This window comes from Periophthalmus magnuspinnatus, chromosome 16, assembly GCF_009829125.3.
Source record: "Periophthalmus magnuspinnatus isolate fPerMag1 chromosome 16, fPerMag1.2.pri, whole genome shotgun sequence".
NCBI lineage: Eukaryota > Metazoa > Chordata > Actinopteri > Gobiiformes > Gobiidae > Periophthalmus > Periophthalmus magnuspinnatus.
This window is the reverse complement of record NC_047141.1, coordinates 3,457,787-3,518,734: the sequence shown is the minus strand read 5'-3', so window position 1 is coordinate 3,518,734 and position 60,948 is coordinate 3,457,787. Positions and strand designations below refer to the sequence as shown.

Genomic DNA, 60,948 nt, shown 5'->3' with positions numbered 1-60,948 from the left:
ATGAGAATGAGCACTGTAATCGCCCGGATAGCAACTTTCGCAGTTAAAAGAGGAACAGAGCAGAGCTGAGACAATTAGTCCAGTGCAGACCCAAGTGCGTTTATTTTCACCATAAACTTTACAAAGAAACAAGAAAAAAGTAAAAAAAAAAAAATAAAAATCAGCCTTTGCAGTACCTGTTATACATACAGCACCCTCTCACATAGTCACTGAGATTTTTCCTTTTATAGAGCCTCTCCCTAATTGGGTGAGCCCATTCGGTATAACAGGTAAGTCTTTCTCACATCCAGTTCTCAGCTCCAATCAAACAATGTAAGAATTTATTCAGTTAAGTTATTAATTAAAATAGAGGTCCGTTTTACTTAAATTGTTTTAACAGTGGAAACTAATCACATTCCCCACAAAGCTAAAATATACAACACCCCTCCTTGTTAACCCCCAGTGGTCTGCCCCGGAACCTTCTTAAGGAGCTTCGGCTCCCCAGGGTCTCATTTGGCCGAAACACCTAAGGCAGACAACATGGGTAAGTTAAAATTTGCACAATTACAATCAATTCAGTGATACACATTTATCAATAAAACATTTTAAACGCTTGTGTATGTCCTTCCTTTCTGCTAGCCTCGATGATGGTAATGGACTAGCTACATTACAAGCACAATGGGCGACATGGAGGCGGCCTATGTGGGTAAAGAGTTTAAATACAGTTCATTACTGTCCTCAAGCAGACAGAGCCTGAATCTGTAGACCAGAGTATGAATCAAGCAGCTGCCCTCTGACGTCATTCCGTGGCACTTGCTGCATTTTCCAGGCACTCCGGTTTCCCCCTTAAACCCAAAACCTGCACAACAGGTAAAATCCAGTAAAGTGAACGTTAACCTTAACCTCTTTTACTGGTCTCAAATGCCAATGACAAAAGCTGAACCTTTAGTAGGGATTTAAAGTGCTGCCAGGGCCGGCCTAGCCTATAAGCAGACGAAGCAGCTGCTTAGGGCCCTGAGGCCACCAGAGGGCCCCCAAGAGCCCATGCTTTTATATTGAAAATAATGATTGGAATTTTTGGAAACAAAACGACGCTTGGGTGTTCATACTAGTCTAAATATCCCTCTAAAACGATTAGATGTGCTTTATTTTCAGTAGGTAAATATGTGCTGGCAGCAATTTGTTTTTGAGTGGGGCTTTGGTGTGGACAGCTATGTGTTTACACCGGTCTGAAGGCCCTTCTTCCCTCCAGGTCTGCTCTAGGCGCCTCAGGTAGAGGTACATTTGAATGGTTGTTTTACAGACTAAAAGACTAAAAGTTATTGAAGTTAAGTTTATCTAAAGTACGAGACAAAGCATGAAGAGCCCCAGAGGAAGATGGTTTTGGGGAAAGAGGGACTTTTCAGAGAGGACTTAAAATGTCATTACTCTCCATCATTGGACATGTACTTATTACACTTATTAAACTCGATGGTTTTGGTTGTGGCTCACCATTGCGATCTAAACTGTCAGATGATATAAGTGTAGGATTAGCAACGTTGACTGTGGCAGAAACCTCTTTGTTACATCTGCTGGACGACTGAATGACCTGTGAATGACTCCTGAATGCTTTCTAAATTCTCATTATATGTGCTCATTTTGTATGCAAATGTAAGTCAAGTAACTCATCTCTACATGATCGACTTTGTTGTCGTGTCATCTGACCTCCGGCCCTGTGTCTTGGATACTAAGGAGGGCCAGAGCTGTCAACCAATTACCACCTGGTGGAGGAGGCAGCCGGACAGACCTGGCAGACCCAAGAGTATTGTGAGGGTCTGTTGGGGAAGTCTGGCTGAGCCCTCTGTTCGGGGGGACTTCAACTCATGCCTCTGGGAGAGCTTCTCCCACATCCCGGGGGAGGATGGACATGGATTCAGAATGGGCCCAGTTCTCCATCTATATTGTCATTCCACCGGCTTGTAGCTGTGGTCCACTGGGTTTGGGTGTTGCGGCCGCTACTAGATCAGCTCTAAACTTTCCATCGCACCCTTGATGGTTCATGGGAGTCTGCACAACCAGTCCACATGTGTTTTGTGGACCTGGAGAAGACATTCGACCGTGTCCCTCGTGGTGTCCTTTGGGGGGTGCTCTGGGAGTATGGGGTCCGGGGCTCTTTGCTGAGGGCTGTCCGGTCCCTGTATGACCGGAGCAGGAGCTGTGATCACATTGCCGGCAGTAAGTCAGACCTGTTCTCGGTGCATGTTGGACTCCGCCAAGGCTGCCCTTTGTCACCGATTGTGTTAATTATATTTATGGACAGAAGGCGCAGCCAGGGGCCGGAGGGGGTCTGCTTCAGGATCCACAGGATCTCATCTCTGCTATTTTTTAGATGATGTTGTCCTGATGGCTTAATCGAGCCAGAACCTGCAGCAGGCACCGGGGCGAGTGTGAAGCTGTTGGGATGAGAATCAGCTCTTCTAAGTCCGAGGCCATTGTTCTTGACCGGAAAAAGGTGGCTTTCCCTCTTCGGGAGGTGAGTCCTTGCCTCAAGTGGAGGAGTTCAAGTATCTCGGGGTCTTGTTCACGAGTGAGGAAAGGATGGAGCGTGAGATTGACAGGCGGATCGGTGCAGTGTCTGCAGTGATGCAGTCACTGTATTGGACTGTTGTGGCAAAGAAGGAGCTGAGCTGAAAGGCAAAGCTCTTGATTTACCAGTCAATTTACATTCTACCCTCACCTGTGGTCATGAGCTTTGGGTAATGACCGACAGGATTCGAAATGAGTTTCTTCTGAATGGTGGCTGGGCGCTCCCTTAGAGATAAGGTGAAGAGCTCAGAGTAGAGCTGCTGCTCCTCCACATCAAGAGAAGCCAACTGAGGTGGCTCGGGCATTTGTTCAGGATGCCTCCTGGACACCTCCCTAGGGAGGTCAAGGGAAAGACCCAGAACACACTGGAAGGACTATGTCTCTCGGCTGACCTGGGAACACCTTGGGGTCCCTCAGGAGGGAAGTCTCAGAGTTCCTGCTTAGACTGCTGCTCCTGCGACCTGGCACCAGATAAGCGGAAGAAAATGGATGGATGGAAAAATTGACAAATATAAGCCCACTTTAGTCGACTGGAACACATTAAAATGCACTAGAAGTCAGGAAAAGAAATGTCTAGAATTGAAGCATTTCTCTGTGGGAGGCCCCCAGACCCCCCTTCCTGACATGTTTTATACTGTTATACTTGTGGCTACTGCTGAGCCTTTAGAGTTTTCAGTCTTTTTTTAAAACTAGTTGAGATGATGACTGTGTTGTCTTCATTTTGTCACATATGAATACGTGGCACTGAAGCGGCGAGGGCCCCTGAAGACTAGGGCCCTATGAATTGGTATGAAAAAGCCTGTTTTTACAGATGGTTGTTCTTTTAAAGAAGGACTTAAAGTACATTTCCCCAGGTTTGTGCATTTGTCCTATAGGAGTGTGAATTTGCACTTAACGCCTTCCTCTCAGTCCCACAAAAAAGACTTTTATACATCTTATTTTATCTATGTCCAGAAATGTGTTCCAATGTGAGGCTGGAGTCAGCACAGATCCACCGTGACCTAGTAAAGAGTAAAGAGCAATACAAAAGTTATATTTTATTAATGACAATAGACTGTTGTTTCCACTGCAATCATTTGACTTTTCACAGAGAGCTGAGTCTGATGGAGCTGTCCATGGTATCGTCCACACAGTGAACCACCACCAGAGGGAGCCCTGATCCTGACATTAGAGAATGACTCAACACAGTGAGAAGGTATTCTGTCTCTGGACAAATAATGTGGATTGTTTTGTAGCTCGAGATTTTTGCACTTTTAGGATCCATATGGAGGACTGTAGTTTAATCCTGCCAAACTCAAATCTTTGTCATCCTCCGCCCTTAGTAGCACAGCCATGAGCCACACTCCCGTGTTCCTTTGTTACGTTTTTGATTATTTTGTGCACACTCTTTTCAGTCTTCTTAATAAAAAAATAAAAATAAAAAAAAGTATTTAGTTTGGGTCGACCACGTGACTAAAGGAAAAACGTGACGCGGATCTATTAAAAAAACGGGATGCTTTATTTCAAGAGAGCTGCACATCATGTGAAGAGACTTTTAGTTTTGTAGTGAAACTGGGCTGTGGACGTCTAAAATCACTGCTTTACGTGTTCTTTATGTGTTTTCATTTTGAAAAATCAACCAGATCGACCCCACAGTACAGTACAGTAATGGATATTCTTTAGTCTATGTCAATAATTATGTCCAGTTGCAGATGTGAGCTTCACTTCCCTCTTCTGCAGTACCACGGGCGACCAGTGTGCGGCAGCAACACGCCACACGGCCACAGCGAGGAGCGCCCGAAGGAGAGAGCTTTTTTACCACAACCAGCGAGGAGGAAAAGAAAACAGAAAAAGTGACAAAACCAAGCGGTTTGTAAAATGTCTAAAGTCCAAAGGCTGAGAGCTTTGGTGGAGGAGCGGCTGACTGCGGCTGCTGAAGACATATATGTGCTGTTTGAAACAATCATAGCCGAGTATGAGGAGGAACTGTGTCGCTCCAAACAGGAGAACGAGAGGAACCAACGGCTCCTGGACTCGACTCTGAGCGCTCTGAGCCCCAGAGTCGTGCTGACCAGAGCCGGTAAGTCTGATGTGTCCGAGCCACGTGTTACTGTCCAAATGTGGCGTACGTCCATAGACACGCATTAGCAACAACAATACAAGTGTAAAAGAGCCGTGCAACAGGCCGATAAGCTGCTGCTAGCTTTACAGGCTTGTCAAAGCCTCTCAAAGTGCTACACTACAGTCATTATTCATTCACTTCCACACTTAGTGATGGTAATTGTAGCCACAGCTTCCCTGGGGCAAACTGAGGGACGCGAGGCTGCCAATCTGCGCCATCAGCCCCTCAGACCACCACCAATCTGGTCACACGCACATACGAGGCAATGTGGGTGAAGTGCCTTGCCTAAGAAAACAGGACTTGGTCCAAGCGAGATTCGATCTTCCGACCTTCGGGTTGGGGGACCAACGCTCTAACCACTGAGCAAGCGTCGCCTCCAAGTCTTTGTCCCACAGAAACATGGAGAAAGTGTCAGCAGTCACCTCCAGTCTCTCTAAAACCTTCAAATCAGGCTAGAAATCTAGAGGTAATAATGGACTCAGACTTGAACTTTAACAGCCACATCAAATCAATAACATCTGCAGCTTTTTATCACCTAAAAAACATTGCAAAAATCAAAGGTAAACTGTCAAAATCACACTTGGAGAGACTTCCATGTATTTGTCTCCAGTAGGTTAGACGACTGTAACGTCCTGCTCACTGGCCTCTCCAAACGAGCCTTAAGACAGAACAGTACATCCAGAACACTGCTGCTCAGGTCCTGACTAGAACCAGGAAGTACTTCACACATGTGTCCTGTGGCTCAGGTCTCTGGCTCCTGTGGCTCAGAGAATAGACTTTAAAGCAGCTCTGTGTGAACAAGTCTCTCCATGGACCAGCACCAAAGAACATCTCCCACCTGAGCCACATGAACCATCTCACATGAGGAGGACTTCAGGGACCGGCCTCCTGCTGGTCCCAGAGTCAGGACTAAACATGAGGAATCAGTGTTTCAGTTTTCTGCAGCTAAAACCTGGAATATTCTTCCTGAAGATGTGACACAGGCCTCGACTTTGACAATGTTTAAATCCAGGCTCAAAACAGTTCTGTTTATCTGTGCATGTGACTGAAAGGTTTTAACTCTGCACTTTTCTCCTTTAATGTTTATTTTGTGGTGATTATTTGTGATTATTTCTGTTTTGGTTTGTGGTATTGTGATTTTAATGTCTTTTTTATTTAGTACAGTACTTTAAACTACCTTGTGTGCGAATTGTGCTGTACAAATAAACTTGTTTTGCCTTTACTATTTAGCATCTTCAAATGTCCATTGGTTTAACATTAGGGGAAATAAATATTCTGTGTGACGACACAATCCTGATCTCAAAAAGTTTGGATTTGGACTAAATGTACAACTTTATAGACAAATAAGACATATGTTTGTGTAAGTAATTATCATCTTTGTTTGCTCATTGTCTCCTGCAGGTGTCCACATGTCCTCTCTGAGTCCTGGTCTCACTCTGAAACAGGAAATCCCAGAGACTCCACAGATTAAAGAGGAGCCAGAAGAACAGCACGACAAACAGGAGGAAGAGGAGCTGCAAGTGTGAGTCCCATCACTTTCAACACAATTTATTATAAAATATGATCAGATTAGAAATACATCTGAATTCAGGGACATTTAAGAACAGCCAGAAGTATAAAGTGCTAATTGAATCGCATGAACAGCAGGTTTTATACATAAGAATACTTTATGCAGACACAGACACTGACTTCTCCTCAGAGGACAATTGTTCCAAACTGTTTTTGATTCATGTAGATTTTCTTTTCTTCAGGTCTGTCCCTGAGTCCAATGATGGCTGTGTGAAGACAGAAGAGTCCTCACTGCTTCAACGAAAAGAAAGTGATCACAGAGAGGACGTCAACTCAGAGACACATGTCCACAGAGAGGACACACAGGGAGAGGACATCAGCTCAGAGACACATGTCCACAGAGAGGACACGCAGGGAGAGGACATCAGCTCAGAGACACATGTCCTCTTCCTGCCTGTCCTCTCTGTGGACATCAGCTCAGAGACACATGTCCACAGAGAGAACACACAGGGAGAGGACATCAGCTCAGAGACACATGTCTACAGAGAGAACACACAGGGAGAGGACATCAGCTCAGAGACACATGTCCACAGAGAGGACATCAGCTCAGAGACACATGTCCACAGAGAGGACAGGCAGGAAGAGGACATCAGCTCAGAGACACATGTCCACCCTGAGACTGAGGGAGACACGGAGCACTCTTCTGACACTGACAGTGATGAAGACTGGAGAGCTCCAATCGGCTCTTCAGCTGCACAGATGGAGACAGAGGCAGATGGAGACCACTACAACCAAGTCCAGAGCAGAGACAAAAGCACCACTGCACCAAACTCAAGTCTATCCCCCAAACACAAGTCTGCACCAGAGACCAGAGCCACTGTGGACAATGGGGACGTGTCAGGAACAGCCAAACGAGCAGCAGGGAAGAAACACCAGTGCTTAGTTTGTAAAAAGAGATTTGGCTTAAAAAGCGATTTAATAAGACACTTGAGAATTCACACAGGAGACAAACCTTATAACTGTTCTGTCTGTGAGAAAGCATTTAATCGAAAGAATGCTCTTACACAACACATGGGAACACACACAGGAGACAAACCTTTTAACTGTTCTATATGTGAGAAAGCATTTATTCAAAAGAGTATTCTCAAAAGACACATGGAAACACACACAGGAGACAAACCTTACAGCTGTTCTGTCTGTGAGAAAGCATTTATTCAGAAGTGTAATCTCACAAGACACATGGGAACACACACAGGAGACAAACCTTATAACTGTTCTTTCTGTGAGAAATCATTTAATCGAAAGAGTAATCTCACAATACACATGAGAACACACACAGGAGACAAACCGTACAGCTGTTCCCTCTGTGAGAAAGCATTTATTCAAAGGGGTAGTCTCAAAAAACACATGAGAAAACACACAGGAGACAAACCTTACAGCTGTTCTCCCCAGGGCAGTGATCTGAAAAGACATACAAAAAGTCACACAGGAGAGAATTAATTTAAAATACAGTCTAACAAGCCTCAAACAGAGCAGTGCCTACAGTTAGCATCACACCGCCAGAGAATGTTGATGACAGCTACACAGTATCATTTGTACTTAGTTGAGTCAATGTTTAAACCTGTATCTGTATTTATTAGTCAAGTAACTGTTTGTTTACTTGAGTATCGTTTTTCATTTGTATTTCTACCAATGTAGGGCTGAACGATATGGGGATTTTTTATGTTTTAATTATATAAACATGTTCAAAGTTCATATTTTAAACACATCCAGAGGAATTGACAAAAAGTGAAATCTGAACTGACAAACTAATGCAAGAATCACATTTCAGAACATGTTTGTACAGAACTACAGGGTTAGGAAATTTGAAGCAGTATCAATATTACAAAAGTCACATTCAAAGGACAGAAATGAACCAAACTTTACAATGATCCTGGTCAGTATCTTTCACAAGTATAAGACACATAGACTCGTATACACCATGGACCACTATGAACCTACTGCACACTGAGGGAGTACACACATATAACACACATGGGAATATGAACAAAAGTACTACCATTTAAAGTTAAAAAAGATTGTATTGTGTTAATAAAGAGTGTTTTTATTATCATTGTGGTATCAGAATCAGTATTGAGTTGAGTCTTTTCCTTAATATCAAAATGGAGTTTGAAAGTTTAATATCATGACTTTAAATTCGAGGTGACATTCCCTGTCCCCAGAGCTAGTCTCCATGTCCGGAGATCCGGTCGTTGAGGTCCCCGCCTTCGACTGCCGCCCAGATCTCTCTGCACCCGCCCCTCATGGCTCCTCTCGCAGGTGGTGGGTCCACGGGAGGACGGCCCCACGTCGTTCCTTCGGGCTGGGCCCGGGCTCCGTGGGGAAAGGCCCGGCCACCAGGCGCTCGCTGCTGAGCACCCACCCCAGGCCTGGCTCTAGGGTGGGGCCCCGGTAACGCCTGTCCGGGCGACGTAACTGGCCTTGTTCTTTTTCTCTTCATGTTAGGCTTCTGAACCGCTCTTAGTCAGACCCGTCTCCCAGGACCTGTTTGCCATGGGTGACCCTACCAGGGGCATGAAGCCCCCGACAACATAGCTCCCAGGATCATTCGGGTGCTCAAACCCCTCCACCACGTTAAGGTGGTGGTTCGGGGAGGGTCTTGTTCACGAGTGAGGGTAGGATGGAGCGGGAGATTGACAGGCGAATCGGTGCAGCGTCTGCAGTGATGCGGTCGCTGTATCGGTCCGTTGTGGTGAAGAAGGAGCTGAGCCCAAAGGCGAAGCTCTCGATTTACCGGTCAATCTACGTTCCTACCCTCACCTATGGTCATGAGCTCTGGCTAATGACCGAAAGGACAAGGTCATGGATACAAGCGGCTGAAATGGGCTTCCTCCGCAGAGTGGCCGGGCACACCCTTAGGGATAGGGTGAGGAGCTCGGTCACACGGGAGGAGCTCGGAGTAGAGCCGCTGCTCCTACACGTTGAGAGGAACCAGCTGAGGTGGCTCGGGCATCTGCTCAGGATGCCTCCTGGACGCCTCCCTATGGAGGTGTTCTGGGCATGTCCCACCGGGAGGAGGCCCCGGGGAAGACCCAGGACACGCTGGAGGGACTATGTCTCTCGGCTGGCCTGGGAATGCCTTGGGGTCCCACCGGAGAAGCTGGAGGACGTGTCCGGGGTGAGGGAAGTCTGGGAGTCCCTGCTTAGACTGCTGCCCCCATGACCCGGCCCCGGATAAGCGGAAGAAAATGGATGGATGGATGGACTTTAAATTCTCATCAGATCAATTGGCATCACACAGCCCTGTCTCAGGTTCAAGAGAATCACCAACTGCACAGACACAAAAAGACACAACATTATCATAAATGAAACAGTAATACCTGTGTTTTCTTGTCACATGGTGTTACACAGGGGTGGGCCACACTCACAAAAATCATATCTCCAGAGTTAATTGCAGTATCTCAAGAACAGACGGTAATTTAACAAAGCATCAGGTAAGTTTCAAATGTCTTGGTCGAGGTTCAAGTATCACACAAAACATGAATGGGCCATAAGTAACTTTAAAAAATAGTTATTTTCTAGCAGCGTACTTTTACTTGAATAATAGTTGTATTGAAGTAACAGTACTCGAGTAAATGTTGTGGTTACTCTTCCCATTGTGAGTAAGTGGGAAAATTATAAAGCAGAAGTTACGTCCTGACAGTTACTCTTTAAGTTACTCTTACTTGAGTAGTACTTTCCTCAAATACGTTTTCTCTCTTACTTCAGTAATTTCTTGAAACACTACAGGATCAGGACAGAGCTCCAGGAGTGACCTATGCTCCAATCAGGACAGAGCTCCAGGAGTGACCTATGCTCCAATCAGGACAGAGCTCCAGGAGTGACCTATGCTCCAATCAGGACAGAGCTCCAGGAGTGACCTATGCTCCAATCAGGACAGAGCTCCGAGGTCAAACAACACTGAGCCAATCACAAGCTCCAGAAACCTCAGCTTTCTTTACATAATATAAAGTTTAGGTTCAATAAAGGTTTAATTCCCTTCACTTATTCTGTTCTATTTGATTTTGCCCTGAGCCACTGTGTGTGAGTCTGGAGACAAGACAATACAAAAGTCCCACTGAACATTCAAACGACACAGTTAAGGCTCAGTGGTAGTTTCATTCTTTATGTGTGGAGTTTGCATGTTCTGCCTGTGTCTGTGTGGAGTTTGCATGTTCTGCCTGTGTCTGTGTGGAGTTTGCATGTTCCGCCTGTGTCTGTGTGGAGTTTGCATGTTCCGCCTGTGTCTGTGTGGAGTTTGCATGTTCCGCCTGTGTCTGTGTGGAGTTTGCATGTTCCGCCTGTGTCTGTGTGGAGTTTGCAAGTTCTTCCTGTGTCTGTGTGTTTCTTCCAGACACTCCGGTTTCCCCCATCAACCCTAAACGTGCACAGGTAAAATCCAATAAAGTTGTGATTATTTATGTTTTGATTTGTGTGATTTTAATGTCCTTCTTATTCTGTAAAGCACTTTGAACAACAACAACAACAAACTTTATTTATAAAGTGTTTTTCATACAAAAAATGTAACACAAAGTGCTTTACAGTGCATAAAAAACAGTCTCACCCACCAAACCCACCCAACCACCCCACAGCCAAACAACCTAACCCCAACAATAAACACAACCAGACAACCCCCCGCCCCAACGCACACTCCCCCCCCGCCGCCCCAACACACACTCCCACCCCCCGCCCCAACACGTGTTAAAATACCTTTGGTTTCATTACAATATGTTTAAGTGCCATAGGCTGGATAAAGATGAACCAGATGAGAGAGAGAGAACCACCAGAGGAACCATCTGCACCAGGAGCAGGGTCACCCACAGCCACAGGACACCAGCCCAGGGCCCAGAGAAGAGATGAGGTCAAGACCAAACCTCCAGGGCCCACGAGCCAGGGCCCACGAGCCAGGGCCCACGAGCCAGGGCCCACGAGCCAGGGACCACGAGCCAGGGACCACGAGCCAGGGACCACGAGCCAGGGGCCACGAGCCAGGGGCCACGAGCCAGGGGCCACGAGCCAGGGGCCACGAGCCAGGGGCCACGAGCCACAGCCAACCACAGCTCCCGGTGCAGAGGGCTCCTCAGAGGAAACACTGGCAAATCTAAAATTATTAAAAATAAAATAAATCAAAGCTAAACAAGTAAATAAAACATAAGTAAAACATGGATATCAACATAAACACACTAGCCAGCCTAAATAAACCTAAATAAATAGAGAAGTAAACTAAAGTGATAAATACTAGTCAAAAGCTCTGCTAAAAAGATGGGTCTTGAGCCTGTTTTAAAAACCTGAATGTTCTCTGCGGCCCTCCTCTGGCAGACTGTTCCATAGACGGGGGCCATAAAACTGGAAAGAGGCCTCTCCATGAGTGTGTGTCCTGACTTTGGGGATGACTAGGAGCTGCCGGAGGCTCCTAGTATCATAGGATAAAAGCAGTTCTGTAAGATAAGAAGGCTCAAGACCATTGAGACATTTAAAAACCAGTAAAAGAACTTTAAAATCGATCTTGAAACACACAGGGAGCCAATGCAGGGATTCTAAAACCGGTGTAATGTGGTCCCGCCCCCTGGTCTTAGTCAGGACACGTGCTGCTGAATTTGAATTACTATGTGTACGAATTGTGCTATACAAATAATCTTGCCTTGCCACTACTTTCCATCATTGGACATGTACTTATTACACTATTGAACTGGCTGGTTTTGGTTGTGGCTCATTCATTGTGATTTAAACTGTCACATGATGTAAGTCTAGGATTAACAACGTTGATTGTTGCAGAAACCTCTTACATCTGCTGGACTGAAAGACTGAACGACCTGTGAACCACTGAATGCTTTTTAAATGCTCATTATATGTGCAAATTTTGTATGCAAATGTAAGTCAAGTAACTCATCTCTACATGATCGACTTTGTTGTTGTGTCATCTGACCTCCGGGCCTGTGTCTTGGATATTCGGGAGGGGCAGAGCTGTCAACCAATTACCACCTGGTGGAGGAGGCAGCCGGACAGACCTGGCAGACCCAAGAGTATCATGAGGGTCTGTCTGGGATGTCTTGCTAAGCCCTCTGTTCAACTCACACCTCTGGGAGAGTTTGTCCCACATCCCGGGGGAGGTTGGGACATGAATTCAGAGTGGGCCAAGTTCTCCACCTGTATTGTCTTTCCACCGGCTCGTAGCTGTGGTCCACCGGGTTCGGATGTTGCCGCCGCGACAACCCGTGTACAGTAGACAATGAAAGTACGGGATGCCGTCAGGCTGAAGAAGGAGTCCTATTGAGCCCTGTTGGCTTGTGGGACTCCTGAGGCAGCTCAGAGGCCAAAACTCGGGGTTGGGAGGAGTCATGGGAGGCCATGGAGAAGGACAAACCATCCAACGCCTCAGGAGGGGGACGCAGTGCTTCACCAACACTGTTTACAGTGTGGGCGGAGAGCTGCTGACCTCGACTGGGGGTGTTGTCGGATGGTGGAAGGAATATTTTGAGGATCTCCTCAATCCCACCATCATGTCTTCTGAGGAGGAAGCAGAGAGTGGGGACCTGGAGGCGGACTTATCCATCACCCTGGCTGAAGTCACTGAGGTAGTTAGCGAGCTCCTCGGTGGCAAGGCTCCGGGGGTGGATGTGATCCGTCCCGAGTACCTTAAGTGTCTGGATGCAGTGGGGCTGTCTTGGCTGACACGTCTCTGAAACATCTCGTGGTGGTCAGGGAGAGTACCGCAGGACTGCCAGACTGGGGTGGTAGTCCCTCTGTTTAAAAAGGGGGACCGGAGGGTGTGTTCCAACTACAGGGGAATCACATTCCTCAGCCTCCCTGGTCGGGTGTGTTGTGGACAAACTACCATTCTAGATGAAAAGTAATCCATTTACGAAGCTCGGTGAGTTTTGCAATACAGAAAAAAAAGGGTTTATTGTTTGTTACAGCAGATACAGACAGGACAGGGACCAGGCCTGTCCTGGCCACAGACTGGTAGCGTCCCGGCCTCTCCCCCAGTTCCCTTCTCCGTCTAAGTCCAAGTCTCAACAACCCAACCAACCCCGAGCATCTGAGCTCTGACTGTTTTATACCAGAATGACAAAGCTACATACATTTCAAAGCAGAGTGACTTTTGTTTCACACCCATGAGATAATGAACTTTTACACTTAGACAGGTAGAACAACAGTGAGTCTCCTGTGGGATGGAGACAGAGCTTCACACATGTCTGGTCGGCAGTAAGTCAAACCTGTTCCCGGTGCGTGTTGGACTCCGCCAGGGCTGCCCTTTGTCATCGGTTGTGTTCATTATATTTATGGCAAAGAAGGAGCTGAGCCGAAAGTCAAAGCTCTCGATTTACAGGTCAATCTACATTCTAACCTCACCTATGGTCATTAGCTTTGGGTAAAGACCGAAAGGACAATTAAAAAAAAAATATATATATTTACCTTTATTTAACCAGGATAAAAAACTCACTGAGATTAAAAATCTCTTTTTCAAGAGTGTCCTGGCCAAGAAGCAAAACACACACAGGACACAGACATACTCATACTCAACATATACACAGTCACAAGATAAAACATCAGACCTAATTGAAACATTTGCAAATTGAAAGCTTGCTTTCATAGTCAATTAAAAGTCTCTTAAATGAGTTCAATGAGATCATATCCTTTAAGTTCAAGTCTCTCTGCAAATCATTCCAAGATTGTGCTGCAGAGTGTCTAAAAGTCTTTTTTTCCAGCTCAGTGCGAACTCTGGGCACAGAGAGCAGGAACAAGTCCTGAGAGCGCAGACTGTGAGCAGTACTACGCTTGACTTCTATGAGCTGCTGAATGTAAGGAGGAACCAATCCCAGAATAGACTTATAGATGAAAAGATACCAATGTTTTAATCTACGAGTAGTTAACGAGGGCCATCCCACTCGGGCATACAAAACACAGTGGTGGGTCAACGACTTCATGTTTGTTATAAAACGTAACGCACCGTGATAAACAGTATCCAAAGCATGTAAAGCATCTGCAGAGGCTTTCATGTAAATCACATCGCCAAAATCAAGAACAGACAAAAATGTTGCCATCACAAGATTTTTCTTAGCCTCAAATGATAAACAGGATTTAATCCGGAAGTAAAAGCGCAATTTTAATTTTAATTTTAATTTATGAACAAGTTTCTCAATATGAGGTTTAAATGTTAAGTTGTCATCCACAAGAATCCCAAGGTATTTATACCTAGTTACATTTCAATCAAATGACCATCACTTGTTGTAATTGGAATGAAATTTTGATCCTTAGATTTACACTTGGAAAAAAGCATACACTTTGTTTTATTCGAATTCAGAACCAATTTTAATTGTGAAAAAATTGTTTGCAAATGGTTAAACGCCGTTTGAAGTTTGGTCAGTGCGAGCTCTACTGTAAGTTCAATTCAATTCAATTCATTTATTTTTGTAACGCCCAAAATCACAACAACAGTTGTCTCGAAGGGCGTTCATGTTTTGGTTGATGGGGGAAACCGGAGTACCCGGAGGAAACCCATCCAGACACGGGGAGAAACATGAAAAACTCCACACAGAAAGGCCTGGTGACCCGGCCTTTCTGTAAGTGCTGAGGTGTACAAGACTGTGTCATCGGTGTACATGTGTAGATTAGTATCAATTATGTTTTTATCTAAATCATTTATGTAGATTATAAAGAGAAGTGGCCCTAGGATGGAGCCCTGCGGTATACCTGAGGATACTTTAAGAAAGCTTGATTTTACATTTTGAGCCTTCACACCCTGTAATCTATCACTCAAGTAATTTGAAAACCATCCCACAGCTTGGTTTAAAAGCCCCACACTGTGCAGTTTTAGTTTGAGCACAGTGTGGTTCACTGTATCAAAGGCTTTGGACAGATCTACAAAAAGTGCAGCGCAGTGATGTTCATTGTCTAAAGATTCTGAGATGTCATTTAAAACCTTGAGAGCTGCGGTTGTTGTGCTGTGCTGCTTTCTAAAGCCTGATTGTGAGGGATTTAGGATTTTGGATAGCACAAGGAAATCTTTTAGTTGACTGTTTAGAAGTGATTCCAATACTTTTGCCAAAATAGGTCATTTGGATATCGGTCGATAGTTGTTTAAATTTGAGGGGTCTCCTCCTTTATGAAGGGGTAGGACGTATGCTGTTTTCCAGATTTGAGGAATTTTATTTGTGGACAGAGATAAATGAAATAAAAATGTTAATGGGAATGTGATGGAATCTGCTGCAGATATTAGGAACTGTGGTTCTAATTCGTCAGGACCTGCTGATTTAGTAGGGTCTAGGAGTTTGAGAGCCCTTGTTACTTCAAACGTCGTAAGTGGACTGAATGAAAAATTTTGTGTTGGAGGTATTTGATACTCTAAAGTAGGAGTAGTGTTAGACTGACTTTGATGGGTTGTTAAGGTTTGCAGTTGTGTTTTCAAGGAAATGGTTTGATTTCATTTTACGAGTCATAGTAGCACAGGCATTACGTAGCCTTCTGAAATCTAGCCAATCAGTAGTATTTTTAGTACGTCAGGCTTTTGCACATGCTGGATTTCTCTCTCGAAACTTGTCCGCTAAATCTGAAGTAAACCAAGGATTATTATGCCCTTTGACTTTATAATGCCTGATGGGAGCATGTTTGTCAAGAATTTTTGTGAAGGCATTGTAAAAATAATTCCAAGCAGTCTCGACATTGTCCATTTGCATCATCTCATGCCAGTCAATTTCACTCAGATCACGACAAAAAGATTGCTTACAAAAAGTCCTGGTGTTACGCTTTATGATGATACGTGGTTTAACTTTAGGTATTTTTGTATTTCTACAAGTAGCAATAACACAATGATCACTTACATCGTTTGCAAACACAGCTGCAGTGGAAAATTTACATGGTGTATTTGTTAGAATCAGATCAATTAAAGAAGATTTTTCTGGAAATTTAGGATTTGGTCTAGTGAGACTATCCACAAGCTGAAAAAGATTTAAAGAGTCACAATAGGATTTAAGCTCATCAGAAACAGGGTGCAACCAGTTCCAGTTTAGATCCCCAATGATTACAATTTCACTATAATTTAAGGAAGACAGTAAGTCAATTAGACAAGGAAGAGCAGACTGATCAGCAGCAGGCGCCCGATAACAACCAACTACTGGAATGATCGTGGATACAAGCATTCGAAAAATGAGTTTCTTTTGCACAGTAGCTGGGCACTCCCTTAGAGATAAGGTGAAGAGCTCAGAGTAGAGCTGCTGCTCCTCCACATCAAGAGAAGCCAACTGAGGTGGCTCGGGCATCTGTTCAGGATGCCTCCTGGACACCTCCCTAGGGAGGTCAAGGGAAAGACCCAGAACACGCTGGAGGAACTATGTCTCTCGGCTGACCTGGGAACAGCTTGGGGTCCCTCGGGAGCAGCTGGAGAACTTGTCTGGGGTGAGGGAAGTCTGGGAATTCCTGCTTAGACTGCTGCTCCTGCGACCTGGCACCGAATAAAATGGATGGATGGAAAAATTGACAAATATAAGCCCACTTTAGTTGACTGGAACACATTAAAATGCACTAGAAGTCAGGAAAAGAAATGTCTAGAATTGAAGCATTTCTCTGTGGGAGGCCCCCAGACCCCCCTTCCTGACATGTTTTATACTGTTATACTTGTGGCTACTGCTGAGCCTTTACAGTTTTCAGTCTTTTTTTAAAACTAGTTGAGATGATGACTGTGTTGTCTTCATTTTGTCACATATGAATACGTGGCACTGAAGCGGCGAGGGCCCCTGAAGACTAGGGCCCTATGAATTGGTATGAAAAAGCCTGTTTTTACAGATGGTTGTTCTTTTAAAGAAGGACTTAAAGTACATTTCCCCAGGTTTGTGCATTTGTCCTATAGGAGTGTGAATTTGCACTTAACGCCTTCCTCTCAGTCCCACAAAAAAGACTTTTATACATCTTATTTTATCTATGTCCAGAAATGTGTTCCAATGTGAGGCTGGAGTCAGCACTGATCCACCGTGACCTAGTAAAGAGTAAAGAGCAATACAAAAGTTATATTTTATTAATGACAATAGACTGTTGTTTCCACTGCAATCATTTGACTTTTCACAGAGAGCTGAGTCTGATGGAGCTGTCCATGGTATCGTCCACACAGTGAACCACCACCAGAGGGAGCCCTGATCCTGACATTAGAGAATGACTCAACACAGTGAGAAGGTATTCTGTCTCTGGACAAATAATGTGGATTGTTTTGTAACTCGAGATTTTTGCACTTTTAGGATCCATATGGAGGACTGTAGTTTAATCCTGCCAAACTCAAATCTAATATGTCATAATAATAATAATCATGAATACATGATTGATTAGACTTTTCTTTAGTTTTCATTAAAAGAACCCAAGTCCAGTTTCTACATCTCTGCTCCTGTCTGTGTCTGCCAAAGAAAAAACATTTCCACAGTCATCACCATCTCTGCTACGTCTTCTACAGCTCCAACCATTTCTCCAGCTCTAGTTCCAGTCTGATGAGGTCAGAACACTTCACCCATGTGCTCATTGTTGAAGAAGCAATAGGCCCTACGCCCTGTAGGTGCTCGGGCCTAATAATAATATGTTTAGCAAAAACAATATATCTGATAACATTACAATGACATATTATACATTTTTTTAAAACTCTTGTCTTTCCCCACATCACCGTGGGGACAATGGTGAATCATTCACCTCCCTTTGCCTTTCATTCATTTTAGCAGTAATAAATAAGACCCATGGGGGCTTGGGTCGGGCCACGAGTTTGTTTGGGGGACATGTTGACGAAGATGTGTTAGCAGGAACAGATATGTTAGCAAGAACAGATATGTTAGCAAGAACAGATATGTTAGCAAGAACAACATTGAATTGCAGACTAGAGTCGCGAAAGCAATAAGCCCTACGCCCTGTAGGGGCTCGGGCCTAATAATAATAATAACAACAACAACAACAACAACAACAACAACAACAACGTATCAATATGTATTTGTTTTTGTTTGTTTTTTTTCTTTGTTTTTTAATCACATTTTTTATTGTGGATTACATGTTACCATAGTGATTAACAGTTTAAAACAAAATATTACACTTTTGGATGAGGAAAACGTTTTTTTTTTTTCAGTAAAAAAAAAAGACATCACCAACAAATGCAAATTAGAATTTAGTTTTATTCAGTTGTTTAAATTTGATTGTATTTTCAGCTCCACCCCTCTCATTCAGATTTTAGTTTATTTTATCTCTATAACGAAACAACTCTAGTTCAAACTCAATGCATTGTGGGATATTTACTCACACTGCACTGAACAACTAAAGGCATTTCTTAGAAGATAAATGAGTAATCCAAATACGAGGGTCTCAAATGAAAGTTACTCAATTAGCCCTTTGCACCGGACGGGGGCTTAGTCTTCGCACATGCAAGAGAAACAGAAGGCCATGCACACAAATCTGAAGAAATGATTTAGTGGAGATTGTGTTTATGTTAATCTGGACATGATTTTTCAGCAGCTCCACAACCCTGGCATCGAACCTACCGTCTTTGTCATCCTCCGTCCTTAGTAGCACAGCCATGAGCCACACTCCCGTGTAATTTCCTTTGTTATGTTTTTGATGATTTTGTGCACGCTCTTTTCAGTCTTAATAAAAAAAAAAAAAAAGTATTTAAAAAAAAGTATTTAGTTTGGGTCGACCACATGACTAAAGGAAACACGTGACGCTCATGGATCTATTAAAATAACGGGATGCTTCATTTCAAGAGAGCTGCACATCATGTGAAGAGACTTTTAGTTTTGTAGTGAAACTGGGCTGTGGATGTCTAAAATCACTGCTTTACGTGTTGTTTATGTGTTTTCATTTTGAAAAATCAACCAGATCGACCCCACAGTACAGTACAGTAATGGATATTCTTTAGTCTATGTCAATAATTATGTCCAGTTGCAGATGTGAGCTTCACTTCCCTCTTCTGCAGTACCACGGGCGACCAGTGTGCGGCAGCAACACGCCACACGGCCACAGCGAGGAGCGCCCGAAGGAGAGAGCTTTTTTACCACAACCAGCGAGGAGGAAAAGAAAACAGAAAAAGTGACAAAACCAAGCGGTTTGTAAAATGTCTAAAGTCCAAAGGCTGAGAGCTTTGGTGGAGGAGCGGCTGACTGCGGCTGCTGAAGACATATATGTGCTGTTTGAAACAATCATAACCGAGTATGAGGAGGAACTGTGTCGCTCCAAACAGGAGAACGAGAGGAACCAACGGCTCCTGGACTCGACTCTGAGCCCGAGAGTCGTGCTGACCAGAGCCGGTAAGTCTGATGTGTCCGAGCCACGTGTTACTGTCCAAATGTGGCGTACGTCCATAGACAGGCATTAGCAACAACAATACAAGTGTAAAAGAGCCGTGCAACAGGCCGATAAGCTGCTGCTAAATACATCCATCACATTATAGTCAGTACTTTTAAATGAACGCTTAGGTTTAATGTGTCCTACCACAACTCTGCAGATGACACTCAGATCTATGTCTCACTGCAGCAGGTGAATATGGACCAGTGGATTCACTCACTGCATCCAACAGATCAGTGTGTGGATGTGAAACAACTTTCTCCAGATAAACTCAGACAAGACTCAAGTCATAGTTTATCTTGTTTTTTTACACTTGTAATGCGCTTTACAGGCTTGTCAAAGCCTCTCAAAGTGCTACACTACAGTCATTATTCATTCACTTCCACACTTAGTGATGGTAATTGTAGCCACAGCTTCCCTGGGGCAGACTGAGGGATGCGAGGCTGCCAATCTGCACCATCAGCCCCTCAGACCACCACCAATGTGGTCACGCGCACATACGAGGCTGAAGTGCCTTGCCTAAGACAAGACAGGACTTGGTCCAAGCGGGACTCGATCCTCCGACCTTCGGGTTGGGGGACCAACGCTCTAACCACTGAGCAAGCGTCGCCTCCGACTCTTTGTCCCACAGAAACATGGAGAAAGTGTCAGCAGTCACCTCCAGTCTCTCTAAAACCTTCAAATCAGGCTAGAAATCTAGAGGTAATACTGGACTCAGACTTGAACTTTAACAGCCACATTAAATCGATAACATCTGCAGCTTTTTACCACTTAAAAAACATTGCAAAAATCAAAGGTAAACTGTCAAAATCACACTTGGAGAGACTTCCATGCATTTGTCTCCAGTAGGTTAGACGACTGTAACGTCCTGCTCAGTGGCCTCTCCAAACGAGCCTTAAGACAGAACAGTACATCCAGAACACTGCTGCTCAGGTCCTGACTAGAACCAGGAAGTACTTCACACATGTGTCCTGTGGCTCAGGTCTCTGGCTCCTGTGGCTCAGAGAATAGACTTTAAAGCAGCTCTGTGTCAACAAGTCTCTCCATGGACCAGCACCAAAGAACATCTCCCACATGAGCCACATGAACCATCTCACATGAAGAGGACTTCTGCTGGTCCCAGAGTCAGGACAAAACATGAGGAATCAGTGTTTCAGTTTTCTGCAGCTAAAACCTGGAACATTCTTCCTGAAGATGTGACACAGGCCTCGACTTTGACAATGTTTAAATCCAGGCTCAAAACAGTTCTGTTTATCTGTGCATGTGACTGAAAGGTTTTAACTCTGCACTTTTCTCCTTTAATGTTTATTTTGTGGTGATTATTTGTGATTATTTCTGTTTTGGTTTGTGGTATTGTGATCTTTTTTATTTAGTAAAGTACTTTAAACTACCTTGTGTGCGAATTGTGCTGTACAAATAAACTTGTTTTGCCTTTACTATTTAGCATCTTCAAATGTCCATTGGTTTAACATTAGGGGAAATAAATATTCTGTGTGACGACACAATCCTGAACTCAAAAAGTTTGGATTTGGACTAAATGTACAACTTTATGGACAAATAATACATATGTTTGTGTAAGTAATTATCATCTTTGTTTGCTCATTGTCTCCTGCAGGTGTCCACATGTCCTCTCTGAGTCCTGGTCTCACTCTGAAACAGGAAATCCCAGAGACTCCACAGATTAAAGAGGAGCCAGAAGAACAGCACGACAAACAGGAGGAAGAGGAGCTGCAAGTGTGAGTCCCATCACTTTCAACACAATTTATTATAAAATATGATCAGATTAGAAATTCATCTGAATTCAGGGACATTTAAGAACAGCTAGAAGTATAAAGTGCTAATTGAATCGCATGAACAGCAGGTTTTATACATAAGAATACTTTATGCAGACACAGACACTGACTTCTCCTCAGAGGACAATTGTTCCAAACTGTTTTTGATTCATGTAGATTTTCTTTTCTTCAGGTCTGTCCCTGAGTCCAATGATGGCTGTGTGAAGACAGAAGAGTCCTCACTGCTTCAACGAAAAGAAAGTGATCACAGAGAGGACGTCAACTCAGAGACACATGTCCACAGAGAGAAGACACAGGGAGAGGACGTCAACTCAGAGACACATGTCCACAGAGAGAACACACAGGGAGAGGACATCAGCTCAGAGACACATGTCCACAGAGAGGACATCAGCTCAGAGACACGTGTCCACAGAGAGGACAGGCAGGAAGAGGACATCAGCTCAGAGACACATGTCCACCCTGAGACTGAGGGAGACACGGAGCACTCTTCTGACACTGACAGTGATGAAGACTGGAGAGCTCCAATCGGCTCTTCAGCTGCACAGATGGAGACAGAGGCAGATGGAGACCACTACAACCAAGTCCAGAGCAGAGACAAAAGCACCACTGCACCAAACTCAAGTCTATCCCCCAAACACAAGTCTGCACCAGAGACCAGAGCCACTGTGGACAATGGGGACGTGTCAGGAACAGCCAAACGAGCAGCAGGGAAGAAACACCAGTGCTTAGTTTGTAAAAAGAAATTTGGCTTAAAAAGCGATTTAATAAGACACTTGAGAATTCACAGAGAAGAGAAACTTTACACCTGTTCTGTCTGTGAGAAATCATTTAATCGAAAGAGTAATCTCACAGCACACATGGGAACACACACAGGAGACAAACCTTACAGCTGTTCTGTCTGTGAGAAAGCATTTATTCAAAAGAGTGTTCTCAAAAGACACATGGGAACACACACAGGAGACAAACCTTATAACTGTTCTATCTGTGAGAAAGCATTTAATCGAAAGAGTACTCTTACACAACACATGGGAACACACACAGGAGACAAACCTTATAACTGTTCTGTGTGTGAGAAAGCATTTATTCAAAAGAGTGTTCTCAAAAGACACATGGGAACACACACAGGAGACAAACCTTATAACTGTTCTATCTGTGAGAAAGCATTTATTCAAAAGAGTACTCTTACACAACACATGGGAACACACACAGGAGACAAACCTTATAACTGTTCTGTGTGTGAGAAAGCATTTATTCAAAAGAGTAATCTCAAAAAACACATGAGAAAACACACAGAAGACAAACCTTACAGCTGTTCTGCCCAGAGCCGTGATCGAAAAGACATACAAAAAGTCACACAGGAGAGAAATAGTTTAAAATACAGTCTAACAAGCCTCAAACAGAGCAGTGCCTACAGTTAGCATCACACCGCCAGAGAATGTTGACGACAGCTACACAGTATCATTTGTACTTAGTTGAGTCGATGTTTAAACCTGTATCTGTATTTATTAGTCAAGTAACTGTTTGTTTACTTGAGTATCGTTTTTCATTTGTATTTCTACCAATGTAGGGCTGAACGATATGGGGATTTTTTATGTTTTAATTATATAAACATGTTCAAAGTTCATATTTTAAACACATCCAGAGGAATTGACAAAAAGAGTGAAATCTGAACTGACAAACTAATGCAAGAATCACATTTCAGAACATGTTTGTACAGAACTACAGGGTTAGGAAATTTGAAGCAGTATCAATATTACAAAAGTCACATTCAAAGGACAGAAATGAACCAAACTTACAATGATCCTGGTCAGTATCTTTCACAAGTATAAGACACATAGACTCGTATACACCATGGACCACTATGAACCTACTGCACACTGAGGGATTACACACATATAACACACATGGAAATATGAAAGAAAGTACTACCATTTAAAGTTAAAAAAGATTGTATTGTGTAAATAAAGAGTGTTTTTATTATCATTGTGGTATCAGAATCAGTATTGAGTTGAGTCTATTCCTTAATATCAAAATGGAGTTTGAAAGTTTAATATCATGACTTTAAATTCTCACCAGAACAATTGGCATCACACAGCCCTGTCTCAGGTTCAAGAGAATCACCAACTGCACAGACACAAAAAGACACAACATTATCATAAATGAAACAGTAATACCTGTGTTTTCTTGTCACATGGTGTTACACAGGGGTGGGCCACACTCACAAAAATCATATCTCCAGAGTTAATTGCAGTATCTCAAGAACAGACGGTAATTTAACAAAGCATCAGGTAAGTTTCAAATGTCTTGGTCGAGGTTCAAGTATCACACAAAACATGAATGGGCCATAAGTAACTTTAAAAAATAGTTATTTTCTAGCAGCGTACTTTTACTTGAATAATAGTTGTATTGAAGTAACAGTACTCGAGTAAATGTTGTGGTTACTCTTCCCATTGTGAGTAAGTGGGAAAATTATAAAGCAGAAGTTACGTCCTGACAGTTACTCTTTAAGTTACTCTTACTTGAGTAGTACTTTCCTCAAATACGTTTTCTCTCTTACTTCAGTAATTTCTTGAAACACTACAGGATCAGGACAGAGCTCCAGGAGTGACCTATGCTCCAATCAGGACAGAGCTCCAGGAGTGACCTATGCTCCAATCAGGACAGAGCTCCAGGAGTGACCTATGCTCCAATCAGGACAGAGCTCCAGGAGTGACCTATGCTCCAATCAGGACAGAGCTCCAGGAGTGACCTATGCTCCAATCAGGACAGAGCTCCGAGGTCAAACAACACTGAGCCAATCACAAGCTCCAGAAACCTCAGCTTTCTTTACATAATATAAAGTTTAGATTCAATAAAGGTTTAATTCCCTTCACTTATTCTGTTCTATTTGATTTTGCCCTGAGCCACTGTGTGTGAGTCTGGAGACAAGACAATACAAAAGTCCCACTGAACATTCAAACGACACAGTTAAGGCTCAGTGGTAGTTTCATTCTTTATGTGTGGAGTTTGCATGTTCTGCCTGTGTCTGTGTGGAGTTTGCATGTTCCTCCTGTGTCTGTGTGGAGTTTGCATGTTCTTTCTGTGTCTGTGTGTTTCTTCCAGACACTCCGGTTTCCCCCATCAACCCTAAACGTGCACAGGTAAAATCCAATAAAGTTGTGATTATTTATGTTTTGATTTGTGTGATTTTAATGTCCTTCTTATTCTGTAAAGCACTTTGAACAACAACAACAACAAACTTTATTTATAAAGTGTTTTTCATACAAAAAATGTAACACAAAGTGCTTTACAGTGCATAAAAAACAGTCTCACCCACCAAACCCACCCAACCACCCCACAGCCAAACAACCTAACCCCAACAATAAACACAACCAGACAACCCCCCGCCCCAACGCACACTCCCACCCCCCGCCCCAACACACACTCCCACCCCCCGCCCCAACGCACACTCCCCCCCCCACCCCAACACGTGTTAAAATACCTTTGGTTTCATTACAATATGTTTAAGTGCCATAGGCTGGATAAAGATGAACCAGATGAGAGAGAGAGAACCACCAGAGGAACCATCTGCACCAGGAGCAGGGTCACCCACAGCCACAGGACACCAGCCCAGGGCAAAGCAGAGTGACTTTTGTTTCACACCCATGAGATAATGAACTTTTACACTTAGACAGGTAGAACAACAGTGAGTCTCCTGTGGGATGGAGACAGAGCTTCACACATGTCTGGTCGGCAGTAAGTCAAACCTGTTCCCGGTGCGTGTTGGACTCCGCCAGGGCTGCCCTTTGTCATCGGTTGTGTTCATTATATTTATGGCAAAGAAGGAGCTGAGCCGAAAGTCAAAGCTCTCGATTTACAGGTCAATCTACATTCTAACCTCACCTATGGTCATTAGCTTTGGGTAAAGACCGAAAGGACAATTAAAAAAATAAAAAAATATTTACCTTTATTTAACCAGGATAAAAAAACTCATTGAGATTAAAAATCTCTTTTTCAAGAGTGTCCTGGCCAAGAAGCAAAACACACACAGGACACAGACATACTCATACTCAACATATACACAGTCACAAGATAAAACATCAGACCTAATTGAAACATTTGCAAATTGAAAGCTTGCTTTCATAGTCAATTAAAAGTCTCTTAAATGAGTTCAATGAGATCATATCCTTTAAGTTCAAGTCTCTCTGCAAATCATTCCAAGATTGTGCTGCGGAGTGTCTAAAAGTCTTTTTTTCCAGCTCAGTGCGAACTCTGGACACAGAGAGCAGGAACAAGTCCTGAGAGCGCAGACTGTGAGCAGTACTACGCTTTACTTCTATGAGCTGCTGAATGTAAGGAGGAACCAATCCCAGAATAGACTTATAGATGAAAAGATACCAATGTTTTAATCTACGAGTAGTTAACGAGGGCCATCCCACTCGGGCATACAAAACACAGTGGTGGGTCAACGACTTCATGTTTGTTATAAAACGTAACACACCGTGATAAACAGTATCCAAAGCATGTAAAGCATCTGCAGAGGCTTTCATGTAAATCACATCGCCAAAATCAAGAACAGACAAAAATGTTGCCATCACAAGTTTTTTCTTAGCCTCAAATGATAAACAGGATTTAATCTGGAAGTAAAAGCGCAATTTTAATTTTAATTTTAATTTATGAACAAGTTTCTCAATATGAGGTTTAAATGTTAAGTTGTCATCCACAAGAATCCCAAGGTATTTATACCTAGTTACATTTCAATCAAATGACCATCACTTGTTGTAATTGGAATGAAATTTTGATCCTTAGATTTACACTTGGAAAAAAGCATACACGTGCAGTTTTAGTTTGAGCACAGTGTGGTTCACTGTATCAAAGGCTTTGGACAGATCTACAAAAAGTGCAGCGCAGTGATGTTCATTGTCTAAAGATTCTGAGATGTCATTTAAAACCTTGAGAGCTGCGGTTGTTGTGCTGTGCTGCTTTCTAAAGCCTGATTGTGAGGGATTTAGGATTTTGGATAGCACAAGGAAATCTTTTAGTTGACTGTTTAGAAGTGATTCCAATACTTTTGCCAAAATAGGTCATTTGGATATCGGTCGATAGTTGTTTAAATTTGAGGGGTCTCCTCCTTTATGAAGGGGTAGGACATATGCTGTTTTCCAGATTTGAGGAATTTTATTTGTGGACAGAGATAAATGAAATAAAAATGTTAATGGGAATGTGATGGAATCTGCTGCAGATATTAGGAACTGTGGTTCTAATTCGTCAGGACCTGCTGATTTAGTAGGGTCTAGGAGTTTGAGAGCCCTTGTTACTTCAAACGTCGTAAGTGGACTGAATGAAAAATTTTGTGTTGGAGGTATTTGATACTCTAAAGTAGGAGTAGTGTTAGACTGACTTTGATGGGTTGTTAAGGTTTGCAGTTGTGTTTTCAAGGAAATGGTTTGATTTCATTTTACGAGTCATAGTAGCACAGGCATTACGTAGCCTTCTGAAATCTAGCCAATCAGTAGTATTTTTAGTACGTCAGGCTTTTGCACATGCTGGATTTCTCTCTCGAAACTTGTCCGCTAAATCTGAAGTAAACCAAGGATTATTATGCCCTTTGACTTTATAATGCCTGATGGGAGCATGTTTGTCAAGAATTTTTGTGAAGGCATTGTAAAAATAATTCCAAGCAGTCTCGACATTGTCCATTTGCATCATCTCATGCCAGTCAATTTCACTCAGATCACGACAAAAAGATTGCTTACAAAAAGTCCTGGTGTTACGCTTTATGATGATACGTGGTTTAACTTTAGGTATTTTTGTATTTCTACAAGTAGCAATAACACAATGATCACTTACATCGTTTGCAAACACAGCTGCAGTGGAAAATTTACATGGTGTATTTGTTAGAATCAGATCAATTAAAGAAGATTTTTCTGGAAATTTAGGATTTGGTCTAGTGAGACTATCCACAAGCTGAAAAAGATTTAAAGAGTCACAATAGGATTTAAGCTCATCAGAAACAGGGTGCAACCAGTTCCAGTTTAGATCCCCAATGATTACAATTTCACTATAATTTAAGGAAGACAGTAAGTCAATTAGACAAGGAAGAGCAGACTGATCAGCAGCAGGCGCCCGATAACAACCAACTACTGGAATGATCGTGGATACAAGCATTCGAAAAATGAGTTTCTTCTGCACAGTAGCTGGGCACTCCCTTAGAGATAAGGTGAAGAGCTCAGAGTAGAGCTGCTGCTCCTCCACATCAAGAGGAGCCAACTGAGGTGGCTCGGGCATCTGTTCAGGATGCCTCCTGGACACCTCCCTAGGGAGGTCAAGGGAAAGACCCAGAACACACTGGAGGGACTATGTCTCTCGGCTGAACTGGGAACAGCTTGGGGTCCCTCGGGAGCAGCTGGAGAACTTGTCTGGGGTGAGGGAAGTCTCGGAGTTCCTGCTTAGACTGCTGCTCCTGCGACCTGGCACCGAATAAAATGGATGGATGGAAAAATTGACAAATATAAGCCCACTTTAGTCGACTGGAACACATTAAAATGCACTAGAAGTCAGGAAAAGAAATGTCTAGAATTGAAGCATTTCTCTGTGGGAGGCCCCCTGACCCCCCTTCCTGACATGTTTTATACTGTTATACTTGTGGCTACTGCTGAGCCTTTACAGTTTTCAGTCTTTTTTTAAAACTAGTTGAGATGATGACTGTGTTGTCTTCATTTTGTCACATATGAATACGTGGCACTGAAGCGGCGAGGGCCCCTGAAGACTAGGGCCCTATGAATTGGTATGAAAAAGCCTGTTTTTACAGATGGTTGTTCTTTTAAAGAAGGACTTAAAGTACATTTCCCCAGGTTTGTGCATTTGTCCTATAGGAGTGTGAATTTGCACTTAACGCCTTCCTCTCAGTCCCACAAAAAAGACTTTTATACATCTTATTTTATCTATGTCCAGAAATGTGTTCCAATGTGAGGCTGGAGTCAGCACAGATCCACCGTGACCTAGTAAAGAGTAAAGAGCAATACAAAAGTTATATTTTATTAATGACAATAGACTGTTGTTTCCACTGCAATCATTTGACTTTTCACAGAGAGCTGAGTCTGATGGAGCTGTCCATGGTATCGTCCACACAGTGAACCACCACCAGAGGGAGCCCTGATCCTGACATTAGAGAATGACTCAACACAGTGAGAAGGTATTCTGTCTCTGGACAAATAATGTGGATTGTTTTGTAACTCGAGATTTTTGCACTTTTAGGATCCATATGGAGGACTGTAGTTTAATCCTGCCAAACTCAAATCTAATATGTCATAATAATAATAATCATGAATACATGATTGATTAGACTTTTCTTTAGTTTTCATTAAAAGAACCCAAGTCCAGTTTCTACATCTCTGCTCCTGTCTGTGTCTGCCAAAGAAAAAACATTTCCACAGTCATCACCATCTCTGCTACGTCTTCTACAGCTCCAACCATTTCTCCAGCTCTAGTTCCAGTCTGATGAGGTCAGAACATTTCACCCATGTGCTCATTGTTGAAGAAGCAATAGGCCCTACGCCCTGTAGGTGCTCGGGCCTAATCAGAATCAGAATCAGAATCAGAAGACTTTTATTGCCATAGTCTGTGAACACAGTTCACAAACTAGGAACTTGCTTCGGTGAAAAAGTGCAACATAAACACACTGAATAAATACAAATACAAATAAGGGCATGCACAAAGTTAAAAAGATATGCTTAAAAAAATCAAATGAAATACTTAGAGGGAGAAAATATATACAGCAGCAGCATCAGAACAACAGTGCAAAGTGGCTTATTAAAGTGGCCGGTGTTATAAAGTGTCCAGTATAGTGCAGATATTATAAAGTGTAAATATTATAAAGTGTTCATGAGACAAACAGCAGAGGGGAAGAAACTGTTCTTATGGCGAGAGGTTCTGGTCCTAATGGACCGTAGCCTCCTGCCAGAGGGAAGTGGCTCAAATAGTCCATGTCCAGGGTGAGAGGTGTCAGCTGCTATACGACCTGCTCCCCCCGAGTCCTGGAGACGTACAGGTCCTGTATAGATGGAAGGCTGCAGCCAATCACCTTCTCAGCAGAGCGCACAATGCACTGCAGTCTCTGTCTGTCCCTGGCAGTGGCCCCAGCGAACCACACAGTGATGGAGGAGGTGAGGATGGACTCAATGATGGCCGTGTAAAACTGCACCATCATCTGGACTGGCAGCTTGCGTTTCCTCAGCTGCCGCAGGTGGAACATCCTCTGCTGGGCTTTCTTGATGAGGGAGCTGATGGTCGGCTCCCACTTGAGATCCTGGGTGATGCAGGTGCCCAGGAAGCGGAAAGAGTCCACAGTGGTGATGGGGGAGTCCGTCAGGGTGAGGGGAGGCAGGGGGGCTGTGACTTTCCTGAAGTCCACGATCATCTCCACTGTCTTCTGGGCGTTGAGCTCCAGGTTGTTGCTGCTGCACCAGGACACCAGCCGGTCCACCTCCCTCCTGTAGGCAGACTCATCGCCGTCCGAGATGAGTCCGATGAGGGTGGTGTCATCCGCAAACTTAACCAGTTTGACGGAGTCGTGGCTGGAGGTGCAGCAGTTGGTGTACAGGGAGAAGAGCAGGGGAGAAAGTACACAGCCCTGTGGAGATCCTGTGCTGATAGTCCGAGTGTCCGAGACATTCTTCCCCAGCCGCACGCGCTGTCTCCTGTCTGTCAGGAAGTCAGTGATCCACCTGCAGGTGGAGTCCGGCACGTTGAGCTGAGCGAGCTTGTCCTGGAGCAGAGCAGGGAGGATGGTGTTGAATGCAGAGCTGAAGTCCACAAACAGGATCCTGGCGTAGGTTCCCGGGGAGTCCAGATGCTGGAGGATGAAGTGAAGGGCCAGGTTAATGGCGTCGTCCACAGACCGATTGGCTCTGTAGGCAAACTGCAGAGGGTCCAGGAGGGGGGAGGTGAAGGACTTGAGGTGGTGCAGGACCAGGCGCTCAAATGACTTCATGACTACAGACGTCAGCGCCACAGGTCTGTAGTCATTAAGTCCAGTGATCCTGGGCTTCTTGGGGACGGGGACAATGGTGGACAGCTTGAAGTAGGCTGGAACGTGACATGACTCCAGGGAGGTGTTAAAAATGTCCGTGAAGACAGGAGCCAGTTCCTCAGCACAGTGTCTAAGGGTGGAAGGAGAGACACCGTCCGGGCCCGCTGCCTTACGGGGATTCTGCTTCCTGAAGAGCTTAGTCACGTCCTGCTCCACAACTGTGAGGGCAGTGGGGGAGGAGGGGGGGTCCGAGGTGGGTTTGGAGGTAATGTCCATGATGGTGGGGGAGGAGGGGGAGGGGTGTGAAACTTCAAACCTCGCATAAAAGCCGTTTAACTTTTCTGCTAGTTGTTTGTTGTCCACGGCGGGAGGGGCTTTGGGCCTGTAGTTGGTGATTTGCCTAAGCCCTCTCCAGACAGAAGCAGAGTCGTTGGTGAAGAATTGCTGCTCCAGACGTGTATTGTATTTCGCTTTAGCCTTTTCCACCTCTTTGCTAAACGCATACTTGCAACGCCTGTAGCCTTCACGATCTTCTGCCCTGAAAGCCATCTCCTTTTCCCTCCTCAAATGTCTCAGTCTGGGTGTGAACCAGGGTTTGTCGTTGTTAAAAGTCACCCTGGTGCATGATGGAACGATGCTGTCCTCACAGAACTGAATGTATGACGTCACAGTGTCTGTGTACTCATCCAAACTGTCTGTGGCAGCCTTGAACACATCCCAGTCTGTAGTGTCCAATAATAATATGTTTAGCAAAAACAATATATCTGATAACATTACAATGACATATTATACATTTTTTTAAAACTCTTGTCTTTCCCCACGTCACCGTGGGGACAATGGTGAATCATTCACCTCCCTTTGCCTTTCATTTATTTTAGCAGTAATAAATAAGACCCATGGGGGCTTGGGTCGGGCCACGAGTTTGTTTGGGGGACATGTTGACGAAGATATGTTAGCAAGAACAGATATGTTAGCAAGAACAGATATGTTAGCAAGAACAGATATGTTAGCAAGAACAACATTGAATTGCAGACTAGAGTCGCGAAAGCAATAAGCCCTACGCCCTGTAGGGGCTCGGGCCTAATAATAATAACAACAACAACAACAACAACAACAAAAACAACAACAACAACGTATCAATATGTATTTGTTTTTGTTTGTTTTTTTTCTTTGTTTTTTAATCACATTTTTTATTGTGGATTACATGTTACCATAGTGATTAACAGTTTGAAACAAAATATTACACTTTTGGATGAGGAAAATGTTTTTGTTTTTTTCAGTCAAAAAAAAGACATCACCAACAAATGCAAATTAGAATTTAGTTTTATTCAGTTGTTTAAATTTGATTGTATTTTCAGCTCCACCCCTCTCATTCAGATTTTAGTTTATTTTATCTCTATAACGAAACAACTCTAGTTCAAACTCAATGCATTGTGGGATATTTACTCACACTGCACTGAACAACTAAAGGCATTTCTTAGAAGATAAATGAGTAATCCAAATACGAGGGTCTCAAATGAAAGTTACTCAATTAGCCCTTTGCACCGGACGGGGGCTTAGTCTTCGCACATGCAAGAGAAACAGAAGGCCATGCACACAAATCTGAAGAAATGATTTAGTGGAGATTATGTTTATGTTAATCTGGACATGATTTTTCAGCAGCTCCACAACCCTGGCATCGAACCTACCGTCTTTGTCATCCTCCGTCCTTAGTAGCACAGCCATGAGCCACACTCCCGTGTAATTTCCTTTGTTATGTTTTTGATGATTTTGTGCACGCTCTTTTCAGTCTTAATAAAAAAAAAAAAAAAAGTATTTAAAAAAAAGTATTTAGTTTGGGTCGACCACATGACTAAAGGAAACACGTGACGCTCATGGATCTATTAAAATAACGGGATGCTTCATTTCAAGAGAGCTGCACATCATGTGAAGAGACTTTTAGTTTTGTAGTGAAACTGGGCTGTGGATGTCTAAAATCACTGCTTTACGTGTTGTTTATGTGTTTTCATTTTGAAAAATCAACCAGATCGACCCCACAGTACAGTACAGTAATGGATATTCTTTAGTCTATGTCAATAATTATGTCCAGTTGCAGATGTGAGCTTCACTTCCCTCTTCTGCAGTACCACGGGCGACCAGTGTGCGGCAGCAACACGCCACACGGCCACAGCGAGGAGCGCCCGAAGGAGAGAGCTTTTTTACCACAACCAGCGAGGAGGGAAAAGAGACAGGAAACAGAAAAAGTGACAAAACCAAGCGGTTTGTAAAATGTCTAAAGTCCAAAGGCTGAGAGCTTTGGTGGAGGAGCGGCTGACTGCGGCTGCTGAAGACATATATGTGCTGTTTGAAACAATCATAACCGAGTATGAGGAGGAACTGTGTCGCTCCAAACAGGAGAACGAGAGGAACCAACGGCTCCTGGACTCGACTCTGAGCACGAGAGTCGTGCTGACCAGAGCCGGTAAGTCTGATGTGTCCGAGCCACGTGTTACTGTCCAAATGTGGCGTACGTCCATAGACACGCATTAGCAACAACAATACAAGTGTAAAAGAGCCGTGCAACAGGCCGATAAGCTGCTGCTAAATACATCCATCACATTATAGTCAGTACTTTTAAATGAACGCTTAGGTTTAATGTGTCCTACCACAACTCTGCAGATGACACTCAGATCTATGTCTCACTGCAGCAGGTGAATATGGACCAGTGGATTCACTCACTGCATCCAACAGATCAGTGTGTGGATGTGAAACAACTTTCTCCAGATAAACTCAGACAAGACTCAAGTCATAGTTTATCTTGTTTTTTTACACTTGTAATGCACTTTACAGGCTTGTCAAAGCCTCTCAAAGTGCTACACTACAGTCATTATTCATTCACTTCCACACTTAGTGATGGTAATTGTAGCCACAGCTTCCCTGGGGCAGACTGAGGGATGCGAGGCTGCCAATCTGCACCATCAGCCCCTCAGACCACCACCAATGTGGTCACGCGCACATACGAGGCTGAAGTGCCTTGCCTAAGACAAGACAGGACTTGGTCCAAGCGGGACTCGATCCTCCGACCTTCGGGTTGGGGGACCAACGCTCTAACCACTGAGCAAGCGTCGCCTCCGACTCTTTGTCCCACAGAAACATAGAGAAAGTGTCAGCAGTCACCTCCAGTCTCTCTAAAACCTTCAAATCAGGCTAGAAATCTAGAGGTAATACTGGACTCAGACTTGAACTTTAACAGCCACATTAAATCGATAACATCTGCAGCTTTTTACCACTTAAAAAACATTGCAAAAATCAAAGGTAAACTGTCAAAATCACACTTGGAGAGACTTCCATGCATTTGTCTCCAGTAGGTTAGACGACTGTAACGTCCTGCTCAGTGGCCTCTCCAAACGAGCCTTAAGACAGAACAGTACATCCAGAACACTGCTCAGGTCCTGACTAGAACCAGGAAGTACTTCACACATGTGTCCTGTGGCTCAGGTCTCTGGCTCCTGTGGCTCAGAGAATAGACTTTAAAGCAGCTCTGTGTCAACAAGTCTCTCCATGGACCAGCACCAAAGAACATCTCCCACATGAGCCACATGAACCATCTCACATGAAGAGGACTTCTGCTGGTCCCAGAGTCAGGACAAAACATGAGGAATCAGTGTTTCAGTTTTCTGCAGCTAAAACCTGGAACATTCTTCCTGAAGATGTGACACAGGCCTCGACTTTGACAATGTTTAAATCCAGGCTCAAAACAGTTCTGTTTATCTGTGCATGTGACTGAAAGGTTTTAACTCTGCACTTTTCTCCTTTAATGTTTATTTTGTGGTGATTATTTGTGATTATTTCTGTTTTGGTTTGTGGTATTGTGATCTTTTTTATTTAGTAAAGTACTTTAAACTACCTTGTGTGCGAATTGTGCTGTACAAATAAACTTGTTTTGCCTTTACTATTTAGCATCTTCAAATCTCCATTGGTTTCACATTAGGGGAAATAAATATTCTGTGTGACGACACAATCCTGATCTCAAAAAGTTTGGATTTGGACTAAATGTACAACTTTATAGACAAATAAGACATATGTTTGTGTAAGTAATTATCATCTTTGTTTGCTCATTGTCTCCTGCAGGTGTCCACATGTCCTCTCTGAGTCCTAGTCTCACTCTGAAACAGGAAATCCCAGAGACTCCACAGATTAAAGAGGAGCCAGAAGAACAGCACGTCAAACAGGAGGAAGAGGAGCTGCAAGTGTGAGTCCCATCACTTTCAACACAATTTATTATAAAATATGATCAGATTAGAAATACATCTGAATTCAGGGACATTTAAGAACAGCTAGAAGTATAAAGTGCTAATTGAATCGCATGAACAGCAGGTTTTATACATAAGAATACTTTATGCAGACACAGACACTGACTTCTCCTCAGAGGACAATTGTTCCAAACTGTTTTTGATTCATGTAGATTTTCTTTTCTTCAGGTCTGTCCCTGAGTCCAATGATGGCTGTGTGAAGACAGAAGAGTCCTCACTGCTTCAACGAAAAGAAAGTGATCACAGAGAGGACGTCAACTCAGAGACACATGTCCACAGAGAGAAGACACAGGGAGAGGACGTCAACTCAGAGACACATGTCCACAGAGAGAACACACAGGGAGAGGACATCAGCTCAGAGACACATGTCCACAGAGAGGACATCAGCTCAGAGACACGTGTCCACAGAGAGGACAGGCAGGAAGAGGACATCAGCTCAGAGACACATGTCCACCCTGAGACTGAGGGAGACACGGAGCACTCTTCTGACACTGACAGTGATGAAGACTGGAGAGCTCCAATCGGCTCTTCAGCTGCACAGATGGAGACAGAGGCAGATGGAGACCACTACAACCAAGTCCAGAGCAGAGACAAAAGCACCACTGCACCAAACTCAAGTCTATCCCCCAAACACAAGTCTGCACCAGAGACCAGAGCCACTGTGGACAATGGGGACGTGTCAGGAACAGCCAAACGAGCAGCAGGGAAGAAACACCAGTGCTTAGTTTGTAAAAAGAAATTTGGCTTAAAAAGCGATTTAATAAGACACTTGAGAATTCACAGAGAAGAGAAACTTTACACCTGTTCTGTCTGTGAGAAATCATTTAATCGAAAGAGTAATCTCACAGCACACATGGGAACACACACAGGAGACAAACCTTACAGCTGTTCTGTCTGTGAGAAAGCATTTATTCAAAAGAGTGTTCTCAAAAGACACATGGGAACACACACAGGAGACAAACCTTATAACTGTTCTATCTGTGAGAAAGCATTTAATCGAAAGAGTACTCTTACACAACACATGGGAACACACACAGGAGACAAACCTTATAACTGTTCTGTGTGTGAGAAAGCATTTATTCAAAAGAGTGTTCTCAAAAGACACATGGGAACACACACAGGAGACAAACCTTATAACTGTTCTATCTGTGAGAAAGCATTTATTCAAAAGAGTACTCTTACACAACACATGGGAACACACACAGGAGACAAACCTTATAACTGTTCTGTGTGTGAGAAAGCATTTATTCAAAAGAGTAATCTCAAAAAACACATGAGAAAACACACAGAAGACAAACCTTACAGCTGTTCTGCCCAGAGCCGTGATCGAAAAGACATACAAAAAGTCACACAGGAGAGAAATAGTTTAAAATACAGTCTAACAAGCCTCAAACAGAGCAGTGCCTACAGTTAGCATCACACCGCCAGAGAATGTTGACGACAGCTACACAGTATCATTTGTACTTAGTTGAGTCGATGTTTAAACCTGTATCTGTATTTATTAGTCAAGTAACTTTTTGTTTACTTGAGTATTGTTTTTCATTTGTATTTCTACCAATGTAGGGCTGAACGATATGGGGATTTTTTATGTTTTAATTATATAAACATGTTCAAAGTTCATATTTTACACATCCAGAGGAATTGACAAAAAGACTGAAATCTGAACTGACAAACTAATGCAAGAATCACATTTCAGAACATGTTTGTACAGAACTACAGGGTTAGGAAATTTGAAGCAGTATCAATATTACAAAAGTCACATTCAAAGGACAGAAATGAACCAAACTTACAATGATCCTGGTCAGTATCTTTCACAAGTATAAGACACATAGACTCGTATACACCATGGACCACTATGAACCTACTGCACACTGAGGGAGTACACACATATAACACACATGGGAATATGAACAAAAGTACTACCATTTAAAGTTAAAAAAGATTGTATTGTGTAAATAAAGAGTGTTTTTATTATCATTGTGGTATCAGAATCAGTATTGAGTTGAGTCTATTCCTTAATATCAAAATGGAGTTTGAAAGTTTAATATCATGACTTTAAATTCTCACCAGAACAATTGGCATCACACAGCCCTGTCTCAGGTTCAAGAGAATCACCAACTGCACAGACACAAAAAGACACAACATTATCATAAATGAAACAGTAATACCTGTGTTTTCTTGTCACATGGTGTTACACAGGGGTGGGCCACACTCACAAAAATCATATCTCCAGAGTTAATTGCAGTATCTCAAGAACAGACGGTAATTTAACAAAGCATCAGGTAAGTTTCAAATGTCTTGGTCGAGGTTTAAGTATCACACAAAACATGAATGGGCCATGAGTAACTTTAAAAAAATAGTTATTTTCTAGCAGCGTACTTTTACTTGAATAATAGTTGTATTGAAGTAACAGTACTCGAGTAAATGTTGTGGTTACTCTTCCCATTGTGAGTAAGTGGGAAAATTATAAAGCAGAAGTTACATCCTGACAGTTACTCTTTAAGTTACTCTTACTTGAGTAGTACTTTCCTCAAATACTTTTTCTCTCTTACTTCAGTAATTTCTTGAAACACTACAGGATCAGGACAGAGCTCCAGGAGTGACCTATGCTCCAATTAGGACAGAGCTCCAGGAGTGACCTATGCTCCAATCAGGACAGAGCTCCAGGAGTGACCTATGCTCCAATCAGGACAGAGCTCCAGGAGTGACCTATGCTCCAATCAGGACAGAGCTCCGAGGTCAAACAACACTGAGCCAATCACAAGCTCCAGAAACCTCAGCTTTCTTTACATAATATAAAGTTTAGGTTCAATAAAGGTTTTATTCCCTTCACATATTCTGTTCTATTTGATTTTGCCCTGAGCCACTGTGTGTGAGTCTGGAGACAAGACAATACAAAAGTCCCACTGAACATTCAAACGACACAGTTAAGGCTCAGTGGTAGTTTCATTCTTTATGTGTGGAGTTTGCATGTTCCTCCTTTGTCTGTGTGTAGTTTGCATGTTCCTCCTGTGTCTGTGTGGAGTTTGCATGTTCCTCCTGTGTCTGTGTGGAGTTTGCATGTTCCTCCTGTGTCTGTGTGGAGGAACACACAGTAACACAGCTCTGTGGGCTCGTTCATAGGCGCGTGCCTCAGGGGCTTGCACACAACCACTCACTCAAGCTCACAGCGCACACTACGCCATGTAAAAGACATCACATCTCACCACATCTCATCACATCTCGTCAAATCACATCTCATCACATCTCATCACATCTCACCGCATCTCATCACATCTCACCGCATCTCACCGCATCTCACATCATCACATCTCACCGCATCTCACATCATCACATCTCATCACATCTCGTCACATCTAATACCTGTGTTTTCTTGTCACATGGTGTTACACAGGGGTGGGCCACACTCACAAAAATCATATCTCCAGAGTTAATTGCAGTATCTCAAGAACAGACGGTAATTTAACAAAGCATCAGGTAAGTTTCAAATGTCTTGGTCGAGGTTCAAGTATCACACAAAACATGAATGGGCCATAAGTAACTTTAAAAAATAGTTATTTTCTAGCAGCGTACTTTTACTTGAAGAATAGTTGTATTGAAGTAACAGTACTCGAGTAAATGTTGTGGTTACTCTTCCCATTGTGAGTAAGTGGGAAAATTATAAAGCAGAAGTTACATCCTGACAGTTACTCTTTAAGTTACTCTTACTTGAGTAGTACTTTCCTCAAATACTTTTTCTCTCTTACTTCAGTAATTTCTTGAAACACTACAGTTTCAGGACAGAGCTCCAGGAGTGACCTATGCTCCAATCAGGACAGAGCTCCAGGAGTGACCTATGCTCCAATCAGGACAGAGCTCCAGGAGTGACCTATGCTCCAATCAGGACAGAGCTCAAACAACACTGAGCCAATCACAAGCTCCAGAAACCTCAGCTTTCTTTACATAATATAAAGTTTAGGTTCAATAAAGGTTTAATTCCCTTCACTTATTCTGTTCTATTTGATTTTGCCCTGAGCCACTGTGTGTGAGTCTGGAGACAAGACAATACAAAAGTCCCACTGAACATTCAAACGACACAGTTAAGGCTCAGTGGTAGTCTCATTCTTTATGTGTGGAGTTTGCATGTTCTGCCTGTGTCTGTGTGGAGTTTGCATGTTCCTCCTGTGTCTGTGTGGAGTTTGCATGTTCCTCCTGTGTCTGTGTGGAGTTTGCAAGTTCTTCCTGTGTCTGTGTGTTTCTTCCAGACACTCCGGTTTCCCCCATCAACCCTAAACGTGCACAGGTAAAATCCAATAAAGTTGTGATTATTTATGTTTTGATTTGTGTGATTTTAATGTCCTTCTTATTCTGTAAAGCACTTTGAACAACAACAACAACAAACTTTATTTATAAAGTGTTTTTCATACAAAAAATGTAACACAAAGTGCTTTACAGTGCATAAAAAACAGTCTCACCCACCAAACCCACCCAACCACCCCACAGCCAAACAACCTAACCCCAACAATAAACACAACCAGACAACCCCCCGCCCCAACACACACTGAATGTTCACTGCGGCCCTCCTCTGGCAGACTGTTCCATAGACGGGGGCCATAAAACTGGAAAGAGGCCTCTCCATGAGTGTGTGTCCTGACTTTGGGGATGACTAGGAGCTGCCAGAGGCTCCTAGTATCATAGGATAAAAGCAGTTCTGTAAGATAAGAAGGCTCAAGACCATTGAGACATTTAAAAACCAGTAAAAGAACTTTAAAATCGATCTTGAAACACACAGGGAGCCAATGCAGGGATTCTAAAACCGGTGTAATGTGGTCCCGCCCCCTGGTCTTAGTCAGGACACGTGCTGCTGAATTTTGTAATAATTGTAGACCTGAAATCGCCTTTTTGGGAAGACCAGAGAGCAGGGCATTACAGTAGTCTATACGACTGGTGATAAAAGCATCAGCGTCTCTGTGTTGGCCCGAGAGAGAATGGGACGGACTCTGGCTATGTTTTTCAAATGGTAAAAACCAATTTTTGTGATGTTTTTAATGTGTGGAATAAAAGTCAGCTCAGACTAAAAAAAAAAAAACGCCCAGGTTTCTTACTTGTGATGATGGATTAAAAGACTGACTGTAATTTGGGTAAAAGTTTCTCTCTCTGGGCCTCAGGACCGATGATTAAAACCTCAGTTTTGTCCGTCAGTCATTTCAGTCATATCTGGCTGTCCCTTACCAGTGAGTAGAGGCTGGTAAAGGTGACAGCCATGTTGAAGCCACAGGGCAGTGTGAGTGAATGTTCTGAGCTCAGTGTCACGAGTCACAAGTTTAGTCTTTAGTGGCTAGGTACATCTGGTGGATATGCTGTCCACCGGTCATGCACAGTAGTCCTCTTCATCTGCATGGACACGCACGGTGAGAGTGGGCTAGTATACCATGACCTCTCTGACCAATCAGCTTCCCGTCCCGATATTTTCCGATTGCTTTCAGTCATCCCAACCTGATAATGTGTAGAATCTACTTCAGACTCCTACTGTCAAGATCCCAGTCTGCCTTGTGTTTTGTGCTGTTTTCCCCCTTTTGTGTCCGAGCCTGGAGCTGGGCGGAGACTCGGGCTCCTCCCATGTACACCTGCAACTAATTGTTAATCAAGCTGCACCTGGGGAGGACAAAGGGAGCCAGGACCTGACAGTATCCACAGTGGTACAGCTCTGCTTGGCTTAGTCTCTTGTTTTTGCATTTTTCCACTCATTTCTAAGTTGGAGGTTTTTGCTCCTTGTCAGACCCTGCTCCCTGGACATGTGCAGCTCTTCTGTGGCCCTGCTGACCTCTACCTCATGGTGACACAGTCATCCTCACAATTGTTGACTGATTCTCTAAGGCAGCCCATTTCGTTGCCCTACCGAAACTCCCGACCGCCAAGGACACCACTAACCACATAACCAACCATGTGTTCCGACTCCATGGAATCCCTGCGGTTATTGTGTCGGACCCAGGAACGCAATTTACGGCCCAAGTTTGGCGTTCGGTGAGTCTGCCCTCTGACTTCCACTCCCAGACCAATGGACAAACTGAGCGGGCCAACCAAGACCTCGAGACTGCGTTACGCTGTGTTGTCTCCTCCAATCCCTCTACCTGGAGCACATTCTTACCATGAATCGAGTACTCCTACAACTCTTTGAGTTCTGCTACCGGTCTTTCCCCCTTTCAAGGAGGAGAAGGACCTGGCAGTGCCCTCTGTCCAACACCACCTCCAATGCTGCAGCAGAGTCTGGAGAAGAACTAGAGCGGTCTCTGAGTGAAGTGTGCGTGTTCTCCCTGTGTTACTGTGGCAGAGTGGTTATCCTGTCTCCTCCCTCTAACCAGGGGGTTAGTCTCCTGATCTCTCAGTGACGTGTCCACTCAGAGAGACGTCTTCCCTGTGTTACTGTATTGTTCTTTCTGTTGCAGTCAAGGACCCAGATTTGAGGCAGAGCTTGAACTTGGACTGGTGTCACTGGTTGAATGAATGGCAGTCATGTTTCAGAGAGAGTTTTCTCCTGAATCAGCTGCTCAAAGAACCTCTACCACAGCCGATCATTGCACAGTAAGTTAAGGTAGGAGACCCCTTATTATCTCTATATTTGTCATGGACATCAGGGCGGACATCATTTAATGTAGGTAATCTAATGTCTCTAGTGTCATTCTACAAACGTGCTCTGACAATAGAGCAGACACATGTTGAAACTTATTTTTGCTTGTTTGGGATTGGCTCCACAAACTTATACTCATATTAATGTTATGGCTTAAAGCAGGGATGTTCAAACTATAGTCTGGAGACCAAATGTGGCCCTCAGACCAGTTTTTATTCACGCTAAAGCCTTCTGGTGGAGACAGACGTTTTCACAGCAAATGAACGTCATTCTACCACTACAACCTACAGATACAGACCTAAAGTTTGTTTGTTATAGCTCTGTCAAAACTCTGTAAAATGCACTGATCTGAGTGATTCACTGTGTAGATGACGCTCTGTGGTCCTCTGCGTCAAATATGTTTCATGTGGCAGTAAAGAGAGTTTGCACACGCCGCTTAAGGGATTTTCAAATGACAACAGTCACATCTTTGGGGCTGATTAGTGGCACTGTTTTCTGAAGCTACTGACATTTTGATCATTAAAAGACAAATTCTGCCACAGTTTTCTTACCTGTCATCCAGCTAAATGTTTTACTCAGACTTTCTTGAATGTTATGCAACATGTGAACCCAGCCTATAGTAGACCAGTGTCACATTGTTCAGCCTTTGTTCTGTTATGTGCAGGCTCTACAATGGAACGCTGATTCATGTCTTGCTTCACAAAATGAAGACAAGGAAACTGAAGAAATTTCTCTGCAGTCTGTGCAGTGGAGAACATAGAGCATACAGCACTCTGCTCGCCATCGCAAAAACATACGCAAGAAGGAAAGATGATGGACAACCTGAACACTCCACACAGAAGAGAAAGTATGCAGAGGTGGAATGTGAGTCATTTTCTTTCAGAGTTTGAGGTGTTGCTGTGTGTAAATAATATGCATCTTAATAGCAGTTTTTTAGAGGTGAAGTCACAATTTCTATTTGATCGTGATTCATGCTGTGACTGCAGCTATCTAACATGCAGCTTGTATTTTGTATGTTTGATATTTGTTTGTCACAATCATTGTAATACATTGTGTTTCTATCCTAAAGAAGAATACCAGGATAATAGGGCATGTAGTAATAATAATGATGATAATGATAATAATAAAGTTTCTGCTTCTGAGAGTCCATACTTCACTGCGATTGGTTAGGGAGGGTGGTTAAATGTCACAAAGGCACCTTTCTGTGCAAGTTATCCATGCCATGGGCACTAACACACCCCCAGACCATCACAGATACTTTTGAACTTTGTGCTGATCTGGATGGTCCTTTTACATCCATGATTTCCAAAAACAATTTGAAATGTGGACTTGTCACACCACAGCACAGCCGTGAGCTCACCCCGGTGTTCTCAATGTCCGTCTTGGTTTGACGACACAAGGCAGCAATATCAGTACGTATTTCTTTACAGTGAAAGTCAATTTCAGCTTTAATATCCCCCTTTCGTGTTTTCTCTGAATGCATCAAACTGTTTTTGTAGCTCTGTACGCAGTATCCCCAGTGAGATGGGCCCCTCCTCATCTACATGTCCAGTGTTAGCAGAGTTAGCATAAGTTTTAGCAGCCTCATCTTTATCCCTGGAGGAGGAGGCGAGTGGCTCTGCGTCTATGGTCGTTTGTGTATACCTCTTTCTTTTTCTAGTGTCCATCTTCAGTGCTTTGCTTTTCAAATAGTGCTTGGGAAGTGAAATATTAATAGTGCTTGTCCGTGCCCTTGGTCCTGCTTACTCCATGTGACCGAAAGCAGAAGCACACCATTTTTTTGTTTAACTGAGCAATTAGCATTGTTGTATAATAACTTTACTGCAGAAGAAAGGTCAAGCACAAGCCGAATGTTATTTGAGATGTGTCTGTTTTGCATAAACCCAGACTGGGTTTCTCCAGTGACAGTCCAGCACAGATTTTAATCGTTGAACAAAAACTGAAGCAAAGATTTTATAATCATTATTTAGTAGACAAATAGGACACCAATAATCAATTAAGAATGTCTTTTTTAGGTTTTGGTATCAGGGTGATCACCCCTTGGTTTAATGTTGGAGAAAGTGTGCCTTGGCCAAGGCTTTCTGAAAAAGCTTTTATCAGAAATGGAGAAAATTGGTCACTAAATAGTTTACAGATCTCTCGTGTTAGTCCGTCTGGGCCAGGCCATTTATTATTTTTCAGTTTACTTATAGAAGTGAACATCTCATGAGCGGAAACAGGAGAATCACAGAAATCACGTTCAGAAGGTTGAATTGTTTGAGAATCAATATTTAATTCAGATGTATCACTGGAAGCATACAGTTTACTGTAAAAAGAACTAACAAATTTGGCAATTTTGGGGGGTTCAGAAGTTACTTGGCCATCGATGTTCAGTTGATGTAGTGTGTTTGACTTGGCCTGGTGCTTTTCCAATTGAAATAAATAAGATGAGTTACTTTCACCCTTTCACGCTCTAACCACTTTAGTGGAGATCTTACAAAGGCACCTTCAGCTCATTTTTATAAAGATCATCTAATTTATTTTGTAAAGAGCCTAAACTAATTTTGTTTCTTCCGAGAGATCTTTTGGATTTATTGTGGATAACGTCATAATGTCCTGAATAATTGTATCCTCTTCTGTCCTCCTGTATTTATTTAAATCAGAATATTTGAAAAGTTCAGTTTTTATTATAACAATTTTCAATGTTTGCTCTATTAAAATAGTAAGACAGTTTCAAAAATCTTTTGTTGCACCGTCCCCAGTCTAAGTAAAGAATTATTTAGAATCCATTAGGCTCTCTTGTTTTGGGATTTCCTTTGAGGTAATTTGATGGAAATGTGGAGCTTTATGATCAGTGAGCAGAGTGGAGAGAATATTAATATTCTGTATGTAGACAATCAGACACCAGCCAGTAGTCGATTCATGACCCACTATTGTTACTCCATGTAAAAACTGATTCTGTTAGGAATTTTTCTTTAAGATTGAACCGTTGCATAAATATAAGTAATTGATTATCAGTGCTATCGATCTAATTGATTATTCAGTACCATATTAAAATCTCCTATTAGGCCCGAGCCTGGGACTGCGTCCCGGCGAGGGACTCATTAAAACCGCGTCCGGAGCATGGAAAATGGCAAAAATCAAGTAGTAAACACGCCCCCGACATGGCAGTGAGTGGTGTCAAAAATTAGAACTCGACGAGCTCTAATTGTCACAAGACCCCGAGGAAAAATAACGAAAAACGACTCTGTAGCGCCACCTCAAACTTTGATTTTCATGGGGCCAATGGGAGCCCGACTCGGAAAAAAGTTAACGTAAAAATCTGAAACTCGCATCAAAAAATAGAACATGTCAGGACATGACAAATGATATTATGGCCCCGCCCTAAAATGTACAGGAAGTCGGCCATATTGGATCAAACCCGGGAAAAGTGCACACCCTCGCATTCAGGACATCTCCTCGCACAGTTTTCATCAGAAACACTTCAAATTTGGCCAAATCCCACTAAACCCATGTGTGATTAAAGATTATCAATTACATTTTGATTATGACTTTGGGTGTGGTCAGGGTGAATTTTCAACAAAATCGCAATTTTTGAAATATTTCAATAAAATATTTCTCTTTCACACATTTTTTTGTTGGGAAAACGCTAATACAGCGTTTATGCACATTTGTGAGCTGAACGCAATGATATGCAAATGAAGGCACTCTCACAAAATGGCTCTCTAGCGCCCTCTTCAAATTTCATTTTCAAAAATTCATAGACAATCGATTTGTTGTGGACTTGTGAAAAAATTCAAAGGGGCCTTATTTGTCATGGGCCACAATGTGAGAAAGTCACATGACTGTAGCTGTTATGGTTTAGGAGAAAAATAATGGAAGAAATAAAAAATCCATTATTATTTTGGTGGCCGGATTGAAGCCATTTTTGACCCCCTGAACATTAATGAAAAGTCAATTTTATTCGATCCAAAATTCAAGATTGGTGAAAAAAATTTTGTTTTTTGAAATTCCTACTTAAAAATATTGAAAAATTACGCTATAGCGCCCCCTAACAACCCCAGTTAATTTTTTTTTTACAAAGTTTTGTCATAGACAATTGAAATTTGGCACATATATCCTTCTTCACATGCTGATCAAAAAAGCCAATGAGAACATACCTCTATTTACAACCATGTTACCGTGGCAACATAATAAATGTGTCATTGAAATACGTGGGGTTCAGAGTACTGCACTTTGTTGTAGACTAAATAGATGCTCTACACTCATCAAATTATGGCCTAAAATTCAAGATTGGCAAAAAATTTGGTATTTTCATGTGCAAAAAAATAAATGTTTGAAAATGACTCAATAGCGCCACCTCAAATCAAAATATACTCCAGCAATGAGAGACCTTTTTTATCGTAGACAAATGAAATTTGGTACAAACATAGAACATGTCTAGACTAGTAAAAAATTATATTATGACCCCACCCTAAACCCTACAGGAAGTCGCCCATTGTGGGCGGAACCCCATTTTTTCAAAATTTTACCTCTCACATTTGAATTTTTTACGCCTCAGCTTTTCATTCAAGAAACTTGCAAATTGCTCCAAATGAACTAGACCCATGTAGGAATATAGTCGACTCTCTTGGATTTTTCTAAATTATAAAATGTGGGTGTGGCCAGCCTGCAAAGAAAGACGTTTTTTGAAGTTTTAAATGGCCCGTAGCTCAAACATGCAGTTTCCTATTTCCCGGAATTAATATACGTTTTGTTCAAAATCTTGATCTGAGTGCATAGATATGCAATTTACACATATCAAACATTACATTACTCCACAGCGTCCCCTTGAACTTTTGAATGGTACTCAAAAAAATTACTTTGTTACAAAGTAATTTTGAAATTTGGCATGGACATCCGCATTGACATACCAAACAAAAAAGCCAATGAGAACATACCTCTATTTGCAAAGGTGTTACCATGGCAACATCTGACTTTTGTCATAAAAAATACATGGGTTTTGGTTAACTGGGATGAAAAAAATTAGTTTGTCATAGAACATTGCAATTTGGTACACATATTCCTCTCACCATACTGAACCATAAAGATATGCCTCTATTTCCAATTGTGCAGGCGTGACAATGTCATAAATGGTCTCATTTGAATAAATGGAGTAGTAATACTAAGACGCTGATTTTGGGGGAAGGGGTGATGTAAGCGGGAACGAAAGGCAGGATCTTCATGGGGGGCATTTAGTCCGCGGCCGCAAGGGGTTGCGAGGGCCTTTATCACTGCTTGCAGTTTTAATTATTATTTTTATAGCATTAGGGGGTTTAATAGATCAATTAAATATCATGGATAAGAGTTCAGCATTCACGCTTTGAATTGTAGCCATAAATATTAATAATAATAAAAGTCTTATGATCGTCCAAGACCACGACTTCAAAATGTTCGATGAGCTTCATTTGACTGGAGCGAAACACTGGGTGACGTCACACTCACTCAGCCATTTTGAGGCCTTTTTATATGTTTGCACCACCAGCCACTGTGTGGCACTGTATCTCCTGTGTATTCTTTGTCCCTGTGCCCAGGTGTGCCTATTTAAGGGCCCATTAAGGAGGCTACAGAGGAAGACAGGTTTTGAGCTGACTGTGCTGGTGTAAAAAATGTGAGAAAAGGCTTGTTCACTAAACACGTGAGTGTTGGGCTCTTTATACACTTCTAACACTTTTAAACTCTGAGTCCAGAGCTGGTAGCACAGGGCTGATGACCACTACAGTAAGGTTTAGTCCTGGTTTAGTCCTGGTTTAGTCCTGGTTTAGTCCTGGTTTAGTCCTGGTTTAGTCCTGGTTTAGTCCTCTTCAAAAAAAAACAAAAACGGTCAAACTATCTTTCTGAGCTCCAGCAGAGGGCGCCACTCTGCGGATCTTTGGGTAGAAGCAGCAGTGTCACTACAAAGAGTAAGGGCCACTGATGTCACACAACCAAAAGTGAAAGTGTGAAGGAAAGATCCGTATTTTTGAGTCCTGTGCAGAGAGGACGGTAACGCAGTGAGTTTTTCCCTTACGATTAATATTTAAAACAATGAAACAAAGTTACAGTCGACGCTCTTCCTTGGTCCAACTCTGTGTACATTGGTTTAGTTTCCACTTACAGCAAGTCAAGTCGAATTTCAGATCCTTCTATTGGGACCTAATGTTTAACTCTTTCAAACACGCGGTGGGCTTTGGGGTTCCTAGATTAGTTCTTTATGATCTGTTTAGTCCTGGTAGAATATTTTTGATAAAAGTTTAAGTGTAATGTCGGCATGTGACCAGCAGAAGGAGTGGTGCAGGGCGTAGACCAGGGGTCACCAACCCTGTCGCCCCCAAGCCCCACATGAGTCGCCTGCAGACCGGTTCTAAAAATAGCACAACTCACTAATGAGCTGCATCTAAAATTTAATTTTATTCTGTTGCTATTTTTTTTTTTATCACCCTTGAGTTTATATAGATCTAAAAATGACAATATCTTAAACATATGTTCATTACACGTGAAGTTTAGATAAGTTAAGGTGAACTTTGACCTACTCACTTCAAAGGTCAGTATTGTGCGCGTGACAAAACCAATGCTCCGCTCGCGAGCGCTGTGAGGATGCGCTGAATGCAGTTTCTTACTCCAAAACATGGTAGAAAATAAAGAGATCACTTTCACAACGATTTAAGACTGTAAAAGAAACCTGCGCGTATCTCATCTGCGGAGCGACTGTGGTGTTGCAAAGCGGCACAATGTGGAGGGACACTTCACTACGTCTCACAAAACTCCACACTAACTCCCCACGGGGACGCGCACTCCCCACGGGGACGCGCACTCCGGCCAGAACAAGCCCAGAGCTAAACGCAGCTTTGGGTAAACAACAGGCTTTTTCCACGACACCGGGGGAAAAGTCACACAACGCAACCGAGATTTATTTAAAAATATGTAAGATTATTTTTCTTTAACATTACATAATGGATAACTTTATGAAACATGGTGCAATGTATATTATGTTTTGTTAAAAAGGTTTGTCAAATGGATAGTGAAAATGGGAAACTTTTCCTATGAGATGTAGTGATGAAAGTGTCTGGAAATTTAACAATTACTAAGATTAGTAAAGTTAAAGTGCTGAATACTGATATCTGTTTACCTCCTTGCTCATTGTTGATAATTATTTTGAGAAATCATTAATGTGATCAGTGTCTTGCAATGTGATCAGTGTGTTCACATAGATGATTATCATTTATCATTATTAATAATATATAACTAAAGTGCAAACTGAGAAAATGTTATTTCAGAAGAGCGTCTCAAACTGGTCGCCCTTCGTATGACTCAGTGCCCATAAAGTAGCTCTCAGGTCAAAAAAGGTTGGTGACCCCTGGCGTAGACACAGTTCTTAGTAACTCTATCTGAGGTCTGTTGCTAGAAGCCGGTTTAGTTTAAGTTTGGGGTAAGCTCAGGTTTAGTTTGAGGAAACTGTTTTCTGCCACTGAAAAGAGTTTTAGTTTAGTTCAGTGTGAATCACCATAGTAACAGACTCCATCTGGCTACCTGCTCTGGACCAGGGTAAGATCTAGTTTAGAAAAAAACAACATGGACCAATCAGCCGTGAGCACAGTGCCATTTATAAACCTGCAGGCTGATGAACAACTCTTTTTACAATTTTAGTTTTATTTCACAAAAATGGTGAAGGTTCCACAAATAAAAATCAGAACAGGCAAAGTAAATATTACATATGAAATACAAATGAGAGAAAAAAATCAATAAATGCATTATAATAAAAATACATAAACATTCTTTTCAAATGGACTCTTCTGATTCTAGCACCTACAACATGGACCCACCTGGACCTGGCCCCGGGTCTAAACCCAGACCTAAACCTGCTCCCAGCTCTCTGTCTCTGAAAAGTGACTGCTCCAAAGACCTTACTAGTAACTTTAGAAAGGCTCTTCCTGAAGACCAGAGGTAAGACTGTCATTTTAACAGGTCTTTTCACACTGACAGAGACCAAACAGAGTAGGGCTGTTACTGTAGGCCTGCTTCCTCAGTCAGATCTTCTTGGTCATGTGCTCCAAAGGGTCAGACTTACAAAGACATTAAACTACAGCAGAACACATGGGCTCCACCTCTCTACACTGGCCCTGAAGCACTGACAGTACACTCTCTCTGAGCTAAGAATAAGCTTGTTTGAGAGATCAGATTTGATCGGTGTCCATCAGTGTTGATCTAAACGCTGTGTGCCCGGTTAGATTTGTGTTCCTCTTGCTCTGATGTAGCATAACGCTGTAATCCCATGAAGTCCCCCCTTTGTGAACAGTTTATTTCTACTAATTTTCTCTGCTTAGTAGGAATAAAGTGAGAACTTAACTGGCTTCTCAAGAGTCCTGACTGGTTAAAGGTCATGATGTAATACGTTTATGAAATAAAAAGCTATGAAATAATACACGTCACTATCTGCTGTTTTCATTCAAATATCCCCTGCAGCTCAGTATTGACAGACTTAGTATTTTTAAAATCACAACTTTCACTGTGGAGTTTTGAAGTTTTGGTTGTGGGAACTTCATGACATAACACGTTCCCGACGTGTTATGTAGTGACATCAAAGCAAGTCAGACAGTTATTTAAGATTAACATCATCCACCCATTTATCACTTACACAGTTTATATTTCAAGAGGGCATTTGATGGAACAATCTCAAAAATGAAGTTTGTGCAAAACGTGCTTACTAAAGTATCTGATGCAGTTTGGAAAAACATTTAAAATCAGGCAACAACTCTTCACTTTATGTGTACAAAATATAAAGTTGAAAGACCAGCGTTCTAAAAATAATACATAAAAATACACAATTAATGGAATGGAGATACAAGTGTTTGAAAATGTCTACAGCCAATTGTCTGAGTAAAAAAATGAGGCTGAGAAGTCAGACTTTGGAGGAATAAATAAGACTGTTTTTGTTTATTGGGACAAATGAATTGACTTGTTTTTCTTCATGAAATTATTCTTGAAGCCATGTTCTGTTTTTGGTTTTTAAGTAGAAATAAGATCTTTTAAACAGGAGACATCTCTGTATGTTCTGTTCAAATGGACTCTTCTGCTTCCAGCCCCTACAACATGGACCCACCTGGCCCTGGATCTAAACCTAAACCTGATCCCAGCTCTCTGTCTCTGAAAAGTGACCACTCCAAACACTTTCCTCCTGAGTTTGGAGAGGCTCCTCCTGAAGACCAGAGGTAAGACCCGTTTAATCCAGAACCCTGGACATGTTCTCAGGACAGTGCCACCTGCTGCTCATCCTTCATCAGTGCAAACAGTGATCCTGTGTTTGAATGGAGCTACTCCCAGTGTGAGACAGATGAGTTCAGGTGGGACAAGATCAGACGGTTTATACAGATTATACAGAGGTTTCAGAGAATCAGATGCTCTGAAACAGGACTGCCCTGAATACACCATCAGAGTGAAACAGCTGTCCTACAGGAGAATATGGATTTAACTTTTTCAACTGTATTTAACCAAAGATCAGCCTTTCTAACATATTTTACCAGCAGCACTCGTAGTCTTTAGACCTGAGCAGATCTAAGGCTAAAGTCTTTGTCCATCAGACTTGATGATGTAAATTGTCCCAAAGGCAGCTGGTCCCTGCTCAGAGCTGTGGGACTGTCCTGTTCACTATCTCTGTGTGTGGACCTCCTGTACACCCTTGTATACAGCCCCACTGTGGTGCAAATATAAGAAGGCCACACTGCAAAAGCTCAAAGGATCTTCTACTGATGCCCTCAGAATGCTGCTGGAAAAGCCCAGGGGCAGTAGTGTCAGTCTCCTCTTCTGTCAGGCTGGGGTGAACACTTTTCAGGCTCTCATGACAAACCTGATGTATAAATTCATGAGTGAGTGTCTGAACTCTGTGGTGGTGATGCTGGTGAGTCCCAGGTTTAGTGCTGTGCAGAACCACTGCTCTTGAACACTGGACCATGACAAATAAATGATGATGCATTTATTGTTTGACAGGGAGCCAGGCCCAAAGGAGCAGCTGGACGCCATATTCAGGGTGAGTACCCCACGAGTGCAGCATGTGTGGGGTTCTGGGAGTGCTCCTCAGGTACTCTGACTAAAACTCTTCACTTATTGTTCTGTTCCAGCGTCTGGAGGAGGACGTCCTGACTTTTGTCAAAGAGCAGCTCCAGAGGCTCCACAGGCTCCTGGCCTCAGATTACCCAGAATGCTCTGAGAGTGAGGAGGAGGAGAGCAGAGAGGTTCTGAACATCACCCTGGACTTCCTGAAGAGGATGGACCAGGATCATCTGGCCCAGCGCCTGTTCAACAGTAAGAACCTCCAGATGCCCTCCCATCCTCCTGCATCTGTGTGTCAGATGCCCTGTCATAAGAATTATTACACATGTTTAACATTATAACTCTTCTGTCATCTTTAAAGGGAGTAAATTTAGGTTGTGCAGAGACAAACTGAAGTCTGATCTGCAGCAAAGGTTCAGCCATGTGTTTGAGGGTGTGGTTAAAGTAGGAGGCTCCACCCCCCTGACTCAGATCTATACAGAGCTCTACATCACAGAGGGCGGAGCCTCAAAGGTCAACCAGGAACATGAGGTCAGACACATGGAGACCGCATCCAGGAGACCGGCCGCTCCAGAGACCACCATCACATGTGAAGACATCTTTAAACCCCGCCCACATTCACCAGAGCCAATAAGAGTGGTGCTGACAAAGGGCGTGGCCGGCGTGGGGAAAACAGTGCTGACTCAGAAGTTGAGTCTGGACTGGGCTGAAGGCCACGCCCACCAGGACCTCCAGCTGCTGTTCCCGTTCACTTTCAGAGAGCTCAATGTGCTAAGAGACACACAGTTCAGCCTGGTGGGACTGATGCACCACTTCTTCAGTCCATCCAAAGATCTCTGCAGCTTCCAACAGCTCCAGGTGCTCTTCATCTTTGACGGTCTGGATGAGTGCAGACCTCCTCTGGACTTCAGCCGAACCCGTGTCCTGACCGACCCCACAGAGTCCGCCCTAGTGCATGTGCTGCTGGTAAACCTCATCAGGGGGAAGCTGCTTCCCTCCGCTCGCCTCTGGATAACCACGCGCCCCGCTGCCGCCAATCAGATCCCTGCTGAATGCGTCTCCATGGTGACAGAGGTACGGGGATTCACCGACCCGCAGAAGGAGCAATACTTCAGGAAAAGGTTCAGAGACCAGGCCACAGTCGTTATCTCCCACATCAAGAGCATCCGCAGCCTCCACATCATGAGTCACATCCCGGTCTTCTGCTGGATCCTCTCCACAGTTTTACAGAAGCTTCTGGAACAAACAGAGGAACCAGAGCTGCCCCGGACTCTCACACAGATGTACATCCTCTTCCTGGTGGTGCAGGCCAAAGTCAAGAACATCAAGTATCACCAGGGATCAGGCGAGGACCTTCATTGGACTCTAGAGACCAGGGAAATGGTGTTGTCTCTGGGAAAACTGGCCTTTGAGCAGCTGCGGAAAGGAAATGTGATCTTCTACGAGTGTGACCTGAGGGAGTGTGGGCTGGACGCTGCAGCAGCCTCAGTGTACTCTGGAGTGTTCACACAGGTCTTTAGAGAGGAGACAGGCCTGTACCAGGACAAGGTCTACTGCTTCATTCATCTGAGTGTGCAGGAGTTTCTGGCTGCTCTTCACATCCATCAGAGCTTCTTCACCTCTGGAGAGAACCTGCTGGAGCCACAACACTCCTCTAAATTAAAACGCAAAAGAAAAAGAGAACACAGTTTGACAAATGAACCCTCAATGACACTTCACCCTGAGGAAGCGTTCTACCGCTCTGCTGTGGACCAGGCCTTACAGAGTCCAAACGGACACCTGGACTTGTTTCTGCGCTTCCTCCTTGGGCTGTCTCTGCCGACCAATCAGAGGCTGCTGCAGGGTCTGCTGACTCACACAGGAAGTGACCAGACCAATCAGGAGATAGTAAAGTACATCAACCAGAAGCTGAATGAAAAGGATCTGTCTGCAGAGAGAAAACTGAACCTGCTCCACTGTCTGAATGAGATGAATGACCTCAGTCTGATAAAGGAGATACAGAAGTACATGAGAGCAGGAGAGCCCTCTGATATTCTCACTTATAGATACACGTCTCCTGCTGAGTGGGCGGCTCTGTCCTTCCTCCTACTGTCCTCAGACTCAGCCCTGGAGGAGTTTGACTTGAGGAAATACCAGGCCTCAGAGACAGCTCTCCTGGGTCTGCTGCCGGTGGTCAGAGTCTGCACCAAAGCCCTGTGAGTCTACACTGTATTTAAACTTTATTTTGGAGGGACAGTGCCTCACTGGTCAGACCAGTGGTCGGAGGATCCGATCGTTGTGTTTTTAGGCAAGACTCAACCACACCCACCTTGTCTAGTATAAAAGTGGTGTGTGAGTGATTTGTGGTCGGAGGGACAGATGGTGCATTTTGGCAGCCTTGCTTCTGTCAGTCTGTCCCAGGGCAGCTGTGGCTAAAATAGTAGTTTACCACCACCGAGTGTGGAGTGAATGAATGACTGCAGTGTAGTGCTTTGAGAGGTTTGTAAAGCATTATTAGGCCCAAGGCTGGGACAACATCCTGATGAAGGACTCATTAAAACCGTGTCTGGAGCTCGGAAAACAAATTGTTTTGAACTTAAAATTCGATTACTCCTTTTTTTTTTTTTTTTGCCTAGCCCTATGTGGTGGTCTCTAATGTCGCTCTCTCTCCTCAGTCTGATTGGCTCTGGACTGTCCCCTCACAGCTGTGGTCCTCTGGCCTCAGTCCTCAGTTCCTCCAGTCTCACACACCTGGATCTCAGTCACAATGACCTCCAGGACTCAGGAGTGGAGCTGCTGTGTTCTGGACTGAAGAGTGCCCCCTACAGTCTAAAGACACTCAGGTGAGACAGGTCAATATTCCCAAATTAACAGTTTATGAAGTTCTCAAACAGAGAATTTCAGAAGCTTTAAGACAACGTGTTGTGCTTTTGTCTCCTCAGTTATAACCTATGAAACCCCTGGATCATGGTTTTATATTTATATTTTATTTACCTTGTATTGACCTAAAACGACATAAGGAAACAAGTCCATTGACCTTTGATTCAGAGGTGGACCCTTTACGTTGGACCAGTGTGGACAATGTCGAACTGGCCGGGGGCAGTCCCCTCTGATATCTATGTCCCCCGTGGACGGCACCATGTCCCAAGAGCATTCTGTGCCAACCTCATTTCTGTGTTTATTCTGTCCAGCTGATGCACAGCAGGCATCAGTCCCACTGTCTTTCTGTCTCTTCTGTCCGTTCAGAGATCTGCACAACACAAACCTTACATTAGTCCTTTTCCCTGCAGTCACTTCTCTGAGCGCTGAGGTTTTCACCTTTTTCCTGTTATAACGCAGGGCACAGCGAGCAGTGGGCTCTAGGTTGAGGAGCAGATGTGGATAAACACATGCACGGGCAGATCTGGGGATTAAACCATTATACAGTCTTTTTTCTACTGGTGCCAAGCTACAAAATGCTGTTTATCTAATGATAATCACCTCAGTCTTAGAGAAAAGAGTAAGAGTGATCATACTTGTTACGAACTAAAACGTCACACAGGCAGAGTGAAGAAGAGGGAGGAGCCTCATAGCTCAGAGTGAAGGAGAGGGACTGGGGCTGTGAGTGTGCTTCAAGTTACTGGAGATCTTGTACCAGTGTGTCAGTGGTGGCCAGTGCCCTGTACTTTGCTGTGGTCTGAGCTGCCATGTCTAAATAAGAAACATGTCTAAGTGTGAGCGCTGGAGCAGGGGCGGTGCGGAAAGACTCAGGGACTGTGGCACCAACAACTAAACCACTTCATACAAGAGAGTACATCTAAAACTCAACAGAATTCACGAAATCTAGTCTCTAATGTCCCTCTCTGTCCTCAGTCTTTGTGGCTGTGGACTGTCCCCTCACAGCTGTGGTCCTCTGGCCTCAGTCCTCAGCTCCTCCAGTCTCACACACCTGGATCTCAGTCACAATGACCTCCAGGACTCAGGAGTGGAGCTGCTGTGTTCTGGACTGAAGAGCGCCCCCTGCAGATTGAAGACACTCAGGTAAGATGCTCCCACGATGCACTCTGCCCCCTTGTGTCCACATGAGTGTAATGCTGTGTCTTTAGGTTGTCTGGATGTCTGGTGTCACAGAGGGGCGGAGCTGCTCTGGCCTCAGCTTTGAGCTCCGCCCCTTCCCACCTGAGAGAGTTAGACCTGAGCTACAACCATCCAGGCCCCTCAGCCGAGCTCCTGACCGCTCTACAGAACCAGCACCCCCTGCTGTCTGTCAGGTGAGACCACCCTCTGCTCTGTTGGTCTTGATCCTGGTTTTTGGTCCTAGTCTCTGGTCCTGGTCCTTGTCTTTAGTCCTGGTCCGGGTCTGGTCTAAACTGTACTTGTGTGTTTCAGGCTGGATCCTGCTGGAGAGCGCTGGATGGTCCCAGGTCTGAGGAAGTGTGAGTCTGCTTTTATTTCATTAACACAGTAAAGTGCCTATAACGGCTCATAACATTATATTTATTATGTTTAACTCTCAAAGACACATCTTTGGCCTTTCTCTCCAGAAATAACTTGATCAACTTGGATTTCATTTTGATTATATTATGTTGGTAAACTGGTGAGTTGTTAATGATTACCTTTCCTCAGTTTTTACTTTGTAATCACGGCTCACGTAAATGCAGCTTGTGAACGAGTTTATTTGTTTATTTATGTGGAACCCATTAGCTGAGAGCAGTGCAGTCAGCTCGTCTTCCTGGGTCCAAAAAATAAATTTTTTTCCAATCTCTTAAAAAGATAACTATCTATAAAATAGTCATTCAAATAATCTGGAATATCTTTGAGATTTGTTCTAAAACTATTGTCTGACTCAACAAATGCAGGACACAGTTCTCTTTCTACCCATTATTTCATGTAGCACATGCTTCATAAAACATTTTGTATTTCAAATTTGCCTTCACTTTAGGGACTTTAACTATCTTTACGACTGCCATGAGTTTATGTCAGCTGAATCTAACAGGTATCGACTTAATGGAACTGGTACATTATTATACAGTGGAAACCAGAACTTTATGTAGACAATATAAAAAGACACATACACATTTTTTCTCACTGTTTGACATGAAATCAGACTAACTTTTCCTCTTTTAGGTCAATTAAGATTACCAAAATTATGTCTATTAGCTAAATGCCAGAATTTAGACAGTTTTTATTACTTTCTTCAAAGTCAGAAGTTTAAATACAGTAAGGTTACTATGACTTTAAACTATTTGGTAAAACCCAGATGATGATGTCATGTGTTTGGAAGCTTCTGATTGGTTTATTGACAACATGTGAGTTAGAGACACATCTGTGGAGGTATTTGAAGCACACCTGAAACACACTGCTTCTTTGTGTAAAATCATGGGAAAGTCAAAAGACATCAGTCAAGATATCTGGAAGAGGATTATGGACTTGCACAAGTCTGGTTCATCCTTGGTGCAATTTCCAGATGCCTGAAGGTGCCACGTTCATCTGTTCAAACAATTATACACGAGTATAAACACCAGCATCACACCGCTCAGGAAGGAGACAATGGAGATGAATGTGCTTTGGTCTGAATTGTGCAGATCAACCCACGAACAAAAGCAAAATACTTTGAAGATGCTGCTGAAGCTGATAAGAGTGTGTCATTATCCACAGTGAAACGAGAAGTGTACCGACATGGGCTGATAGACCACTCTGCCATTACTCCAAAAGAAACATAAAAAACAGATTAGTTTTCAAATGCACAGGTACAAAGACCTTAATTTTTTGGAGACATGTCCTGTGTTCTGACCAAACTAAAATTTAACTGGCCAGAATGAGCATTGTTACGTTTGGAGGAAAAAGGGGGAGGTTTGCAAGCCTCAGAACACCATCCCAACTGTGAAATAGGGGGGTGGCAGCATCATGTTGTGGGGTTGTTTTTCTGCAGGAGGGACTGATGCACTTCACCAAATAGATGCATCATGAGGAAAGAACAAGATTATGTGGAAATAATGAAGCAACATCTCAGACATCAGCCAGGAAGTTAAAGCTTGGGCACAAATGGGTCTTCCAAATGGACAATGACCTGAAGCATACTGTTAAACTGGTTACAAAGAGGCTTAAGGATAACAAAGTCAATGTTTTGGAGTGGCCATCACAAAGCCCTGATCTCAGTACTATGGAAAATTTATGGACAGACCTGAAAAGGCATGTGCAAGCAAGGTGGCCTACAAACATTGGCTCAGTTACACCAGTTCTGTTTGGAGGAATGGGCCAAAATTCCTGCCAACTCTTGTGAGAAGCTTGTGGAAGGAAATATAAAATGTTTGACCCAAGTCATACAGTTTACAGTCAATGGCATGAAATACTAATGAAATGTATGTAAACGTCTGACTTAAGAAAGGCATGAAAAACTGTCTAAAAAAAAAAAATCATTCTCATATTCTTCTGGCATTTAACAAATAGAAATAATTTTGGTAATGCTAATTGACATGAAATCTTACTAAACTTTTCCTGTTTTGGGTCAAACAGTTTGAGTTCATAGTTAACATCTGAAGCTTTGTCAGACTTGATCTAAACATGACAGATAGCTTGTACTTGAGTCACACATTACTTCATAATCATAACTATACTGGCTGTAATGCTGCAAAGACACAGCAAATGACCAATTCACAACAAACTGCTATTTATCTATTGCAAATAAACTAAGTGAATAATGCGCAGTGCATCTGTCAAACCAAAAGACCATATGTAGCTACACAAACTCAGTGAGTGGCTCTATCTAGATTAGCATGAGAAATATAAGACTTATAGACTAGAAGACTTATACAAGACTAGAATTTCATAACTATATCTTGCCTTCTCATCAGAATAAAAGCCAACTGTGGATCCCTTCTTATCAGTGTTGGGAATAATGCCGTTTAAGTATAACTGAATTAGTAACTGTGTTGTTTTTACCACTAATGAGTAATCAGTGCTGGTTATGAATCTCTTTATCTATTGAGACGTAGATATTTTAATTACTGCCTTAACTATAACTGTCCTTTGTCAAAGTCGTCCAGTTTAGCACAATGCTATATGAACTGTATCCTCCCCTTTTAACAACACAAGCTTTATTTTGTCCCATCAACATTCATATCATTCAAACCATCCATAGCAATGATACACTCTCTTTATAAATATTTAAAACAATTTAACTGCGGGTTTTGATTGGGACTGGCATAGGACTCGTTTCTTCCAAATTGTCCTAGTGTTTAATTATTTTTAAGTTTGGACACATTTATACTGCTGGACATTTAGTTTTTAACATTTCAAATTTAAACCACTTTAGACTGACTACATGATTCAGTTGTTGTTATTAGAAAGAATCATAATTGTTACTTTTGAGAACCTTTGGGCCCTGGTCTCTGTCCCTCCTCATTTGGTTCCTGTGCAGGTCCATGTTCACCTGGTCCACACTGGGAGGACACTTGGCTGGAGTCTACACGTTGTGGGTCATAACTGTGACTGTAATTAAGCTCTCAAGACATTTTTACAAGCATTAAAAAGCCTGTGTTTTATGTTCTAATAACATGATTCAGTTTGAAATCTTCCACAGAGTTGGAAGATAGATTCTGATCTATGATGGTCAAAAACCCACCTCTGTTTAGTTATGGCGGCGTATCAGGAAGTCACATCCATTGAACTGAGGACGCACATTGCATCACTTGCTCTGAGACAGCATGGGTTTTGTAGAGGTTATTCCATAACTGTTCCCTAGCAACCATACTGTAAACAAGGGTTAGAAGTCACCTCACGTACACAATATAAATATATTTATTATATTTCAAGTCCACTTTTGCTTTACTTTTGCTCACAAACGTCTGCTACTGAAAGATTGAGTTAAATAGTATTCATGACAGGTACCGTCCCACTAAAACTAAATTAGAACAAAATAATAAGATGAAATGTTTTGTTTCAGACTCCTGTGAGTTCTCTCTGGACCCAAACACAGTTCACAGACGTCTCCTTCTGTCTGGGGACAATCGGACTGTGACACGTGTGGAGGAGGAGCAGGAGTATCCAGATCATGACGACAGGTTCACATACGACCACCCCCATGTCCTGAGCTGCACTGGCCTGAGGGGGTGCTGTTACTGGGAGGTGGACTGGAGCAGGGAGGTCTCTATAGCAGTGAGTTACAGAGGGATCAGACGGAGTGGACGGGAGAGTGTGTTTGGAAACAATGATCAGTCCTGGAGTCTGTGTATCAGTGCTGATGGAGGGTATTGGGTCTATCACAACAGAATAGGAACACGACTCCCCCTCTCCCATTGTTTAGAGAGAGGGGGCGTGTCCTCTGAAGGAGCCAGAGTGGGCAGAGTGGGCATTTTCCTGGACTCTGAGGCTGGAGCTCTGTCCTTCTATGTGGTCTCCTCTGATGGAGAACTGTTCCACCTCTGGACCTTCTCCTCGTCCTTCTCTGAGCCTCTGTTCTCTGGGTTTATACTGTGGGGAGAAGGTTCCTCTGTGACTCTGGTGAAAGAGATGAGACGGTATGGGTATTAAAGAGGGGGGTATTTGACTTCTATGGGTATTAAAGAGGGAATATTTTACTTCTGTCTATCAGACCCCATGTGACTGAACCCTACTGACCCCTGAACCCATCTGACCTCTGAGTTTCAGTCATGTTCTACTGGAATCATCATCTTCGTCCTCGGTAACACACAGAGAGTTGTTTAAGTTGGTCTTTTTTTACTCTTGCATGTTTGAGAAATGATAAAACTGCTTTTGACATTTGCATTTAAAGAAAACTTAGATGGACCAAGGATTGTTTGAGTAAAAAAATCATTTGTATCAAATATTTCGATTTGGTTCTAAATGTGTCATATTTGCTTTTTCTGCATAAAAAGAACTCAGCATTAAAGAAAAGTGTTTGTTCCACTTCAAAATAGAGAGTAAAGCTCTGGAGGCTGGTGTTACTGTTCTGAAGTGTTCCTCATTTTCATCAATATCTTGTGTTTTTATAAATTTAAACTTTTTTAAATGATTATTTTCTGTGTAAACGTGTCACTTTGAAAATGTTCAGATCTGGTTTAAAACTCCTGCTTTACACAAACTGAACCTTGTGAACTGTAAGTCATGTTATAATGCTGTTCCTTTCTCAAAACCATCCCTGGTGTTGTTTTGTTTCATTCACATACGTTTCTGAAGAGTTCTTCTGAAGTGTGCAGATCTTGCTTGCTCCTGCTGCTTCCTTCTTTACTTTGCTTTTTAATCATTTTAATTTTTCCAGTGCTGAAAAAAGAAAATCATAACTAAACAAATTTAAGTAAACCAAGACTTTTACACCATTTTTACATTTTTTTTTTACAAAAATTCTGATGAGCCAGCAACATGTCCGGGGGAAGAAACCAAAGGATTTTTTTTCTGTGAACACTGTCAGAACTATCAACAAATTAATGAGCTACAAGCACAGATAGAATCTGAAAAAGGACTTCACCAGACACTCCCTGTGACTTCCAGTGGTAAGAAGCCCACAGTTACTTTCAGAGAAGAGGGTGAAAAAACTACTACTTTCTTCTTAAACCTGAGTGATACAGTGTCTTTTCCAAAACTGTGTAAAGACAAGAATTTCAAGCCAACGCAACAAGTGATAAGAGACAAAGCTAATATAGTTACATCACCCAAAATACAACTTACAAACAGATTTTTACCACTGTCACAGACTGATGTTAAAATACAAACAGAAAATGGAACCGAAGAGTTAAGGCAAGGCAAGTTTA

At 42.9% G+C, this 60,948-nt stretch overlaps 4 protein-coding genes across 4 annotated transcripts; all 4 read left to right on the top strand.

Annotated features, from left to right (window-relative positions):
* Positions 1-4,397: 4,397 nt before the first annotated feature.
* LOC129456885 (protein starmaker-like) lies at positions 4,398-18,718 on the top strand. The gene is made up of 6 exons (XM_055227730.1): positions 4,398-4,603; positions 6,047-6,167; positions 6,397-6,595; positions 6,833-7,096; positions 13,903-13,995; positions 18,665-18,718. The coding sequence occupies exons 1-6, from the start codon at positions 4,402-4,404 to the stop codon at positions 18,716-18,718; spliced, it is 933 nt and encodes a 310-aa protein (XP_055083705.1). The 5' UTR covers positions 4,398-4,401.
* Positions 18,719-19,265: 547 nt separating this feature from the next.
* On the top strand, positions 19,266-32,011 carry LOC129456884 (clumping factor B-like). The gene is made up of 4 exons (XM_055227729.1): positions 19,266-19,458; positions 21,111-21,231; positions 21,461-22,016; positions 31,958-32,011. The coding sequence occupies exons 1-4, from the start codon at positions 19,266-19,268 to the stop codon at positions 32,009-32,011; spliced, it is 924 nt and encodes a 307-aa protein (XP_055083704.1).
* Positions 32,012-32,464: 453 nt separating this feature from the next.
* On the top strand, positions 32,465-36,579 carry LOC129456923 (zinc finger protein 37 homolog). The gene is made up of 3 exons (XM_055227979.1): positions 32,465-32,759; positions 34,409-34,529; positions 34,759-36,579. The coding sequence occupies exons 1-3, from the start codon at positions 32,567-32,569 to the stop codon at positions 36,002-36,004; spliced, it is 1,560 nt and encodes a 519-aa protein (XP_055083954.1). The 5' UTR covers positions 32,465-32,566; the 3' UTR covers positions 36,005-36,579.
* A 10,553-nt stretch (positions 36,580-47,132) lies between these two features.
* LOC117383495 (NACHT, LRR and PYD domains-containing protein 3-like) lies at positions 47,133-60,334 on the top strand. The gene is made up of 11 exons (XM_055227925.1): positions 47,133-47,208; positions 48,998-49,138; positions 50,275-50,403; positions 51,179-51,218; positions 51,310-51,493; positions 51,603-53,436; positions 53,896-54,063; positions 55,073-55,240; positions 55,306-55,470; positions 55,589-55,635; positions 59,145-60,334. The coding sequence occupies exons 2-11, from the start codon at positions 49,008-49,010 to the stop codon at positions 59,729-59,731; spliced, it is 3,453 nt and encodes a 1,150-aa protein (XP_055083900.1). The 5' UTR covers positions 47,133-47,208; positions 48,998-49,007; the 3' UTR covers positions 59,732-60,334.
* The last annotated feature ends 614 nt before the right edge of the window (positions 60,335-60,948 follow it).

Bases quoted from the DNA above. Each gene is read 5' to 3' on its own strand.
- LOC129456885 (XM_055227730.1), top strand. From the start codon at position 4,402: ATGTCTAAAGTCCAAAGGCTGAGAGCTTTGGTGGAGGAGCGGCTGACT. The intron at 6,168-6,396 runs GTGAGTCCCATC...TCTTTTCTTCAG, and splicing joins GAGGAAGAGGAGCTGCAAGT to GTCTGTCCCTGAGTCCAATG. The intron at 13,996-18,664 runs GTAAGGAGGAAC...ATGATTTTTCAG, and splicing joins ACTTCTATGAGCTGCTGAAT to CAGCTCCACAACCCTGGCAT.
- LOC129456884 (XM_055227729.1), top strand. From the start codon at position 19,266: ATGTCTAAAGTCCAAAGGCTGAGAGCTTTGGTGGAGGAGCGGCTGACT. The intron at 19,459-21,110 runs GTAAGTCTGATG...TGTCTCCTGCAG, and splicing joins AGTCGTGCTGACCAGAGCCG to GTGTCCACATGTCCTCTCTG. The intron at 22,017-31,957 runs GTTTGTAAAAAG...ATGATTTTTCAG, and splicing joins GGAAGAAACACCAGTGCTTA to CAGCTCCACAACCCTGGCAT.
- LOC129456923 (XM_055227979.1), top strand. From the start codon at position 32,567: ATGTCTAAAGTCCAAAGGCTGAGAGCTTTGGTGGAGGAGCGGCTGACT. The intron at 32,760-34,408 runs GTAAGTCTGATG...TGTCTCCTGCAG, and splicing joins AGTCGTGCTGACCAGAGCCG to GTGTCCACATGTCCTCTCTG. The intron at 34,530-34,758 runs GTGAGTCCCATC...TCTTTTCTTCAG, and splicing joins GAGGAAGAGGAGCTGCAAGT to GTCTGTCCCTGAGTCCAATG.
- LOC117383495 (XM_055227925.1), top strand. From the start codon at position 49,008: ATGGACCCACCTGGACCTGGCCCCGGGTCTAAACCCAGACCTAAACCT. The intron at 51,494-51,602 runs GTAAGAACCTCC...TCATCTTTAAAG, and splicing joins GGCCCAGCGCCTGTTCAACA to GGAGTAAATTTAGGTTGTGC. The intron at 55,471-55,588 runs GTGAGACCACCC...TGTGTGTTTCAG, and splicing joins CACCCCCTGCTGTCTGTCAG to GCTGGATCCTGCTGGAGAGC.